The sequence below is a fragment of the Salvelinus namaycush genome, unplaced genomic scaffold, assembly GCF_016432855.1.
Source record: "Salvelinus namaycush isolate Seneca unplaced genomic scaffold, SaNama_1.0 Scaffold121, whole genome shotgun sequence".
Taxonomy (NCBI): Eukaryota; Metazoa; Chordata; class Actinopteri; order Salmoniformes; family Salmonidae; genus Salvelinus; species Salvelinus namaycush.
In genome coordinates this window covers 140,674-212,762 of record NW_024057909.1, presented here as the reverse complement: position 1 = coordinate 212,762, position 72,089 = coordinate 140,674, and the positions used below count along the sequence as shown (strand labels likewise).

Sequence of the window (72,089 nt, the reverse complement as noted above, 5' to 3'; positions counted from 1 at the left end):
CTTACGTATCATGCCCATGTATAGGCAGGAAGTTGAACAGAGCATCGATTTCTGACATTCCACTTCCTGGTCAGGAAATGTGCTGCAGAATGAGTTCTGTTTCACTCAGAGAAATAATTCAAACGGTTTTAGAAACTAGAGAGTGTTTTCTATCCAATAGTAAATATAATATGCATATTGTACGAGCAAGAATTGAGTACGAGGCCGTTTGAAATGGGCACGATTTAACTGGCTACTCAATACTGCCCCTTGCAGCCATAACAGGTTAAACAGTCGCATGGGACCAAAATGTGAAGCTCAATTTGTAGGCGTTCTGATGTCAACATTCTATCATCAGAAAATACATTACGATGAAGTACAAATGTGGTTCCTCTCGTCCTCGCAACGTGCGGGTGATTAGCAGAACTATTGACAATATCTAAGAACCAATAAGAAAATAGCTCCCTGTTTTGGATATGGGTATATTGGGTATGTGGAAAATTAGTGTAAGGTGACACTAGAACTTAGTGCAATAGCAGAAAATGCCGCTATACAAGAGTTTGTATCCTTGTCAAAATAACAAACAACTAATTGGTTTGAGGTTAGTAGGTATGGAATTTTCACTTGGCGGTGTATAGTCTCTGATTGATCAATGAGTGGTTCATAGAGATTACAGTTTATATGTGATGAAAAAAGTATTAGATCATGTTTTTACCTAACTTCTAGTAGAGTACCGATGGAATTTTAATTGTTAGACATTCTATACCGCCATTCTCTGGAACGGTTAAGACGCATATAGAATAAAATCTATGTATAAGTAATACTATTGGTTTGCTGATTAAAAGGTAACATTGTGAATATTAACGATATGTACACTTTCTTTTCCAGAAAAAAATAAAAATAAAAAGGGTTTTAACTTCTTGCAACTATAGGGGGTGCTGTTCCGCATTAGCATATTTGTGTCTCCAAATTAAACTGCCTCGTGCTAAATTCTTGATCGTACAATATGCATATTATTGTTATTATTGGATAGAAAACACCTTCTAGTTTCTATAGAAGTTGGAATTTTGTCTCTGAGTGGTACAGAACAATTTCTACAGCACTTTTCATGACAGGGTTCAGATTTCAGAAATTTTTACCTCTGATCTGGGGTCTGTTTATAAGGCGACAGTGAATGCTATGAAGAAACCGACACTGCCTACGTCTTCCTCTGGGTGTCTGTACGTCATCACGTTTTCAATGAAATCGATGGGACATTCACAGCCATTATAAAAGACCAAAATGTACAGAGACCCCCCTTTCTCAACGTGCGCCTGAAGCGTCAAGGCCATCGGACCTGCCTCGTTCCAAATCGTTTTCTAACCAGCAATATTTCTCCGGTCATGTTTTCAGTCGTTATAGTTGTTAAAAACATCATAATGTAGTTAATTTGAACCGTTTTATATCAATTTATATCCGTTTAGTGCGATTTTGAGGAATTTCTTTGTTGTGCACTCTGAAAGTTTGGACACGTTTTAGGGTGTCGGTCGTTGGTGGTGGACATTTCGAAGGACAGAGGACATCTATCGACCAAAAGACGTTTATAACATAGAAAGGATACATTGCCCAAGAATCTGATGGAAGAACAGCTCAAAGTAAGCAATATTTAATATGATAAATCGTGTTTCTGTCGAAATATTTTAAACGCATATTTCGCCATTTTGTTTGGTATAGCTTCACTTGGCCAACCCTGTATTGAAAAGTAAGGATAATTTTAAAAATGTAAATCAGCGGTTGCATTAAGAACTAATTTGTCTTTCGATTGCTGTCAACCCTGTATTTTTTAGTCAAGTATATGATTAGCTTTCAATTAAACTAGATCACTCTGATAGATGACGTCAGACATATTGAGGCTTGATTTCCTAGTATTTTTATTGTGTAACCACGGTTTTGTATGGCTAAATATGCACCTTTTCGAACAAACTGTATATGTATATTGTAAAATGATGTTACAGGAGTGTCATCGGAAGAATTCTGAGAAGGTTAGTGAAAAAATTAATATATTTTGGCGGTGATTACGTTATAGCGCTCTTTGGCTGGAATCGATGCTCTGGTAACGTTTGCACATGTGGTATGCTAACTTATCGATTTATTGTGTTTTCGCTGAAAAACGCTTAGAAAATCTGAAATATGGTCTGAAATCACAAGAACTGGGTCTTTCCATTGCTATGCTTTGTCTATTTTTATGAAATGTTTTATGATGAGTAAATTGGTCATACACGTTGCTCTATCTAGTAATTCTAGTCGATTTGTGATGGTGGGTGCAATTGTAAACTGTGATTTCTACCTGAAATATGCACTTTTTTCTAACAAAAACTATCCTATACCATGAATATGTTATCAGACTGTCATCTGAAGAGGTTTTTTCTTGGTTAGTGGATATCAATATCTTAGTTGAGCCGAATTGGTGATAGCACCTGAAGGAGTAAGAAACTGATGGAGTTAGAATAGTGGTGTATTTTGCTAACGTGTTTAGCTAATAGATTTACATATTTTGTCTTCCCTGTAAAACATTTTAAAAATCTGAAATGGTGGCTTTATTCACAAGATCTGTATCTTTCATCTGGTGTCTTGGACTTGTGATTTAATGATATTTAGATGCTACTATCTACTTGTGAAGCTATGCTAGCTATGCTAATTAGTGTGTGGGGGGGGTGGGGGGTGCTCCCGGACCCGGGGTAGAGGCTCGTGAAAGGTTAATCTTCTCTGGTCAAAATGTCATTGGAGACTGCATTACTGTGGAAAGTAGTTAGTTAAAGTCAGCCGCTTTAAAAATAAAAATATCTGGATAAGGCTAAAACATGGAGTTCTGGATAAGTGAGTCCAGTCCCTTTGTGTTATTGGCCTATGGTTCACTAGTAAGTACACTGGGAATGAATATGCATTAGTAGATTTATTGGAAGGGTTTTTTCCAATTCAGTTTCAAATTGGGTAAGCAGAAGGATGGAAACATTTTTTGAAAAATGTATTTAAGTTGTTTCTAAAGAAAGGGGAGTGGAAACATTTTAATGGTGTCAAAATGCCCTGAATCCTAAGAATTTCCTGTGAAAGACTGATCACCTTCACTAGAAATTGTTGGAACAGGTGGGATTTAATCATAAAATAATTAAGAAACACCAGACTCTATTCAAAGTGTATAATTACTTTGGAAATCTATTATGTCCCTGGGAAAATTATGAAGAGTTGTACTCTTAAATTGACTAAGATATTCAAATAGGTTTATTTTAAAAAAAAATGTTGATATAACAATGGTTCATAGGTAAAATTATCAGTTCCCTGGGGTTATGGTCTTTGGGTAAATACACAAATGTGCTTTGTTCATACTGCATATAAAAAGTGATGAAAGTTACTCCAAAGGGTTTATTGGAGTGTGGGTCTCTGTGAGGGTTATGTTGATAAATACATCATCTGTAATTCGTCTGAGAGATCACCAGTAGAATAAGGGAGTTATAATGGAAGGTGACGTCAGAATGCTTTAAGGCATGGGAGAGAATATCACCACAAGTGGGTGTGGAGCTCAAACCCACCCTAACCGACTGAATAGTGAGGGACAACTGTGTCTGATGACCTGTGAACTGTATCTAAAAATAGACATGCTGAAATTATATTTGTTGGGAGAATAATGATTTAAAGGAATTGGGGTACTGACCTTTTATTACCAGGCCACTCATGAGAGAAAAACTGAGACAAAAGGGGCTATTGGGAACATAGATAATACTGGTAATAAAAGTGTTTAGTATAAATGTTAATTATTAACTTCTTGTCAATAGGGGGAGCTGTTAGCATTATTTTTTTCTTGGTGTTTCCAAATTAAACTGCCTCGTACTCAATTCTTGCTCGTACAATATGCATATTATTATTACTATTGGATAGAAAACACTCTCTAGTTTCTAAAACCGTTTGAATTATATCTGTGGGTGAAACAGAACTCGACTTAGAGCAATTTTCCTATGTGTATGTAAGAATGCAGAATTTTACTGGCTGTTCTGAGACCTGTGTATTAATTTGCCTGTCCTCTATTGGTTGAGATGCACTGCATACGCCTTCCCCTGGTTGTTAGCGAATAGGGAGACTTGAAATGGAGTTTCTACGCAGTTCAGAAAGTCTATAAATGGATTGGAATCGAGGTGTCCACCCTTTTGGATCCTCGCGCTGACGCAGAGAGGGTCTTGGCAAGTCGTTTTAGAAGCTCTGGTTTTAGCTCCTATATATATCCGGCTCTGTTTTTATTCGATATAGGCTTTAAAGACATAATCTTGTTATTTTAAACCGATTTATATCAGTTTATGTCAGTATATTGCGATTATCGGGCATTTCATTTTCTGACGTTGTATTGAGTTGGGTATCTCTCTCTCTCGCATGCCATTGTGTACTGCTAATTGCAACCTGGAAGAAAACATTCTCCAACCCAGCAACGATTCTTTTGGCAAAAGGACACCTTTCCCAAGATTCTGATGGGAGTTCAGCTAATAGTAAGAACTATTTATGCTGATAATTCGTTGTTCTGTTGAAAAAGTAAAATGCATAAGACGCCATTATTTGCCGTGTAGCCTTGCGTTATCGCACCCTGTATTGCACCCTGTATTGCACAGTAAGGTTAATTTTAAAAATGTAATTCAGCGATTGCATTAACCTGTTATGGCTCAAAAATCAGCAGTAAGTATAAGCAGTGGAAAGAGGTGGCCATTTCAAACGGCCTCGTACTCAATTCTTGCTCGTACAATATGCATATTATTTATTACCTTTGGATAGAAAACACCTTCTAGTTTCTAAAACAGGTTTAATTATTTCTCTAAGTGAAACATAACTCTTTTTACAGCCCATTTTCTGTAAAAAGTGACATTTCCAAGAAGCTATGTCTCTCTTCAAGATACTCTCTATAAAAGGCCTTGGCACTTAGGACTGTACAAACACGTCACACATCTTCCCCTGGTTGTCATGCGGAAGTGAGAGAAAAAATGACTTGATTATCTCTGTCAGGGACTGAAAGGAACCTATTTGAGTGATAAGTGCGCACTTTATATTATTTTCTGGGCGCGAGGTAGGAAATGGACTGCGCTCCTGGAAAACACTCGTTATAGGTGAATATGACCTCCAGCTTCGATTTTCTTTGATACATGTCACAAAATCATCCTAAAGTATGTTTTTTCAATATACTTTAATTATATTATTGAAATTTATTCTGGACTTTAGACGTGATGCGACGCAAGAATTTTGTCAAGACGGAGAGGTTAGCATGGCATGGCCAGTGTGTCATGCTAATTCAACAGGGACATCGTTCGTTCTAGGTCCAAATGAACACGGTTCTGAACAAAGGACCCTTTGGAGAACATTCTGATGGAAAATCAACAAAGATAAGGACCCAATTTGGGATGCTTTTTCATATATCTGTCGAACTGTGCTATCGCTAGCGTTTGACTATAATCAATGCTGCTGTCTGTTAGCTATTGTAGTAAGCTAATATAACGATATATTGTGTTTTCGCTGTAAAACACTTCAGAAATCGGAAATATTGTCTGTATTCACAAGATCTTTCTCTTTCATTAGCTATCCACCATATATTTCTCTGAAATGTTTTCTGATGTGTAATTAGTAGTTGACGTTGGTGTCTGTATTTTCTCTGGCTACTCCCGTGCGATTTCTGACTGTAGCTATGATGGTGGCTAAGATGGTAGCATGAATGTAAAACTGATTTATAGCTAAAATATGCAATTTTTTCGAACAAAACATAGATTTATTGTGTAACATGTTATAGGACTGTCATCTGAGGGAGTTTTTTCTAGGTTATTTAGCTTGGTTTTAGGTTAGTTAGGTTGGCTTTGCATGCTAGCTGCATGCTAGCTGCATGCTACCGGTGCTGTGAAAAATATCTGTCTCTCTTTTTGTATTTGGTGGTGAGCTAACATGAATATATGTGGTGTTTTCGCTGTAAAACATTTAAAGAATCTGAAATATTGTCTGTATTCACAAGATCTTTCTCTTTCATTAGCTATCCACCATATATTTCTCTGAAATGTTTTCTGATGTGTAATTAGTAGTTGATGTTGGTGTCTGTATTTTCTCTGGCTACTGCCATGCGATTTCTGACTGTAGCTTTGATGGTGGCTAAGATGGTAGCATGAATGTAAAACTGATTTATAGCTAAAATATGCAATTTTTTTGAACAAAACATAGATTTATTGTGTAACATGTTATAGGACTGTCATCTGAGGTAGTTTTTTCTAGGTTATTTAGCTTGGTTTTAGGTTAGTTAGGTTGGCTTGTGCATGCTACTTCATCCTACTTGTGCTGTGAAAAATGTCTGTCCTCTTTTTTATTTGGTGGTGAGCTAACATAAATATATGTGGTGTTTTCTCTGTAAAACATTTAAAAAATCGGACATGTTGGCTGGATTGACAAGATGTTTATCTTTCAAATGCTGTATTGGACTTGTTAATGTGTGAAAGTTAAATATTTTACAAAAATAGATTTTGAATTTCGCGCCCTGCACTTGCAGTGGCTGTTGTCATATTGATCCCGATGTCGGGCTTGCAGCCTGAAGAAGTTTTAAGAACTAATTTGTCTTTCAATTGCTGTCCAACCTGTATTTTTTTAGTCAAGTTTTGGAATAGTTTTCGATAAGAATAGGTGTCTTTCCAAGATGGCGCCGGACAGATTGCTTGAGTATTTGGACACTATTTTCATTGTATAAGCACGATTTGTGCCGCTAAATATGCACATTTTCGAACAAACTCTATATGCATTGTGTAATATGATGTTACAGGACTGTCATCTGAAGAATTCTGAGAAGGTTAGTGAAAATTCATATTTTTGGTGGTGAATACGTTATCGCTATGTTTGGCTTGAATCAATGCTGTTGTGATGTTTGCTATTGTGGTATGCTAATATAACGCTATATTGTGTTTTCGCTGTAAAACACTTAGAAAATCTGAAATATTGTCTGGATTCACAAGATCTGTGTCTTTCAATTGCTGTACGCTGTCTATTTTTAAGAAATGTTTTATGATGAGTAATTAGGTAATACACGTTGCTCTCTGTAGTTATTCTAGTCGAGTTGTGATGGTGGCTGCAATGGTAAACTATGATTTATACCTGAAATATGCACATTTTTCTAACAAAACCTATGCTATACAATAAATATGTTATCAGACTGCCATCTGATGAGGTTGTTTCTTGGTTAGTGGCTATTTATATCTTTATTTGGTCGAATTTGTGATAGCTACTGATGGAGTAAAAAACTAGTGGAGTAAAAAAAATGGTGTCTTTTGCTAACGTGGTTAGCTAATAGATTTACATATTGTGTCTTCCCTGTAAAACATTTTAAAAATCAGAAATGATGGCTTGATTACCAAGATGTGTATCTTTCATCTGGTGTCTTGGACTTGTGATTTAATGATATTTAGATGCTACTATTTACTTGTGACGCTATGCTAGCCTATGCTAGTCAGCTTTTTTACTGGTGGGGGTGCTCCCGGACCCGGGTTTCTGAGGAAGTAGAGGTTAAAGGGATGATGTGTATTGAATAGATAAGGTCAAATTTGAGTTAAAGTAAACACTAAGGACTGTTATCCTGAATATTGGGTTGGAAAATGTATTTAAAAAAGAACTGTTTAGTTATTTAGATATAGAACTGTTTAAATTTAATAGGCCTGGGGAAGCTCTGGAAACTAATCCTGAAACATGGTGGTTGACAAAACTTACAGAATATTAGATTAAAGGTTTTTTGTTTCTTTTGTTTTATAATGTCATTGGAATTGAAATGATAAAATGTAATAATATAATTGAATAAAAAGGTAGTCTGTTGTGCGATGATACCCAAGGATGAAGAAGAAAGAGACCAACAATAACATTGGCATAGAATGAAACGGATGGACGTTTTCCCCAGGTTTAATTACATTACAAATAGTGGTAATATTGCAAATGTGCAATTATTATAATTATTATTATTTTTATTTTTTTCTCGTTTGGTCAATTTATTTTTGTTTTGAGGAACATAAGGTTGTGTATATGTTCCTGAGGAGGGACTGATACTGATATAAATGATATATAAATGAATTTAAGAATGTTTTAAGTATGTATCAAACAATGGCTGTTATGGGTTAGAAAAACTGTGACTACATTGGGGATATGAGGGGTCTCATAAATGAAGGTAATGGTAGTGAAGGGGTGTTATTTCTAGAAACTATGTATAAAAATAGAGATAATTCACAGAAAAGGGAAGACAGCTGGCTGTGTAAAATATAGGGACAATTCTAAAGTAAATAGAACAATTCACATACCTAAAGATATGGTAAAAAGAATAAGTGGTGGCATTTTGAACACGAGAGCAAAAGTTTAAGAAACTTATGACTTAGTTTTGTTAGGATTGGATATTAATCCAACTGGAAGACACTTGACTGATTACATGTTATTTTACAGCAGTTGCTGTAGGGACCATCATTTGACTATCATTATGAATATTTCTGTGGCAGGAGGCCAGGTATTTGAGGCAGAATGTTTACATAGGGCTGTTATTAAAAATTAAGATTTAGTGATCTTGCTATAAGAAGAAAGTCTGTTGTCAGGAAATAACCCATGTGTTAGTGTGTATGTCCTCAGGAAAAAACAGCCAGAAATGGAAGGGCTTGGGCTGCATTCTGGAGACTGAGTGTACATCAAGATACACCAGGCTGGTGGTATACTTCTTACAACACTGCAGTGGTAAAGATCTTCATGTCTCTCTCTTTGGTGGGTGCATAAGTCTCACGAGAAGTGAGGTCCAGCTGAATAATGGGTGAGCTTGAAAACACCATGACAGAGGACGTGGAATCAGAGAGAGAGAGACTAGATTCCACTATAGACATACTGGGTTGAGTTTGGGGGCTACTTGTTTCATTTTTTAATGCATCATGTGAAAAAGAATAGATGATAGGATATTATACTCTAAACAAACATGTTAAAGGAATTGATGTGAAAGCATATACAGTGTTGAATTACGTCAAGAAGAGATAATGTTGATTAAGGTTATGCACATGATTATCAGTTGAAATGGAGCAGATGGGAAACTAAGTAAAAAATGACATGATTTGGGAACACCTCTCAGAACCTGGGGCCGAAAGGGGAAGACTGGGTGGAAGCATGAGGAAGCTTTTTAGGGCTTTTATTTTTGTGGAGTCCAGCAGAAAAGTATCCTGGAGGCATAGTCAGGTGAAGAGAGAGTGGGAATTGTCATGGTCTCAGATTTCAGTTTTCATGAATATATTTATGCATAACACATAACATTGTCAATACTGTTATGTTTTGTCTTTTGCTTTCCAAGTCTTATGTTTAGGAAACCAGAAGGAGAGGGGTTCGCCAGCTTCAGCTGGAATGTCAGTTTGTTGTGTGATGAGTGATGGAAGTAAGAGGATGTATGGTGCAATCATAGAACAGAGGCCATAAGTCTCTAAGTATGAATGCCTCACAGAAAGAAGGCAGAAACCTGAACCAGGACGAGAGGTTCCGCGTCTGATGATCCAAGGGGACCAGAAGGACCTCTCCCAGTGATACCAGGAGATCTAGTCCACGTTCGAGTGTTCCGGAGGAAGTGGGATCAACCGAGGAGAGAAGGACCCTATGAGGTGGCCAAAGCAACAAGAACGGCCGTCCAAGTGAAAGGAAGCCAGACGTGGTACCATCTGAACCACTGCACCTGAGTCCCAACAGAGAGAAGGACACAACCATATAGAGATGAGGACACAGAGGATGCTGATTCACCAGGGAGGAGCCAAGAAAACAGCAAATCAAGTGAAAGCCAAAATGTGACAGGTGCACCGACTAATGCACCCAGAAGAGGAGGAGAGGCCTCACAAGGAACAGAATGAGACCATCTCTTCCCTAAAATTGAAACCCTTCCAGATGGAAGCTAAGTCCAGCCTGAGGAGGGAGCCTCAGGTGAAGAAAGAGGAGGAAAAGTCCCGCAAGCTGAAGAAAATGGGGATTTCCCCACAATTGACTTTTCAACTCTTGAATGGTCTCCTTTACAGACAATTGAAGTTAGAACAACAAAAGAATAATGACATTGACATAACAGAAGTAACAGTGAATGCTAGTATAGAAACAACAGACTCACGCACAATCAAGACGTATGGTGGAAGCAGGAAGAGAAGAAAGGAATCAGCCAAACAATCCAAAAAGACTGACAAGGTTAGAATCTCTGTTCCACCTCAACTTATAACAGAAGCAGGAGAACTGAAGTCTATCTCAATCATAAGGATCAAACCCTTACCGGAGATGGCACTCTGTGGATGGACACATCACCAAACAAAGGGACAAGTCGTTTGTGATCCGAAAGGATGTGACCTGACATAAATCAAAGAAAAAGACGAGAGGGTGCTCATCATGAATCAGATTGAACCAGTTGAAGGTGAAGAATTAATAGTTGAAATAACAAAAACAACAGTGACCGAAGGGAGTAGCACCACGGTCATTAACTTTTACTGCCTCAGAAACCCGGATCCGGGATCACCCCCCACCCCCCCCACACTGATTAGCATCGCTAGCATAGCGTCACAATTAAATAGTAGCATCTAAATATCATTAAATCACAAGTCCAAGACACCAAATGAAAGATACAGATCTTGTGAATACAGCCACCATTTCAGATTTTTAAAATGTTTTACAGGGAAGACAAAATATGTAAATCTATTAGCTAACCCCGTTAGCAAAAGACAACACTTTTCTAACTCCATCAGTTTCTTACTCCATCAGGTGCTATCACCAATTCGGCCAAATAAAGATATTGATAGCCACTAACCAAGAAAAAACCTCATCAGATGACAGTCTGATAACATATTTATTGTATAGCATAGGTTTTGTTAGAAAAATGTGCATATTTCCGGTTATAAATCATAGTTTGCAATTGCAGCCACCATCACAAATCTCCCCAAAGCGACTAAAATTTACTTCATAGAGCAACGTGTATTACCAATTTACTCATCATAAAACATTTCTTAAAAATACACAGCTCACAGCAATGGATAGACACAGATCTTGTGAATTCAGACAATATTTCAGATTTTCAAAGTGTCTTACAGCGAAAACACAATAAATCGTTATATTAGCATACCACATTTGCAAACGTTACCCGACCATTGATTCAAGGCAAAATTAGCTATAGCGTTATCATCACCAAAATACATTAATTTTTTCACTAACCTTCTCAGAATTCTTCCGATGACACTCCTGTAACATCATATTACACAATCCATATAGAGTTTGATCGAAAATGTGCATATTTAGCGGCACAAATCGTGCTTACACAATGGAAATAGTGTTCAACTACTCAAGCAATCTGCCCGGCGCCATTTTGAAAATACAACTATTTTTATCGAAAACTATTCATAAACTTGACTAAAAAAATACAGGTTGGACATGAAATGAAAGATGCATTAGTTATTAATGCAACCGCTGAGTTCGATTTTTTAAATTAACGTTACTAGACATACAGTGTGCGTTACAGCCAGACTAGTGCCGCAATAATGGCGTCACTAATCGCCATTATTGAGTTTACATTTTTCCACATAAAAACGGAATAACATCATAAATAGCTCTTACTTTTCGACGAGCTTCCATCAGAATCTTGGCCAAGTGGTCCTTTGTCCAAAAGAATCGTTGCTTGGTTGTAAAACGTTGCATTCAACTTCTGATATAGCAGCTAACAATAGCTAACAATAGCTATTTTGCCCCAACGTGTCCAAATCCTCAAGACGCAATACTGAGGAAATTCCGAAAAATAGCAATATACTCGCATAATCTGATATAACCTGTTTGGGCTGCAAGCCCGACACCGCCCACACTATGACAACATCCAGCTCAAAGTGCAGGGTGCGACATTCAAAAGCTAGTTTTTAAAAATATTTAACTTTCACACATTAACAAGTCCAAGACACCAGATGAAAGATAAACTTCTTGTGAATCAAACCAACATGTCCGATTTTTAAAATGTTTTACAGGGAAGACAAAATATGTAAATCTATTAGCTAACCACGTTAGCAAATGACACGACTTTTCTAACTCCATCAGTTTCTTACTCCATCAGGTGCTATCACAAATTCGACCAAATAAAGATATAAATAGCCACTAACCAAGAAACAAATTCATCAGATGACAGTCTGATAACATATTTATTGTATAGCATATTTTTTTTCGAAAAATGTGCATATTTCAGGTATAAATCATATTTTACATTTCAGCTACAAATCAGAAAGTGCACCGAAAGCAGCCATAATATTTACAGACACCAACAGACACCAACGTCAAATAGCTTATTACTCATCATAAAACATTTCCGAAAAATATATAGTTTGCAGCAATTGAAAGATAGGCAACTTGTGATTCCAAACAATATTTCCGATTTATTAAATGTTTTACAGCGAAAACAAAATGTATCGCTATATTAGCGTAGCCACAATAGAGAGACACATTTGGGCGCCCACGACCCGTTCACATGCACGACAGATATATGAAATAACATCATAAAATGAGTCTTACTTTGGCTGATCTTTCATCAGAATGTTGAAACAGGCGTCCTCTGTCCAGATGAGTCGTTGTTTTGTTTCAGAATGAGAAATATCCCTGTTCATTTACCATTTCCAGTAGCCGTGGCCCAACGTAAACACAGTCATACGACGGAACACGGCAAAACTCCCGAATAAAGTTTCAATAATCTGATTAAACTATATTGAAAAAACATACATTACGATGATATGGTCACATATATCCCAAAAAAATCGAGCCGGAGACGTTAGCCGTTCGTTAGGAAGGCAAAACAGAAGTCCATCCCACTTCCTTCAGAATACCGGAAGTGGGCGCTCAGGTCAAAGAAATAGGTTTTTTTCCACCACAGACCAAGAGGAGCAAAAAAAAATCTTCTCTGACATCCTCTTTACACCAATAGGAAGGCGTATAGACTGTCAGCAGACTCCTAGATGTTAAGACCATGTATAGGCATCAGATTGAAAAGAGCATAGATTTCTGACATTTCACTTCCTGGTCAGGAAAAGTGCTGCAGAAGGGCTTCTGTTTCACTCAGAGAAATAATTCCAACTGTTTTAGAAACTAGAAAGTGTTTTCTATCCAAATAGAATAATAATATTCATATTTTATGAGCAAGATTTGAGTAGGAGGCTGTTTGAAATGGGCACGATTTCACTGGCTACTCAACACTTTGCCTTGCAGCCATAAGAAGATAACTCGGTTTAAAATAGCTTCGTTATGATGCTTCTAACACCTATATCGAATTAAATTACAGACGGATACATCTAACGTTGATTACTGAGCGATTGAAAATGGCATCCTGAGGTCCCTTTCTGCGTAATGGTCAGCGTCGAAAGGAAGGCTACCCTCACTCCTTGGCCTTTTATAACCTCTGAGAGCTACGTAGCAAGCCCATTCCACTTCTCATTGGTTACTGACATCCAGGGGAAGGCGGGTGCAGTTCATGTCGTTCCATAGGATACACACAGACCTTTAAAACTGATCTGAGACCAGAGCTTCGCTCTCAGACCATCGCAGTACCTGTCATGGATTTCACTGTAGAAAGAGTTCTGGGTCACCCACAGACATAATACCAACGGTTTATGAAACTAGAGAGTGTTTTCTATCCAATAGAATTAATAATATGCATATTGTACGAGCAAGAATTGAGCACGAGGCAGTTTAATTTGGCGACACCCAGAAAAAAAAAATGCTAACTGCTCCCCCTATTGACAAAAGGTTATAAAGATTGATCCTACCCCTGCACCTGAACAGGAAGAACCTGTGACAACAACAAGGGTGGCGGCTGCTGTGACGACCACAGTAGCTACCACTAAGATGACATCGACCTCCCTTACCAAGCAGACCACCGTACCCACAAAGCAACCTGAGACATCAGAGTCAGGAGAGTTTTGTACTGACATTGGAACTTTCTGATAAACTCTAATGATCTACCTCAAGATAAGAACATTGTAAAAGCGACAGAATTAGATATATCAGGTTCAGAACCACTCAAGGACACCACACGAGAAGAAGTAGTGAAGAAGGAGTGATACGAATGAGCTAAGTATATGGCAAACAAACACAGAATGGACAATTGTATTTTGTGTAGAAAATCACCTTTGTCTGATCTTTTAATAGTCTCTGAACCAGCATCATTTAAAAACTGTGTAAGTTGGAAAAATGACCATTGTACCAATAGAAAGTATTCTATTCCCTTGTGTGACATAGAATGTAGGATTGCTCTGGGTAAGCACTAGGGGTAAAACTATGTTGAATGAGACCATGCTGGGAGACAATGATTGTGCTGCCTATAACATTAGAACTGAATCAAATGGACCTCAATTAGACAGAAGTACCGTGGTTAAAGGAAAATATGAATGTTTTTTCAGACACCACACCGAAGGAATTGATGTAGGAAACACCACTGTAGAATGTGATACTATTTGGGTGTTAGAGAATGTGGGAGTTCGTAAAAGTAATGATAAAGGGTTGATTATGAATAGAAAAGGGTTGTGTGGTCACATAACTCAGGTTGCGCCATCTCTTACTATGTTGAAAAATCAAGACAGAGGTATTGCTGATTGTTCTTTCCACACATCCAGAAACTAACTGTTGAATGTATTGTCTGATGGATGGATTGGTCTTTGTGCCTTAGTTAGAGCAATTAAATAGGTTACTATTATTAAATCACCCCATGATGACTATGTTAAACCTAGAGTTAAAAGGGCTTACGAGAAGGATCCTGAGGTATACCTTAATGCAATTGGACTGCTTAGAGGTGTACCTCGGGATTTCAAGGCCAGAGATGAGGTTAAATCAGGATTTGAATCTATATTCTTGTGGATAACACCAAATAAGAACTTAGAGTGGATTAATTATATATACTATAACCAACAGAGATTCATTAACTATACTGACTCGGCTCTAACGGCGTTGGGGGAACAGGTACAGGCTACCAGTAAAATGACTTGGCAAAATAGACAGGCTCTCAATTAGCTCTTAGCGGAGAAGGGTGGAGTTTGTGTCATGTTTGGGGATGACTGTTGCACCTTTATTCCCAATATTGCTATGGCCAAACTCAAAGGATTACGAGCAGAAGTAAAGGCTAATGCTGGTTTAAACTCTCATGTATGGGATTGGTTGGACCTAGCGTTAGGAAAGTGGGGAGCCATGTTTGCTAGGATGGCCATCATGTTGGGAGGAGGGTTATTGGCTCTGGGTATTGCATTTTGTTGTGTTATACCCCTGGTAAAGTCAATTGTGGTTCAGACAACAGTTAAACAGATGTCTGTAAGGAGAGATGACCCTCCTGTGGTGATTGATCCTGTACCGGGAAGCCCAGGCAATTATACCAATAAGTATGGAAAGCCTTGCAATGCGGTTGGAGGACCTCTTGACTGCCCCTTTGGTAACCCTAACTGTCTCTATGAAGTGATTGGGGGGGGGTGGTCATGCGTGTCACGATTTTCGTAAGGATGGTTTCCATGTATATGTTCAATTACCCAGTTCAGATGAATGTTTACTTATACATGTCCACAAAAAGTGTCATTTGCGTCACAATTGCAAGTGGTGTACAGAAATTCATGAGGATGGTCATAACCATCACCCAGAACCTTTTTTCCTGTGCCAAGTGTCAAAGAGGAGATTGTCTTATTTCTAAGGATGAGGACTGTGCTCCTAGATAATGGGGTTTTAGCATTTTTATTTTGCCTAATGCTTTGTGTTCTTTGTATGTTTCTTTGAATTTTTAGATATATATCGATGAACATATATTTTCTTTTAATTAAAGTTAGTTTTGCCTTCTAAAAATAGGATCATTTTACAAAAACATGTTAGGTAACAGAGGGTATTCCGGTTACAAGTGTCTACGGACCATGTCTTTAACTTCTTGCCACTAGGGGGGTGCCATTTCGACATAGCACAAATTCGTATCCAAATTAAACTGCCTCGTACTCAATTCTTGCTCGTACAATATGCATATTATTATTACTATTGGATAGAAAACACTCTCTAGTTTCTAAAACCGTTTGAATTATGTCTGTAAGTGAAACAGAACTAGACTTAGAGCAATTCTCCTATGAGGATTTGAAAATGGTGAAATCTGCTTGCTGTTCCCAGACCTGTGGATAACCCTGACTGTCTTCTATTGGTTGAGATGCACTGCATACACCTTCCCCTGGTTGTTAGCGAATAGGGAGTCTTGAAATGGCGTCTCTACGTAGTTCCCAAAGTCTATAAATTGATTGGGAACGAGGTGGCTGATTCTTTTCACCTTCGCTCGGGCGCATTGAGGAGCTGGGGACGTTCTTTTGGAACCATCGGTTATACATCTCAGACATTTCCGGCTGTGTTTTTATTCGATATAGGTGTTGAAGACATCGTAATGTTGTTATTTTGAACCGAATTATATCAGTTTATGTCAGTATATTGCGATTTTTGGGTATTTATTTTCTTGGCGCTGTAGAAAGTTGGGTAGCTCTCTCTCTCAAGCTAATGTTTACTGCTAATTGCAAAGTGGAAGACGACATAATACAACCTAGCAACGATTCTTTTGGACAAAGGACACCTTTTCCCAAGATTCTGATGGAAGCTCGGCAAATAGTAAGCAATTTTTAATGTATTAATTCGTATTTATGTTGACAAATGGCAAATAATTATTCCGCCATGTTTTTCGGTGCATCTCGCTTTAGCGCACGCTGTATGCTTGAAGTAACGTAAATTTTAAAATTGTAACCCAGCGATTGCATTAAGAACTAATTTGTCTTTCAATTGCTGTCCAACCTGTATTTTTTTAGTCAAGTTTATTATTAGTTATGGATTAGATTAGGTTCCTCTCCAAGATGGCGCCCGACAGATTGCTTGAGGTTTTGGACACTATTCTCATTGTATAAGCACGATTTGTGCCGCTAAATATGCACATTTTCGAACAAACTCTATATGCATTGTGTAATATGATGTTATAGGACTGTCATCTGAAGAATTCTGAGAAGGTTAGTGAAAAAATTAATATATTTTGGTGGTGAATACGTAATCGCTATGTTTGGCTTGAATCAATGCTGTTGTGATGTTTGCTATTGTGGTATGCTAATATAACGCTATATTGTGTTTTCGCTGTAAAACACTTAGAAAATCTGGAGAGGCACCTATTCTAATCGAAAACTATTCATAAACTTGACTAAAAAATACAAGTTGGACAGCAAATGAAAGATAAATTAGTTCTTAATGCAATCGCTGTGTTAGATTTTTAAAATTAACGTTACTGCGCAATACAGCGTGCGCCAAAGCGAGACCGCACCATAATTCATAATAAGTACGAATTAACAGCATAAAGACTGCTTACTATTAGCTGAGCTTCCATCAGAATCTTGGGCAAGGTGTCCTTTCTCCAGAACAATCGTCTTTGGGTTGAAAGATGTCCTCTTCTCCTGTCGAAATAGCAGCTAACGATAGCCACCCACTGGAGACGTGTCCAACTCGTGAAAGCGCATGACAAAGAAATCCCAGAAAATCGCAATAAACTGCTATAAACTGCTATAAGTCGGTTTAAATTAACTACCTTATGATGTCTTTAACACCTATAACGAATAAAAACATGACCGGAGATATAGAACTACTAAAACGAAAGCGTTTGCAGGACGCCATTGTGATGTCTTCTTGCGCCAGGCGCACCGTTGAAAAGGACGGTACTTCCGTTCCATGGTCTTATATAGGGTCCCAGATTGCGCAATCCACTCCATTCAAATTCTCCCCGCTTACTGACATCTAGAGGAAGGCGTATGCAGTGCATGTAGCCCGATGGCTTACATGGGGACTTATAAACTGACCTCAGAACAGGGACCTCGATTTCTGAAATCTCACTCCCTGACAGGAAATGTGCTGCAGAATGAGTTCTGTTTCACTCAGAGAAATAATTCAAACGGTTTTAGAAACTAGAGAGTGTTTTCTATCCAATAGTAATAATAATATGCATATTGTACGAGCAATAATTGAGTACGAGGGAGTTTAATTTGGGAACTCATTTTTACAAAGTCGAAATGGCGCCCCCATAGCCTCAAGAAGTTAATAAGGAAGTAGAGGAAAGTGTCTCTTATTATAGCTCAATGGTGCCGCTGCTTCGTTTCACCTCCGTTCTGCCAGTAAGAAGACCTAGCAAGAAATAAGGTTGTGATCTCTGTGATTTTCCTTCAAAATAAAAGTCCCGCAGTGATGATGATGAAAAATAATACAAATGGTTGAAATGTGTAACATTTTATGAGGAAATGTTAGCAGACTTAGAATGTTGTTTAACAATATGAAAAACGCAATGAAGTCAATATTCTTTATAGCACAAATAATAATATAGCATTGACATTTGTTAACAGCATTAAAAGTAATTATTACTAGATAATTGCCATGGTAACAGCAGTAATACAAATAACCAAACATTATCCAAGATATCCAACAGAATGATCCAACATAAATCCAAGATGGCGTAGCAGTCAGACGTCTTTGTCCTGTCGTGTTCCTTCTGTATATATTTTTATTCAAATTCTTTTAAAAATATTTTCTTAAACCTCAACTTCTAAATACTCTCCTGCAACCAGCCTCACCCAATGTGGCGTGGATCAGTTTTTTTTTCTAAAGTATTTCTACTTACTTCGGATCTGGAATCCCTCAACTGAAGCTAGCCAGCTACCAGCTATCAGTCAGCAAACCACTGCTAGCGGTCATCAGCTAACCTTTAGCTCGGAAAGCTCTCTCCAGTTCGTACAACGTGACTCAAACCAGAGCATAACGGACCTATTTTTCTCTCCATATCCCCGGATTCCTACCGCAAACTCTGAACATTTTCATCTGGATCCTCGCAACTAGCTAACCGCAATACTGGTTCATAGCATTTGACAGACCAACACCTCACCAGTCTTCTTCTCTCTAAGATGAGACCTTGAAACTGAGATATCTCGTTCTCAAAACATCATCTGGGCTTGCTGCCAAATTACAGCTACTGATAGTGAGGATTTGTACAGTCAGACACTTGATGAACACACAAATTGGTTTATAGAACAGCACATGAATAAAATACAGACATTTGTTAAAAGAAAAGCAAACATAATTTCCCTAACAATAATTTAAGTGTCTTTGTCCACAGACTAGGAGACAGGCCTCAGCATCTTCAGATTAGGTGGAGAAGTGTCTTTGTCCACAGACTAGGAGACAGGCCTCAGCATCTTCAGATTAGGTGCTACAAGACAGATGATGGAGGAGAAGGGAAGAGAGAGATCAGAAAGTATGGAGAAGAATGAGGAGTGAGATACACCTGAGATAAGGATGTGATGATGGTCCTATGATACACCTGAGATAATGATGTGATGATGGTCCTATGATACACCTGAGATAATGATGTGATGATGGTCCTATGATACACCAGAGATAATGATGTGATGATGGTCCTATGATACACCTGAGATAATGATGTGATGATGGTCCTATGATACACCTGAGATAAGGATGTGATGATGGTCCTATGATACACTTGAGATAAGGATGTGATGATGCTCCTATGATACACCTGAGATAATGATGTGATGATGGTCCTATGATACACCTGAGATAACGATGTGATGATGGTTCCTATGATACACCTGAGATAATGATGTGATGATGGTCCTATGATAGAACTATAATAAGATACATTTATCACAGGCAGCAACACAAAAACATGCTTCCATTCTGAAAAAGACTTTCTCTGATCTGGGTAGCTATGTTTTTATTTGACCTATATTTAATCATTCCACATATTCAAGGGAGGGAGAAAAGAAAACGGTCTTACCTAGATTCACTCAAGTACTTAACAAGATGGTGTTCATGTTCACTGAGAGCTTTGAGACAAGCTCCCATCACTTCTGGTCCTTTAGGGAGAACTGCATTCAGTAGTTCTCTCATTCGCTCCTGTTCAGTTGTTTCAGCTGTTATTCTGGAGTACTCTTCATCACCAATCATGTCCTTTGACCGCAGAACATCTGCTATCGGCATTGGATTTTTGACTCCCTGAATGAGTTTAGCCCTGTGTTTCTTCAGAAACTCCTCAGCAGGAATCCCAGGGAGTGTTAATGCTGAAGGGAGGTGAATTAAATGAATATGTCTTTAGGGTGAACAGCAGCTGTTTCTACATCTAACAGTCTCTCTAGTTATCATTCCTCTGATAGTCATTTCTTGTATAGAGCTGACTCCAGGGTTGTAGTCAATTCATATTCAAGTCAGTCAATTTAAACACATTTTTTCCTTCCCACTAGTCATTGAAAATAGATGCCCTTTTCCAGTTATTGAATTGGAATTTCAGTTTACTTCCTGAATTGACTGACTTATTTGGAATTGACGCCTACCCTGGCTGACACGATTGTCTATTCTACATAACATACAGAGCCTTGCAAAAGTGTTCATACCCCTTGGATTTCTCTGTTGTGTTATATAGTGGGATTAAACTATACACAAAGACCAGGGATGTTTTTTTTTTTTAAAGGGGTATCAACCAGATTCTTTTTCCAATGGCTTCCTCAGGCTGTGACCAGGCTTTAGACATAGTTTCAGGCTTTTATTTTGACAAATGAGCGAGATGTTTCAAAAGAGGTCAGGTGTCCTCTGAATATTTCCTGCGCGCGCGGGAGGAGCTCACCATTTTCCTTTTCTCTCGTAATGAATAGGTTATGCTCCGGTTGAAATATTATCGATTATGTTTGTTAAAGACAACCTGAATTTTGATTATAAAAAAACATTTGAAATGTTTCTACGGCCATTTCGGATACTTTTGGGGATTTGTCGAACGGAACACGGCTTTTGTTTTCTCAAAATAATGCGCAACCCAAATGGCGTTTTTTTGTGATAAAAGTAATATTTATCGAACAAAAATAACATTTGTTGTGTAACTGGGAGTCTCGTGAGTGGAAACACCCGAAGATTATCAAAGGTAAGCAATTAATTTTATTGCTTTTCTAACTTTCGTGACCAAGCTAACCAAGCTAATATAAGGCTAAGCTGTTATAGCATTGAAAGCTACACTCAGAAAAGCTTGGATTTCTTTTGCTGTAAAATATATTTTCAAAATCTGACACGATAGGTGGATTAACAACAAGCTAAGCTGTGTTTTGGTATATTTCACTTATGATTGCATGATTATAAATATTTTTATAAATATTTTTGAATTTGGCTCCCTGCAATTCAGCGGTTGTTTAGGAAAGTGAACCCGTATTCGGTATCCTTAGCGCAGAAAAGTTAACTGACTTGCCTAGTAAATAAAAACATCAACAAACAATGCCCCATAACGACATCAACATACCCCATAATGACATCACAATACCCCATAACGACATCACAATACCCCATAATGACAAAGCGAAAACAGGTGTAGACATTTTTTGCAAATGTATAAAAAATAAGAAACAGAAATTCCTTATTTACATAAGTATTCAGACCGTTTGCTATGAGACTCGAAATTTAGCTCAGTTGCATCCTGTTTCCATTAATCATCCTTAAAATGTTTCTACAACTTGATTGGAGTCCACCTGTGGTAAATTCAATTGATTGGACATGATTTGGAAAGGCACACACCTGTCTATATAAGGTCCCACAGTTGACAGTGCATGTCAGAGAAAAAACCAAGCCATGAGGTCTCAGGAATTGTCCATAGAGGTCTGATATAGGATTGTGTTGAGGCACAGATCTGGGGAAGGGTATAAAAAAATGTCTGCAGCATTGAAGGTCCCTAAGAACACAGTGGCCTCCATCATTCTTAAATGGAAGGAGTTTGGAACCACCAAGACTCTTCTTAGAGCTGGCCGACCCCGGCCGAACTGAGCAATTGGGGGAGAAGAGCCTTGGTCGGGGATGTGACCAAGAACCTGATGGTCACTCTGACAGAGCTCCAGAGTTCCTCTGTGGAGATGGGGGAACCTTCCAAAAGGACAGCCATCTCAGCAGGACTCCACCAATCAGGCCTTTATAGTAGAGTGGGCAGACTGAAGCCACTCCTCAGTAAACGGCAGATGACAGCCTGCTTGGAGTTTGCCAAAAGGCACCTAAAGACTCTCATATCATGAGAAACAAGATTCTCTGGTCTGATGAAACCAAGATTGAACTCTTTGGCCTGACTGCCAAGTGTCACGTCTGGAAGAAACCTGGCACCATCCCTACAGTGAAGCATGGTGGTGGCAGCGTCATGCTGTGGGGATGTTTTTCAGCAGCAGGGACTGGGAGACTAGTCAGGATCGAGGGAAAGATGAACGTTCAAAGAGATCCTTGATGAAATCCTGCTCCAGAGTGCTCAGGACCTCAGACTGGGGCGAAGGTTCACCTTCCAGCAGGACAACAACCCAAAGCACACAGACAAGACAACGCAGGAGTGGCTTCGGGACAAGTCTCTGAATGTCCATAAGAGGCCCAGCCAGGGCCCGGACTTGAACCCAATCCAACATCTCTGGAGAGACCTTAAAATAGCTGTGCAGAAATGCTCCCCATCCAACCTGACAGAGCTTGAACGGATCTGCAGAGAAGAATGGAAAAACACTTCCCAAATACAGGTGTGCCAAGCTTGTAGCGTCATACCCAAGAAGATTCTAGGCTGTAATCGCTGCCAAAGGTGCTTCAACAAAGTACTGAGTAAAGGGTCGGAATACTTATGTAAGGAAACACCCCCCTGAAATGGACAAAAATGAATGGGAAGTTATTGGCACCGTACGAAACATATAAACGATGTACAATACCACTCAATTCGGCGTCGTTTCATTCAAAACTGATTGCAAATGCCATATGGCAAATGCCAAGTGTTACACTGCAAAAATCCAATAGATGGCGAGTGCGCTTTACCGTAATTTTTCATATTGCAAATGTAACACAAGTCAAGACCCCATTAAAAAAGTGCTTTCTGGAACGTTTCTCGAAATTCTTTTGATTTTTATGTCAATTACACATGTATAAGAACTGTATGAACATACTTTTGTCAAATTTTATTATCATCATTATTATTCTTTTTTTACTGGTCCATAAGGCACATGTTTTGTACATTTGCAATATGATTTCATAGGAAGTCAAAAGTCGAAAATATATTTATATATTTTTTTAAACATCCAAAATGACAAGGGGCGCCCCCTATTGGATGGGCACGGGTGGGGGGTGCTCCCTACCCAACCATTGACTTCTTGCTCCCAACTAAAGAAATTGTAATCACCAGGTGCACGGCTGTCCATTTGCAATATGTTTCAATGGGCATTTACCATCACGAATTTAACATGCTCAAAAATACTGCAGAAATGCAAAAGTGAATGACCCGATGAACTCGGGATGGCCGGGCAGTGATAGTGGTTCCTCTCCATCGCTCGTTGTGTTGATTTCATCATGTCCATTTGGAGATGTTTTTTCACTGTTGAATCATATTGCAAATGTACAGACATCCATTTTTAAAACCTCCATAAATCACTCAGGCTGGCCCCCATTGACTTTGGGCCATAGTATAGTGCTCCCATAGCGGGCATGGAAGTCTGGATGCCCCCTAAAAGCATTTAAAACTGTATTGAAAATCATGCCTTGTAACCCAAAACATGAAACATAGCCTAAAATACTGCAGAAATGCAAAATTGACTGGCCTGATGAACTCGGGATGGCCGGGCAGTGATAGTGGTTCCTCTCAATCGCTCGTTGTGTTGATTTCAACATGTCCATTTGGTGATGTTTTTTCACTGTTGAATCATATTGCAAATGTACTGTGCATTTGCAATATGTTTCAATGGGCATTTACCATCACGAATTTGATATGCTCAAAACTCCTGCAGAAATGCTAAATTGACTGGCCTGAAGAACTCGGGATGGCCGGGCAGTGATAGTGGTTCCTCTCCATCACTCGTTGTATTGATTTCATCATGTCCATTTGGTGATGCTTTTTCACTGTTGAATCATATTGCAAATGTACTGTGCATTTGCAATATGTTTCAATGGGCATATACCATCACGAATTTGACATGCTCAAAACTCCTGCAGCAATGTGAAATTGACTGGGCAATGAACTCGGGATGGCCGGGCAGTGATTCTGGTTCCTCTCCATCGCTCGTTGGTGTTGATTTCAGAATGTAATTTTAGTGATGGTACCTCACTGTTTAAACATATTGCAAAATGTACAAAAGTCAACTAGCAAGTCAGTGTCCATCAGTCAATTAGATATTTTCAGCCACCAAACTGATACAAACTGACACCACACCCACTTTTTCCAACTCATTTAGAAACCAATTATCACATATTTCAGAGCAGGCCCAAAATTCACAGAGCCTTCTATTTAAACCATAATAAAAACATATAACACATTGTTACGTTCCAGCTGCGGGTCCAGTTCTGACATTATGTGTAGGCCTATGTGAGGCGACCTCGAATCCCAAGTTTCGGCTCGATAGGTTATTTGGTGCCCAAGCAAGACCTTAGGTGGATTTTCAGCACCAATTTTTTCCATGCCTTCCTATGGGGTCCTTGAATGAGCTATCGGACAAAAACGTTGGGGTCCGTCTCTATGGGCAATGCACCTAGTCTTGCAACTCTGGGACTTTTATAAATGTCGTCATTTTCGTAATGGTCCATATTAATTGAAGTTATTGCAAATGTACGAGGCTGTTTCTCGGTCTGAGAACCTTCTAGAGCAACATAACTCACCGTACACTATCGACCTGAGCTCTATAACAGGTTTCTAAAGTTTCAGAGCTCTAAGTCTAACGGTTCTTTAATAGTTCGAACAAAAGTAACAATTGCAGGCACTGTGTCTCTAAGCCCCACAGTGTGTCACTCCATTCTTTCTGTGTGGGTGTGTGAGTTTTTCTTGGAAATCTGATGGGATGAATGACTGATTTAGAGTTCATGAGGGTTGCCTAATCACACATATGAAGTTTTGGAAAGATTTTACTTTTTTAACCCTTCTAAACAGCACATTTGACACCAATTATGGCACTTCCCGGTTGGCACAGGAAGCTAAAAGTAAAGACATATCCTCCTTATGGTAGGCTTTTATAGAATCCTGAGTTTTAAGTCTTTATGTTAAGGCTTATTTACAGAGGGTTAAATGAGTGTGTGTTATTTCAGACAATCACAGAAAATCACAGAATTCTCGCAGAGCTCCAAAACCCACTTAAAAAATGTTCGTCTGAACACGCTGCAACTGGATCTGTAACTTTTTTGGGAAAATAACTCATTTTTGTGAACATCACCAATTGTACAATGTACGATTTCTCTTAAATTACGATAGATAAATGGCTGGTTCTTTTTTTCCTGACACCGTAGGTTTATGTACTTTGACGTAAAGCGGTCAAATTAGCGCTCTATTTTAATTTTTGACCTTTAATCCCAGAAAAATGGCCATAACTCAAGAAGCGTTGAGGCCTCGATGCCATCTTGTTCGGGGCCAACTGCCCATTATGCCAAACCTATGCTCACCAAGTTTCGTCTTCAAAATATTTTCCGTTTAGGAGAAAAGGCCATGTCATGATTGGTGATGTTTAGTACATTTGCAATATGATTCCATTCACCCTCTGGTGGGATATACCGGGACAGCGAAAAAAACGACCAAAATTTGAAAATTTTATCAAACGGAAACCGAATGTCCGAGAGACTTCATTCGATGACTTCCTGAAAGATCTGGCCCCCGTGCACGGCACACCGCCGTCCACGAATTTTACAAACGTTGGCGGACATCTAGTAAGGGACCGTACATTTGCCATATGGTGTTTCTCACTAACCATTCGGCAAATGTCCAAATGTTCCCTTCATGTATGTAAATGTGATCGTTTTTTATTTTTAATACATTTGCAAAAATGTCTAAACCTATTTTTGCTTTGTCATTATGGGGTATTGTGTGTAGATTGATGAGGGGAAAAAACAATTGTATCCATTTTAGAACAAGGCTGTAACATAAGAAAATGTGGAAATGTCAAGGGGTCTGAATACTTTCCGAATGCATTGTAACTCTCATGTTTACTTACTTGTTGAATGGGTGTCAGTGACGTATTCTGTCACACCCTGATCTGTTTCACCTGTCTTTGTGATTGTCTCCACCCCCCTCCAGGTATCACCCATCTCCCCATTACCCCCTGTGTACTTATTCCTGTGTTCTCTGTTTGTCTGTTGACAGTTTGTCTTGTTTGTTCGAGGCAACCAGTGTTGTGTCTCAGCTCCTGTTTTTTCCCCAGTCTCTCATTTCCTGTCTTCCCGGTTTTGACCCTTGCCTGTCCTGACTCTGAGCCCGCCTGCCTGACCACTCTGGCTGCCCCTGTCCCTGAGCCTGCCTGCCGACCTGTACCTTTAACCCACCTCTGGTTTACTGACCCCCGCCTGCCTTGACCTGTCTTTGCCTGCCCCTGTTACAATAAACACTGCTACTTGGACAGTCTGCATCTGGGTCTTACCTTGGTTCTGATAGTATTCATCTGAAAGATAAACAACATGAGGTTATTTCACTCTAAATAGCATCTGGTACAAAAGTACAAAGTGATGATTGACATATGCTCCTACCTCGTGATACTATTTCTGTCCATACTATCCTCTCATCATCACTGAATAACTCCATCTCAATGTCAATCCCTGTCATTTTCACAACCGCCTTGAAAAAGCTTGGTGTGGTGTCTCTATGTATGAGATGAATCCTCTGGAGGGAGATGGAGAGACTGCTTTAGCAATGTAAACATGTTTCCCATGCAAATAAAGCCATTTGAATTGAATTGAGAGTGAGAGAGAGAGAGCAATGGATAGAACTGTGACTGAAATGTCAGATTCATGTTCTTAGTCTACTAAAACTGTACCGGTGGATTGATGGCGGTAGAACAGGGAATGTTCAGTCTGAAGTAACTATTCAGTTTGAAGGACTGCTCTGGTCTTGTGATGGGAGACCTTTTAGACCCTTGAAACTTTGATTCCTGTTGTTCCACAGCCTGTGAAACGAGGCATGAAATACCCAGCCAGTCAATGTATAGTCTTGTTCAAACATTATTCAGAAAACTAGCAACACACTTATCTACATTTAATGAGTGTCAACATAAACTGCACCACTGTTTAGTTAAGCTCATCTCTATAATAATGGTCCCTCACCTGTATTTGGCTGGGGTTACTGGGGAACAGGTATAGGCGTGGAATTAGTGTTTCCTTCATCACTGTCAGATAGAGCATCAGCTCACAGTGGACATCTACGTTCCAAGAAAGGATATAGTTCAGTATAACAGAGATAGCTGAGAACTTGGGATGGAGAATCTTAGCATGGAATCTGGTGACCTCATGCACTTCCTCTAAAGACACTCCATGTTCCTCTACATGAAGAATCTTCATCTCATTCCTCAGGGAAAGGTTAGTCCCTGAACAACACAATACAAAGGAGAGAAAGACAAATATTGCATTATTCATCCAACTAAAACACAAAGAATATGCAGTACCAGATCACAGTAAACTCAAACTCCCAGAATAGTTCATTCATTCAGGAAGTGAAACTCAGTTACATGGAAATGTCTTTCTGAATACTATTTCTATATGGTTTTACCTAAACAGACACAGTGTGGCAGATGAACTTCCTCCAGTTCACCTAACTCCATAGTGATGTCCAGCAATGGACCACCTTGTGTGTACTGCATGTATTTCAGAAGTTGACTGTAGGGTTCCCAGTTCCTGAAGTGATACTTCAGAATGACATCTCTCTCACACAGCCAGCGGAGCCCAGACACTGTGCACTCATAACTCCCTTTGGGTGTCCTGTGTCTGAGGGCAACATCAAGATATGGTAGGGAGGGTCAATGGTCAAACGGAGAGATTGGATTAGAAGACTATTCCCAAAGGTAATGGGGAAATACACTAGCAGGTGGAATGAAATGTTAAAAGTAGTTATTTTACCTGAACATTGTCACTCCCTGGACAGTGGAAGTCAAGGGTTCAATCTGAAGCCAGTGTGTGGAGTCCTGAACAAGGACAAGCATGTCAGTAACACATATGGGGCTTGTTTTCTGGACACAGATTGAGTCTAGTGCTGGACTAAAAAGCATGCTCAATGGAAGTTTCAATAGAAAGTTCTTTAAGGTCCAGGACTAGACTTAATCTGTGTCTGGGAAACTGGCCCATTAGTAACTAATCTAATGTATTTATTCAATGTTACATGGAATGCTGGTGAATTATCAATTAAACTGTCTAATGACAAAATATGACAACAGCTAAAATCCTGCATGCCTACAAGCAGAACACAGGACTGTCTATATCCCAGTATGAATGGTTGATCAGTACACACCTGGCTTTGAGACAGTGTTTATATTACTAAAGCAGAACACAGGACTGTCTATATCCCAGTATGAATGGTTGGTCAGGACACACCTGGCTTTGAGACTGTGTTTATATTACTAAAGCAGAACACAGGACTGTCTATATCCCAGTATGAATGGTTGGTCAGGACATACCTGGCTTTGAGACTGTGTTGATATTACTAAAGCAGAACACAGGACTGTCTATATCCCAGTATGAATGGTTGGTCAGTACACACCTGGCTTTGAGACTGTGTCTATATTACTAAAGCAGAACACAGGACTGCCTATATCCCAGTATGAATGGTTGGTTGGTACACACCTGGCTTTGAGACTGTGCCTGACTCCTGCAGATATGTAAAAGTAAGAATTGTCATTATGACTTACCTCAACATGGTCACAGGTCTTACAACTCTGAGGAATCCCTAAAGTCAAAAGTAGTTGTTATTTAAAATGGACAATATTGTCGAATAATGAATTAATAATTATTAAATAGACTTGTAATAAAAATGAATATCAGTGAGCAACAGTCTCAGAATGTACACTCATTAGCATACCATAATCTGACATAAGTGTTATATTAATTAATGTTTGTGGAAGCAGGAAACAACATCGTTCTGGTCCATATTTTGTAGATGTTGGGAATCTGATTTCTGGTAGATCCTAGGATGAGAGCTTAAAGGTAGAGTCAGCTAAATGATGATGTACGAGCAGCACCACAGATATTGTGATGAGCAAGATGCCTGACTTCTCTCTCACACAGTCACACACAGTATCTGCCCATGTGCAAGGGTTCTCTTCACTCTCTTACAGCGGAGAAGTTTAGCCTTGTGCTCCAACGCTCTCAGTTGTTGTAGAAATTGACCCACTATGCTGTTTACTTTGTGCTTCTACGTCATATTGCTGACTCTACCTTTAAGTCTGTTTAGACAAAATAGAGCATGATTGTGAATAATGAACGCTTAACAACTATTTTCCTTTAAAAACAATTAAAATCAGTTAACACTCACATTTCTCAGGTCCAGGCTTGATCCAACACTCTCCACCATGGTCTCTGGTGTTCTCAGGTCCAGGCTTGATCCAACACTCTCCACCATGGTCTCTGGTGTTCTCAGGTCCAGGCTTGATCCAACTCTCTCCACCATGGTCTCTGGTGTTCTCAGGTCCAGGCTTGATCCAACACTCTCCACCATGGTCTATGGTGTCCTCAGGTCCAGGCTTGATCCAACACTCTCCACCATGGTCTCTGGTGTTGGTAAAGCAGAAGGATAGACTGATTAACCTGTTGAGGACAGAGGGCGCTGTTTTCACTTTGGGGGAAAATCGTGCCCAATTTAAACGGCCTCGTACTCAATTCTTGCTCGTACAATATGCATATTATTATTACTATTGGATAGAAAACACTCTCTAGTTTCTGAAACCGTTTGAATTATATCTGTGAGTAAAACAGAACTCCTTTTGCAGCAAACTTCCTGACAGGAAGTGGAAAATCTGAAATCTATGCACTGTTCTAGGGGCTGCCTATTAAAGTCCTTGATATTTATTAGTTTAGATGCACTTCATACGTCTTCCACTAGATGTCGACAAGTAGTGAGAGAAGAAATTGAGTGTGTAACTTGATCTGGACTCGAATCATAGCTCTTGGCATGACGTGTCACCAGTTTCCTGTTTTCTGGAGAGTGCGAGGAGGGACCTGGATTTGCCTTCTGATAAGCTGACGTTATGGACGACTAATATCTCCGGCTTTGATTTTATTTGATACATGTGACAATATCATCGTAAAGTATGTTTTTTCAATATAGTTTAATCAGATTATTGAATTTTTTTCGGGAGTTTTGCCGTGTTCCGCTCTCTTCCGTTTGTTGACGATGGAGAGATTCGTGCCACTTGGCAAGTGTGCTTGCTAAATCGAGAGGGAAAAAGGCCGTTCTAAAACCAAACAACGATTGTTCCCGACAAAGGACCCCTTGTACAACATTCTGATGGAAGCTCAACAAAAGTAGGACCCATTTATGATGCTATTTCATATATCTGTCGGAACATGTTTACTAATAGTTTGCGCCCAGATTTTGGGCACTCTCTCGCTATAACGTAAGCTGGATGTCGTAATGAAGTTATTTTTAGAATTCTAACACGGCGATTGCATTAAGAACTAGTGTATCTATCATTTCCTATACAACATGTATTTTTTAGTAACGTTTATGAATAGTTATTTGGTCAGAATAGGTGAGTGTCATAAAAATATCCGGACATTCTGGGAAAAAGATGCTACGTTAGCACAATGTATAACCACTGATTTCAGCTCTAAATATGCACATTTTCGAACAAAACATAAGTGTATGTATAACCTGATGTTATAGGACTGTCTTCTGATGAAGCTTATCAAGGTTAGTCAAAAATTATATATCTTTTGCTGGTTTGCTACGATCGCTAACTTTTGCTGCTGGTAAATGGCTTGTGTTTCTGGCTATTGTGGTAAGCTAATATAATGCTATATTGTGTTTTCGTTGTAAAACACTTAAGAAATCGGAAATATTGGCTGGATTCACAAGATGTTTGTCTTTAATTTGCTGTACACCATGTATTTTTCAGAAATGTTTTATGATGAGTATTTAGGTATTTGACGTTGGTGTCTGTAATTACTCTGCCTGCTTCGGTGCTATTTGTGACGGTAGCTGTGATGGTAGCTGCAATGTAAAACTGATTTATACCTCAAATATGCACATTTTTCGAACAAAACATAGATTTATTGTATAACACGTTATAAGACTGTCATCTGATGAAGTTGTTTCTTGGTTAGTTTGGTTGGTTCTTGGTTAGTTAGGTTGGTTTTGTGCATGCTACCTGTGCTGTGAAAAATGTCTGTCCTTTTTTGTATTTGGTGGTGAGCTAACATAAATATACGTGGTGTTTTCGCTGTAAAACATTATAAAAATCGGACATGTTGGCTGGATTCACAAGATGTTTATCTTTCATTTGCTGTATTGGACTTGTTAATGTGTGAAAGTTAAATATTTCTAAAAAATATCTTTTGAATTTCGCGCCCTGCACTTGGACGGGCTGTTGTCATAAGTGTACCGGCACCGCCCTGCAGCCATAACAGGTTAACTTCTTGAGCCTATGGGGGCGCCATTTCGACTTAGTAAAAATGAGTTCCCAAATTAAACTGCCTCGTACTCAATTCTTGCTCATACAATATGCATATTATTATTACTATTGGATAGGAAACACTCTCTAGTTTCTAAAACCGTTTGAATTATTTCTCTGAGTGAAACAGAACTCATTCTGCAGCACATTTCCTGTCAGGGAGTGAGATTTCAGAAATCGAGGTCCCTGTTCTGAGGTCAGTTTATAAGTCCCCATGTAAGCCATCGGGCTACATGCACTGCATACGCCTTCCTCTAGATGTCAGTAAGCGGGGAGAATTTGAATGGAGTGGATTGCGCAATCTGGGACCCTATATAAGACCGTGGAACGGAAGTACCGTCCTTTTCAACGGTGCGCCTGGCGCAAGAAGACATCACAATGGCGTCCTGCAAACGCTTTCGTTTTAGTAGTTCTATATCTCCGGTCATGTTTTTATTCGTTATAGGTGTTAACCTCTAACGAGCCTCTACCCCGGGTCCGGGAGCACCCCCCATCCCCCCACACACTGATTAGCATTGCTAGCATAGCTTCACAAGTAGATAGTAGCATCTAAATATCATTAAATCACAAGTCCAAGACACCAGATGAAAGATGCGGAACAGCACCCCCTATAGTTCCAAGAAGTTAACTTCTTGGAACTATAGGGGGTGCTGTTCCGCATTAGCATATTTGTGTCTCCAAATTAAACTGCCTCGTGCTAAATTCTTGATCGTACAATATGCATATTATTGTTATTATTGGATAGAAAACACCTTCTAGTTTCTATAGAAGTTGGAATTTTGTCTCTGAGTGGTACAGAACAATTTCTACAGCACTTTTCATGACAGGGTTCAGATTTCAGAAATTTTTACCTCTGATCTGGGGTCTGTTTTTAAGGCGACAGTGAATGCTATGAAGAAACCGACACTGCCTACGTCTTCCTCTGGGTGTCTGTACGTCATCACGTTTTCAATGAAATCGATGGGACATTCACAGCCATTATAAAAGACCAAAATGTACAGAGACCCCCCTTTCTCAACGTGCGCCTGAAGCGTGAAGGCCATCGGACCTGCCTCGTTCCAAATCGTTTTCTAACCAGCAATATTTCTCCGGTCATGTTTTCAGTCGTTATAGTTGTTAAAAACATCATAATGTAGTTAATTTGAACCGTTTTATAGCAATTTATATCCGTTTAGTGCGATTCTGAGGAATTTATTTGTCGTGCACTCTGAAAGTTTGGACACATTTTGGGAGGTCGGTCGTTGGTGGTGGACATTTCGAAGGACAGAGGACATCTATCGACCAAAAGACGTTTATAACATAGAAAGGATACATTGCCCAAGAATCTGATGGAAGAACAGCTCAAAGTAAGCAATATTTAATATGATAAATCGTGTTTCTGTCGAAATATTTTAAACGCATATTTCGCCATTTTGTTTGGTATAGCTTCACTTGGCGAACCCTGTATTGAAAAGTAAGGATAATTTTAAAAATGTAAATCAGCGGTTGCATTAAGAACTAATTTGTCTTTCGATTCCTGTAAACCCTGTATTTTTTAGTCAAGTATATGATTAGCTTTCAATTAAACTAGATCACTCTGATAGATGACGTCAGACATATTGAGGCTTGATTTCCTAGTATTTTTATTGTGTAACCACGGTTTTGTATGGCTAAATATGCACCTTTTCGAACAAACTGTATATGTATATTGTAAAATGATGTTACAGGAGTGTCATCGGAAGAATTCTGAGAAGGTTAGTGAAAAAATTAATATATTTTGGCGGTGATTACGTTATAGCGCTCTTTGGCTGGAATCGATGCTCTGGTAACGTTTGCACATGTGGTATGCTAACTTATCGATTTATTGTGTTTTCGCTGAAAAACGCTTAGAAAATCTGAAATATGGTCTGAAATCACAAGAACTGGGTCTTTCCATTGCTATGCTTTGTCTATTTTTATGAAATGTTTTATGATGAGTAAATTGGTCATACACGTTGCTCTATCTAGTAATTCTAGTCGATTTGCGATGGTCGGTGCAATTGTAAACTGTGATTTCTACCTGAAATATGCACTTTTTTCTAACAAAAACTATCCTATACCATGAATATGTTATCAGACTGTCATCTGAAGAGGTTTTTTCTTGGTTAGTGGATATCAATATCTTAGTTGAGCCGAATTGGTGATAGCACCTGAAGGAGTAAGAAACTGATGGAGTTAGAATAGTGGTGTATTTTGCTAACGTGTTTAGCTAATAGATTTACATATTTTGTCTTCCCTGTAAAACATTTTAAAAATCTGAAATGGTGGCTTTATTCACAAGATCTGTATCTTTCATCTGGTGTCTTGGACTTGTGATTTAATGATATTTAGATGCTACTATCTACTTTTGAAGCTATGCTAGCTATGCTAATTAGTGTGTGGGGGGGGTGGGGGGTGCTCCCGGACCCGGGGTAGAGGCTCGTGAAAGGTTATAGACATCATAAGGTAGTTAATTTAAACCGACTTATAGCAGTTTATAGCAGTTTATTGCGATTTTCTGGGATTTCTTTGTCATGCGCTTTCACGAGTTGGACACCTCTCCAGTTGGTGGCTAACATTAGCGGCTATTTCGACCGGACAAGAGGACATCTTTCAACCCAAAGACGATTGTTCTGGAGAAAGGACACCTTGCCCAAGATTCTGATGGAAGCTCAGCTAATAGTAAGCAGTCTTTATGCTGTTAATTCGTACTTATGTTGACAAATGTTAAATAATATTTCCGCCATGAATTTCGGTGCGGTCTCGCTTTAGCGCACGCTGTATGCTTGAAGTAACGTTAATTTTAAAAATCTAACCCAGCGATTGCATTAAGAACTAATTTATCTTTCATTTGCTGTCCAACTTGTATTTTTTAGTCAAGTTTATGAATAGTTTTCGATTAGAATAGGTGCCTTTCCCAAGATTTCTCCTGACATTTTCTTTGCAGCTTGGCTACTTTTCTCATTGTATAACCATGATTTGTGCCGCTAAATATGCAAATTTTCGAACAAACTCTATATGCATTGTGTAATATGATGTTATAGGACTGTCATCTGAAGAATTCTGAGAAGGTTAGTGAAAAAATTAATATATTTTGGTGGTTTATACGTAATCGCTATGTTTGGCTTGAATCAATGCTGTTGTGATGTTTGCTATTGTAGTAAGCTAATATAACGCTATATTGTGTTTTCGCTGTAAAACACTTAGAAAATCTGAAATATTGTCTGGATTCACAAGATCTGTGTCTTTCAATTGCTGTACGCTGTGTATTTTTAAGAAATGTTTTATGATGAGTAATTAGGTAATACACGTTGCTCTCTGTAGTTATTCTAGTCGCTTTGGTGAGAGTTGTGATGGTGGCTGCAATGGTAAACTATGATTTATACCTGAAATATGCACATTTTTCTAACAAAACATATGCTATACAATAAATATGTTATCAGACTGTCATCTGATGAAGTTGTTTCTTGGTTAGTGGCTATTTATATCTTTATTTGGTCGAAATTGTGATAGCTACTGATGGAGTAAAAAACTGGTGGAGTAAAAAAAGTGGTGTCTTTTGCTAACGTGGTTAGCTAATAGATTTACATATTGTGTCTTCCCTGTAAAACATTTTAAAAATCAGAAATGATGGCTGGATTCACAAGATGTGTATCTTTCATCTGGTGTCTTGGACTTGTGATTTAATGATATTTAGATGCTAGTATTTACTTGTGACGCTATGCTAGGCTATGCTAGTCAGCTTTTTTACTGATGGGGGTGCTCCCGGATCCGGGTTTGGGAGGAACTAGAAGTTAAAACACACCACTACTACTAATCTAACTGTCTGTAGGTCCAACAGAACACATTAAAACACACCACTACTACTAATCTAACTGTCTGTAGGTCCAACAGAACACATTAAAACAAACCACTACTTCTAATCGAACTGTCTATAGGTCCACTAGAACACATTAAATCACACCACTACTACTAATCTAACTGTCTGTCGGTCCAACAGAACACATTAAAACACACCACTACTACTAATCTAACAGTCTGTAGGTCCAACAGAACACATTAAAACACACCACTACTACTAATCTTACTGTCTATAGGACCAACAGAACACATTAAAACAAACCACTACTTCTAATCGAACTGTCTATAGGTCCACTAGAACACATTAAATCACACCACTACTACTAATCTAACTGTCTGTCGGTCCAACAGAACACATTAAAACACACCACTACTACTAATCTAACTGTCTGTAGGTCCAACAGAACACATTAAAACACACCACTACTACTAATCTAACAGTCTGTAGGTCCAACAGTACACATTAAAACACACCACTACTACTAATATAACTACTACTAATATAACTACTACTAATATAACTACTACTAATCTAACTGTCTGTAGGTCCAACAGAACACATTAAAACACACCACTACTACTAATCTAACTGTCTGTAGGTCCAACAGAACACATTAAAACACACCACTACTACTAATCTAACTGTCTGTAGGTCCAACAGAACACATTAAAACACACCACTACTACTAATCTAACTGTCTGTAGGTCCAACAGAACACATTAAAACACACCACTACTACTACTAATCTAACTGTCTGTAGGTCCAACAGAACACATTAAAACACACCACTACTACTAATCTAACTGTCTGTAGGTCCACTAGAACACATTAAATCACACCACTACTACTAATCTAACTGACTGTAGGTCCAACAGAACACATTAAAACACACCACTACTACTAATCTAACTGTCTGTAGGTCCAACAGAACACATTGAAACACACCACTACTACTACTAATCTAACTGTCTGTAGGTCCAACAGAACACATTAAACCACACTACTACTACTAATCTAACATACTATAGGTCTAACAGAACACATTAAAACACACCACTACTACTAATCTAATTATAGAAATGATTCCAGAGGGAAACAAATGATAAAACATTGCTATGACTCACCTCTGAATGTGTTGGTCATCTATCTGACACAGGGTCACTGAGGAGGAAACCTCAAATCCAGGATAGAGGGGTTCAGTGAATGTGGTGTGTTCTGTGTAAAGGTGTGTCAGTGTACCAGAGGAGGACACAATATAGAAGGACAAAGTACCAGCTGACCAGTCCAGAAACACTCCAACTCTGTTAGGAACAGGACCAGAGATGGATCTGTTGACTCCAGCTTGGCAAAATAAATAACCACTATCATAGCAGTATAAACTCCAGGACTTCCTATTGGCTCCAATTCTACTGTCATCCTCATCTCCCTTCCTGTTTATTCCTTTGTACACCACACCAATGTCAGCCATGTCACCATCCATCTCCACCTCCCAGTAATAACGACATCCAGATAAGCCTTCTCTGCAGAGAACTTGGGGATGACAGTCAAATCTGTCTGGAGGGTCTTCATAATGCTGCTTCTCTTCCACCCATGTCACCTTCCTGTTCCCCTCAGACAGTATCAGGTTTGGGTTTGCTGTATTTGGGTCCAGGGTGAGATGACAGGCATCTGTAGACAAAAGGAGAGTATAATCAAACCACATCTTCACATAAAATGTTGTTTTGTAGGTACAGAACAAGTATTGATTAGTTACTATGTTACTATAGTTCTGAATACACAGTTAATTAGGATTGAAGAGACTTACATTTCCTCAGCCCTGATTTCAGCCTGCACTCTCCACCATGATCCACACTGTAGGAGAAACAGGTTATTGACTGACAAAGACCTAATAAAGCAGTCAACATTTAAACAATATTGTTGTGTTCTGGTGCACTATCCAAGTTCATTACTAGAGACATACAGGTATTCTATCCTACCTACTGCATACAGAACGGAGTACAATTCATTACTAGAGACATACAGGTATTCTATCCTACCTACTGCATACAGAACGGAGTACAATTCATTACTAGAGATATACAGGTATTCTATCCTACCTACTGCATACAGAACGGAGTACAATTCATTACTAGAGACATACAAGTATTCTATACTACCTACTGCATACAGAACGGAGTACAATTCCTTACTAGAGACATACAGGTATTCTATCCTACCTACTGCATACAGAACGGAGTACAATTCATTACTAGAGACATACAAGTATTCTATACTACCTACTGCATACAGAACGGAGTACAATTCATTACTAGAGATATACAGGTATTCTATCCTACCTACTGCATACAGAATGGAGTACAATTCATTACTAGAGACATACAAGTATTCTATACTACCTACTCCATACAGAACGGAGTACAATTCCTTACTAGAGACATACAGGTATTCTATCCTACCTACTGCATACAGAACAGAGTACAATTCAAACAGGATATCAGAGATGCAGAAGAAGAGTATTCATGTGGTGATGATGTATGCTGTGATGGAGTGCTAAGCCTGCTGGGTAAACTTCCTCTTAATTCTCCCATCATGCCCTCATGTTACTGACCCTACTACACTACATATGACACAACCGCTGCTCACACTATTAGGACATCTATTCTGACTTACTTCAGCTTCATCAGTTTATATGTGGGATCCACCAGAGCAGCTGAAAGCAGTCCCCCTGCAGAGTCTCCTGGGTGATTGTAGCTCAGGTCCAGCTCTTTCAGGTGGGAGGGGTTTGACCTCAGAGCTGAAGACAGAGCAGCACAGCCCTCCTCTGTGACCAGACAGCCAGACAGCCTACAGAGAGACACAACAGCTGTCTAGGTTGGTGTACTGGTGTCAATCATCTTGTAGGAAACCCATACATTTGTCCATGACACAAGCATTGTGATAAAACATCAGATTTTCAGACTATTTGTTTTACTAAGCTCAGTACAGACCTGACTGAAACAGCTGTACTTACCCCAGTGAGTGTAGTTTACAGTCGGGATCCTCCAGTCCAGCAGACAGCAGTGTAACTCAGCTCAGTACCGACCTGACTGAAACAGCTGTACTTACCCCAGTGTGTGTAGTTTACAGTCTGGATCCTCCAGTCCAGAAGACAGCAGTGTAACTCCTGAGTCCTGCAGGTCATTGTCTCTCAGCTCCAGGTGTTTCAGTTGTGAGTTGGGTGAACTCAGGACTGAGGCCAGATCTGAACAGCAACCCTCTGTCAGACCACACTGACCCAGACTAGAGGGCAGAAGAGCACATGATTAACACATGTTTAAACCTGTCTAGCCCCGGGGTTCCGCTAGCGGAACTCCTCCCACATTCCACTGAAAAGGCAGAGCGCGAAATTCAAAAGATATTTTTTAGAAATATTTAACTTTCACACATTAACAAGTCCAATACAGCAAATGAAAGATACACATCTTGTGAATCCAGTCAACATGTCCGATTTTTTAAATGTTTTACAGCGAAAACACCACGTATATTTATGTTAGCTCACCACCAAATACAAAAAAGCACAGACATTTTTCACAGCACAGGTAGCTTGCACATAACCAAGCAAACTAACCAAGAACCAACCAAACTAACCAAGAAACAACTTCATCAGATGACAGTCTTATAACATGTTATACAATAAATCTATTTTTTGTTCGAAAAATGTGCATATTTGAGGTATAAATCAGTTTTACATTGCAGCTACCATCACAGCTACCATCAAAAATAGCACCGAAGCAGCCAGAGTAATTATAGAGACCAACGTGAAATACCTATATACTCATCATAAAACATTTCTGAAAAATACATGGTGTACAGCAAATTAAAGACAAACATCTTGTGAATCCAGTTAATATTTCCGATTTTTTAAGTGTTTTACAGCGAAAACACAATATAGCATTATATTAGCTTACTACAATAGCCCACCACACAACCGCATTCATTCATTCAAGGCACGTTAGCGATAGCAATAGGCACATTAGCGATAGCGAATAAACCAGCAAAAGATATAAATTTTTTCACTAACCTTCATAAACTTCATCAGATGACAGTCCTATAACATCATATTACACAATACATATATGGTTTGTTCGAAAATGTGCATATTTAGAGCTGAAATCCGTGGTTATACATTGTGAAAACTTAGCATCTTTTTCCCAGAATGTCCGGATATATTTCTGACACTCACCTATTCTGACCAAATAACTATTCATAAACTTTACTAAAAAATACATGTTGTATAGGAAATGATAGATACACTAGTTATTAATGCAATCGCCGTGTTAGAATTCTAAAAATAACTTCATTACGACATGCAGCTTACGTTATGGCGAGAGAGTGCCCAAAATCTGGGCGCAAACTAAAAGTAAACATGTTCAACAGATATATGAAATAACATCATAAATGGGTCCTACTTTTGATGATCTTCCATCAGAATGTTGTACAATGGGTCCTTTGTCCAGAACAATCGTTGTTTGGTTTTAGAAAGGCATTTTTCCCTCTCGAATGAGCAAGCAAAACTAGCCAAGTGGCGCTAAGCTCTCCTTCGTCACCAAACGCAAAGAACGCAACACGCCTAAACTCCCGAAAAAATTTCAATAATCGGATAAAACTATATTGAAAAAACATACTTTACGATGATATTATCACATTTATCAAATAAAATCAAAGCCGGAGATATTAGGCGTCTATAGCGAATGCTTTTCAGAAGCCAATACTGGTGACCTTTATGCGCTTCCTGAACAAAGGAATTCGGAGGGTCATGTCATTCAAAGCGCTCTCTTTTGACCATAGAAATACCTAGAAACCCCATTTCACCTCTCACAGCCTATTGACATCTAGTGGAAGGCGTATGAAGTGCATGTATAGTCATACATTTCAAGCAAAATGATAGGCAGGCCCTGGAACAGAGCCTCGATTTCAGATTTTTCACTTTCTGACAGGAAGTTTGCTGCAAAATGAGTTCTGTTTTACTCACAGATATAATTCAAACGGTTTTAGAAACTTGAGAGTGTTTTCTATCCAATAGTAATAATAATATGCATATTGTACGAGCAAGAATAGAGTACGAGGCAGTTTAAATTGGGCACGATTTTTCCCCAAAGTGAAAATAGCGCCCTCTATCCTCAACAGGTTTAAAACATCCACATAATAACTCATACTGAAGAAAGTTAACTCACACTAGTGTCTGTATGTTGCAGAGTGGACTGGTTAGTCCAACACAGAGCAGCTCCACTCCTCTGTCTTCCAGGTTATTGTAGCTGAGGTCCAGTTCTCTCAGGGGGGAGTTTGGTGTCTGCAGAGCTGAGGCCACAGTCTCACAGGATTTATATGTGAGTTTACAGCCATCCAGTCTGGAGAGAGGGGATATGTCGATACACTGTTAAATATACAAAGCTTTAACAATAATGAGATGCATTAAGACAATAACAGAAGGACATGATTAACCAATGTTAAATACATACTAACTCAGTCAAGATATTTAACTCACACTAGTGTCTGTATGTTGCAGAGTGGACTGGTTAGTCCATCACAGAGCAGCTCCACTCCTCTGTCTTCCAGGTCATTGTAGCTGAGGTCCAGTTCTCCCAGGGGGGAGTTTGGTGTCTGCAGAGCTGAGGCCAGAGTCTCACAGGATTTATATGTGAGTTTACAGCCATCCAGTCTGGAGAGAGGGGATATGTCGATACACTGTCAAATATGCAAAGCTTTAAGAATAATGAGATGCATTAAGACAATAACAGAAGGACATGATTAAACAATGTTAAGTACATACTAACTCAGTCAAGATATTTAACTCACACTAGTGTCTGTATGTTGCAGAGTGGACTGGTTAGTCCAACACAGAGCAGCTCCACTCCTCTGTCTTCCAGGTCATTGTAGCTGAGGTCCAGTTCTCTCAGGGGGGAGTTTGGTGTCTGCAGAGCTGAGGCCAGAGTCTCACAGAATGTATATGTGAGCTTACAGTGATCCAGTCTGGAGAGAGGAGATAATCTGTTAGATATACAAATCCTTCATTATAATGATACTGTAAACATCAACTCAATAACAGAACTTACAGTGCTCTCTTGCAGGTTTTCACTACCGGCTGCAACCTCTGATAACCTTTCTCTGATGTGTTGTATGTCTTCAGGTCAAACTCCTCCAGCACCTCCTCTGACATCAGTAACAGGTAGGCCAGGGCTGAACATTGGTTAGGTTTTAGCTCTGTTTCTGAAAGAGTTCCTGATCGCATGGAGGTCTGCATGTTTTCAACTAGAGAGTTGGCACCAAGTTCATTCAGACAGTGGAACAAGTTGATGATCCTTTCTGGTGAGGATTCCCTTTTGATCTTGTCTGAAAGGTACCTGACTGTTCTCTCAACTATTTCCTCATTGCTCTGTGTTGTACTTCCTGTCTGTGTCAGAAGGCCTCTTAACAGATTCTGATTGGACGCCAGTGAGAGACCCAGAAGGAAGCGGAGGAACAGGTCCAGGTGTCCATTCTCACTCTTCAAGGCCTGGTCCACTGCGCTCCTGTGTAAGTCAGACAACTGGATTGACTCCTTCTCTTCATCATCACTAGTGGGGGAGAAAACATTTTCCTTCTTGTCCAGACATGATTCTAAAGCATGCACTGCTGCTAGAAACTCCTGAATGCTCAGATGCACAAAGCTGTAGACCTTCTCTTGGTACAGCCCAGATTCTTCTTTAAAGATCTCTGTACACAATGCTGAGTACTCTGATGCCTCTGTGACATCAAGGCCACACTCTCTCAGGTCCTCCTCATAGAAGATCAGGTTGCCCTTCTGCAGTTGTTGGAAAGCCAGCTTTGCCAGTTTCAGGATCATCTCTTTGTCTGACTGAGACAGTTCCTTTGAGTTTGTCTCTGTGGCTTTGTTGTACTTCCTGTTCTTCACAATGATTTGGATGAGTATGAAGTGTGAGTACATCTGGGTCAGAGTTTTGGGGACTTCATCCTTCTCTGCCTCTTTCAGGATCATCTCAAGGACAGTGGCTGATATCCAACAGAAGACTGGCATGTGGCACATGATGTGGAGGCTCCTTGATGTCTTCATGTGTTTGATGATTTCATTGGCCATATTCTGATCTGTGATTTTCTTCCTGAAGTACTCCTCCTTCTGTGGATCATTGAACCCTCGTACCTCTGTCACCTGGTCAACACACTCAGGAGGGATCTGATTGGCTGCTGCAGGCCGTGAGGTTATCCAGAGGAGAGCAGAGGGAAGCAGATTCCCCTCGATGAGGTTTGTCAGCAGCACGTCCACTGAGGTTGGCTTCGTGACATCACAGCACTTCTCATTGTTTTTGAAGTCTAGAGGAAGTCGAGACTCATCCAGACCATCAAAAATGAAAACAGTTTTGGTTTCACCATCTTCAATGCTGTCAATCTCTTTCAGCTCTGGGAAGTAGTGGGAAAGAAGTTGCATCAGACTGTATTGGTCCTTTTTCAGGTTCAGATCACGGAAAGGAAGAGGAAACATGAAATTAACGTCCTGATTTGCTTTTCCCTCTGCCCAGTCAAGGATGACCTTCTGCACAGAGACTGTTTTTCCAATGCCAGCGATTCCTTTTGTCAGCACAGTTCTGATAGGTTTGTCTTGTCCAGGTAAAGGCTTGAAGATGTCATTGCATTTGATTGATGTCTCTTGTGTAGTTTGTATCTTGGATGCCATCTCTATCTGTCTAACCTCATGTTCAGTATTGAGCCCTCCACTTCCACCCTCTGTGATGTAGAGCTCTGTGTAGATGTCCTTGAACAGACTTTTGTTTCCATGGTGTCCAATTCCTTCAGATATGTGTTGATACTTGTGTTTCAGTTTAGCCTTAATGTCTTGTTGGACTGTCAGCAGAGTTTGACCTGTAGGAAAACAATGAGAGTTGGGACTCATAAGTTTGTTTGTGTGTTTTATAAGGGCCTTTGTACCGTTCTTTGTAATATTGAATGAAACACAGTCTTACTTCTTCTGTCCAGAAGGTTGTGTGTGATCTTTAATGCATCCTCACTGCCCAAACTCTCCACTTCCTTATTGTCATCTGGTAATGGTTCCTGGCTGAAAGCAGGTGGCTGATCACTCTTCATTGATAGCAGGCTGGTTGTAGGTGACTCTGCTCTGGGCTTCTGGACACTGAACAAAACAGGGAGACAGATCACCTCATCAATATCTCATCAATACCTCATCTACTTCATTTTAACAACTGTATAGTGGAACTTCTAGAAGTCCTGATGTTTCTTTATAAAGCTACAGTCTGCAATTGGTAAATCCATTGTTGGCCTTTTAAATGAATGATGTAGACCTACAGTTTATGTAATGTGGGAACACTTTTCTCTTTAGTTTATATCTTTAAGATAACTGTATATTTTACATTTAATCTCTTACCTCTTAGAACTGGTGTCTTGAGTCATTTTAGAGGCAGTGGTCCCCTCCTCTCTCTCCCCAGACAGACTCATTTTAGAGGCAGTGGTCTCCTCTCTCTCCCCAGAGAGACTCATTTTAGAGGCAGTGGTTTCCTCTCTCTCCCCAGAGAGACTCATTTTAGAGGCAGTGGTCTCCTCTCTCTCCCCAGAGAGACTCATTTTAGAGGCAGTGGTCTCCTCTCTCTCCCCAGAGAGACTCATTTTAGAGGCAGTGGTCTCCTCTCTCTCCCCAGAGAGACTCATTTTAGAGGCAGTGGTCTCCTCCTCTCTTTCCCCAGAGAGACTCATTTTAGAGGCAGTGGTCCCCTCCTCTCTCTCCCCAGAGAGACTCATTTTAGAGGCAGTGGTCTCCTCTCTCTCCCCAGAGAGACTCATTTTAGAGGCAGTGGTCTCCTCTCTCTCCCCAGAGAGACTCATTTTAGAGGCAGTGGTCTCCTCCTCTCTCTCCCCAGAGAGACTCATTTTAGAGGCAGTGGTCCCCTCCTCTCTCTCCCCAGAGAGACTCATTTTAGAGGCAGTGGTCTCCTCTCTCTCCCCAGAGAGACTCATTTTAGAGGCAGTGGTCCCCTCCTCTCTCTCCCCAGAGAGACTCATTTTAGAGGCAGTGGTCTCCTCCTCTCTCTCCCCAGAGAGACTCATTTTAGATGTAAGTCACAGCTCACTCAGCTACAATAAGAAATAACAGAACAGTCAATATTTCTGAACATTGTTGAAGAACCATAAACAATGATGGTTAAACACATTTACTATCTGTGGTCAAAGAGTACAATCAGCGACTTCATATTCTATTCAAACATACACAATCCAATATGTTATTAAACATACACAGTCCAATATGTTATTAAACATACACAATCAAATATGTTATTAAACATACACAGTCCAATATGTTATTAAACATACACAGTCCAATATGTTATTAAACATACACAGTCCAATATGTTATTAAACATACACAATCCAATATGTTATTAAACATACACAGTCCAATATGTTATTAAACATACACAGTCCAATATGTTATTAAACATACACAGTCCAATATGTTATTAAACATACACAGTCCAATATGTTATTAAACATACACAGTCCAATATGTTATTAAACATACACAATCCAATATGTTATTAAACATACACAGTCCAATATGTTATTAAACATACACAATCCAATATGTTATTAAACATGCACAATCCAATATCTTATTAAACATACACAGTCCAATATGTTATTAACTGTGTATGTTTAATAACATACAAAATCCAATATGTTATTAAACATACACAGTCCAATATGTTATGAAACATACACAGTCCAATATGTTATTAAACATACACAGTCCAATATGTTATTAAACATACACAGTCCAATATGTTATTAAACATACACAGTCCAATATGTTATGAAACATACACAGTCCAATATGTTATTAAACATACACAGTCCAATATGTTATTAAACATACAAGGTCCAATATGTTATTCTTTTGATTTGACTTGGATCCCCTGACTCCATAACAACAGCTAGTCTACCTGGTTGTATCCCCTCACTCCATAACAACAGCTAGTCTACCTGGTTGGATCCCCTGACTCCATAACAACAGCTAGTCTACCTGGTTGGATCCCCTGACTCCATAACAACAGCTAGCCTACCTGGTTGGATCCCCTGACTCCATAACAACAGCTAGTCTATCTGGTTGGATCCCCTGACTCCATAACAACAGCTAGTCTACCTGGTTGGATCCCCTGACTCCATAACAACAGCTAGTCTACCTGGTTGGATCCCCTGACTCCATAACAACAGCTATTCTGCCTGGTTGGATCCCCTGACTCCATAACAACAACTAGTCTACCTGGTTGGATCCCCTGACTCCATAACAACAGCTAGTCTACCTGGTTGGATCCCCTGACTCCATAACAACAGCTAGTCTACATGGGCTCCACACACAACTAAAATACATTATAGACATCTACTTTACATTGAAAGACGGTAGTAGACATTATAATGTGCAATCAATCGCCTATAACAACAACTCTATACCTCATAGCCTATAACATCACATATTAATTAGGATAATCAATATAAATCAACATAAAATCCTAAAATGATTATTCTTGAAAGTTGAAATCAGTATTGTAATAACTTCACAATTCTGCGGATGTTTTACCCCCCAAATCACCTCTCTGTACAATAGTCTAAGTTCTCAAACACTTTTCTATATTAAATTGTAAAAGGCTACAAACCTGAAACATGTTTCTTCGATCGTTATTTCTCTACTTCCTTATAAAATGTTGGCTACTTCCCATTTCAACACAGTCGACGCGTTCAACACGTATAGGTTTGTATATTATACGTTCATATTTATGTAACATTAAGTCCCCTAACCCGCACGACTCTGGGCCAAATTGTGCGCAGCCCTATGGGTCTCCAGATCACGGACGGTTACAGCCCGCGATCGAACCCGGGTATGTAGTGATGCAGTGTTTTAGACCGCTGCGCCACTCGGGAGCTTAAGTTAAAATAGCTGACAGATATTTCTTCCTAACCCTTTAAGAGAATACAGCCTACACACCATCGTTTCTTGTTCTGGTTTAATAGTTGCCTACAAGGTTATACGCATTGCTTTGTTATGCAAGAAAATGTCAAAAAATCGAAACATTGGTTTGTCTGGCAAGTACGTTTGATTGTTGAACTGGGGTGTACTATTTAGTGCCCACCGTACCAAACCGTTGTAAAATGTTTTGGAACGACAACGAGTTTCAAATTCAGGTAATTCAGAGCCGGACTGACTTTTGGGAACCCTGATTTAGTCAACATTTACATCGTTTATGTGCCAATTTGTTGCATGTCACTTTTACTTGACCGACTTGACGAGACGGACTAGTTTCTTTAGCGACAGATTTACACATTTCCGATGCACGTCTTCTTTCGGGAATTGAAACAACGCAAAGTGTCGACTGTGTTGGGGATCACGCGGATAGCAAATCACGATAATGTGCTATCAATCGCCTATAACAACTACTCTATACCTCATAGCCTATAACATCACATCATATTAATTAGGATAATCAATATAAATCAACATAAAAGCCTACAATTATTATTCTTGAAAGTTGAAATCAGTATTGTAATAACTTCACATTTATGCGGATGTTTAACCCCCTAAATCACCTCTCTGTACAATAGTCTAACTTCTCAAACACTTTTCTATATTAAATTGTAAAAAGCTACAAACCTCAAACATGTTTCTTCGACCGTTATTTCTCTACTTCCTTATAAAATGTTGGCTACTTCCCATTTCAACACAGTCGACGCGTTCAACACGTATAGGTTTATATTATATGTTCATATTTATGTCATATAAAGTCTTCATACACTTCATGCAGGTGTTCAGCCCATAAATTCATATTCTATCTGGTAAAAGTGGATTTTGTATTATTTTATTTCAGGATTTGATTGCGTGATGTTTTGCAGTGCTACCAGCAGAGGGCAGTGTGACAACAACCAGGTTCGGCAGAATGACGCTAGACGTCATATCTGTGTTGTTATGGTAGGGTTAGGGTCACATGACAGGATGGGTAACCAATGATAGACAATGATTCTGCAAACCCCAAACAGACTGATTACAATGTGTAGTAGATGACGTTACATTGAACTAATCACATTTATTAAAGGACCACAGAGACACATAAATACATTTCATTGCTTTTCATTTTATTTATTGAAAATGTATTTGACAGAGATTCTGCACATCAATCAACATGTCTGTAAATGTGACAGATTTAGCCAGCGAGCTAGTTTTCAACTGTAGTCCCTGGGCAGGTAGATAAACATTTTAATAAAAACTAAATAAATGTTTTTGTCCTATCACAACTGATTCTACTAATCAAAGGCTTGATGATAATGAGTTAATTAGTTTAATCTAAGGTGTTTGTTCTCGGGTAAGAACTAAAACATGCAGCCCCTTGGGGTCCCAGAGGAGAGGTTTGGAATACACTGACCTAGAATAATGTGATACAAATCAACTCATTATTTATTCAATATCTCACCAATTCACAACACACAGAAATAGACACAGACACACAGAGAGATTAAAACACTACAGGATAACACCATATTGAACTTTTACTAAAAATATAATTTAGGTTTATATTTTCATTTGTTTCATTTTTCATATTGTCTTCACCATGTACATAGTCACTATGAAATAATTATACAATTAATTATACATAATTCTATTTTTAGACCTTACTGATATCTCCCTCTCCCAACACTGGACCACTGCCAAGTCAGGAGGAATTACACAGGGACCTGTCGGTCTTCATGGAGATACAGCACCTTGACTTTTAACACATTTTGATTCATTACATTATTTTATTCTAAAATTGATTAAAATGTTTTTTTCCTCTCATCAATCTACACACAATATCAAAGCAAAAAACAGGTTCAGACATTTTTGCAAATTTATTTTAAAAACAACTACCCGAAAATATCACATTTACATAAGTATTCATACCCTTTAATCAGTACTCTGTTGAAGCAAGAATACTCGTGACTACAGCCTTGAGTATTCTTGGGTATGACACTACAAGCATGGCACACCTGTATTTGGGGAGTTTCTCAGTTTCTCCCATTCAAGTTCTCTCCCACTCTTCTACTCCACCTGTCTCCTCCCACTCCACCTGTCTCCTCCCTCTCTCCCACTCCACCCCCCCGCCCCCCCTCCCTCCCTCCCTCCCTCCCTCCACCACCTCATATCTCAACATAGGAAGGATACGTATAAAGACCTAGAGGAAGAAATGGACTTTACGGGTAGAAGACAAAACATCTGAGGTTTGTAGTGTTTTTATAATTTAATGTAGAAAAGTGTTGTGGAGAAGTTGGGCTTTCATAGAGAGACAGATGATTTAAGGGAAATACGTCTGAATAATTGTTTAGTAAATACAATACTGTTGTCAACTTTCAAGAATGATAAGTTTAGTCTTATTTACATTAATTCGTATTGATTAGCCTAATCAATATGATCTGACGTTATTGGCTACAGGACTATGAGGTATGGTATTATTGTTATAGGCTACAGGACTATGAGGTATGGTATTATTGTTATAGACTACAGGGCTATGAGGTATGGTATTATTGTTATAGACTACAGGGCTATGAGGTATGGTATTATTGTTATAGACTACAGGGCTATGAGGTATGGTATTATTGTTATAGACTACAGGGATATGAGGTATGGTATTATTGTTATAAGCTACAGGGCTATGAGGTATGGTATTATTGTTATAGACTACAGGGCTATGAGGTATGGTATTATTGTTATAGGCTACAGGGCTATGAGGTATGGTATTATTGTTATAGACTACAGGGATATGAGGTATGGTATTATTGTTATAAGCTACAGGGCTATGAGGTATGGTATTATTGATATAGGGTACAGGGCTATGAGGTATGGTATTATTGTTATAGGGTATAGGGCTATGAGGTATGGTATTATTGTTATAGGCTACAGGGCTATGAGGTAGGGTATTATTGTTCTAGGCTACAGGGCTATGAGGTATGGTATTATTGTTATAGGCTACAGGGCTATGAGGTATGGTATTATTGTTATAGACTACAGGGCTATGAGGTATGGTATTATTGTTATAGACTACAGGGATATGAGGTAGGGTATTATTGGTAAAGGCGACGGACAGCACATTATCGTGATTATTATCCGCGTGATGAAACTAGTTAGAAGAAATGACTCGGGAATAATGTAAAGCTGTCACTAAAGAAAACACTCTGTTTCGACAAGTCAGTCAAGTAAAGTGACGAGCAACAATGGGCATAGAAACTATTTGAATGTAGGGCTAAATCAACGTTGAAAATGCTTTCTGGCGACACGGATCAGGAAAGTGGTGGTCCGTTTTGCTCACTGCTGTGCGCTCGATAACTTGGCCGGTGCACCGTTGCATAACGTTGGTTCAATCGTTGTCGGCACACCTTTCTTCTGAATACTGCATGTGTGTATTCACTATGGGCACTATTCCAATTTTACGAAATTACGCCCTTCTTATGCACGCCTTTCCTACGCACTTGTCATCAGTTTATATTCAGACTTACCTTGTTAAGTTGCATAACGGGCTTTGCAGGCGTGGTTCCCTCGCGTGCGCTGAATAAATGTAATTTAATCACTGAAAACACCCACTTGCTGGCCAACAGATTTACTGGTGGAGTTTTCATTCAACCTTGTTTTCACAGGAAATGTATTGATAAATAATAAATACAGCGGTTTGATTCATCCTGAAAATGTTCATATTCAAGTTGAATCCATGAAACATTGGAAGGTGTACAAAAGTGTACAATAGAGGTTGAATAGGTGGGGTCCTATACAACAGAATGGAATGATGCAACAATGTAAGCTACAATTTGAGGAGAACGAACACTCAAGTGACAGTTATAAATGTATGTGGGTATTACTGACCGTGGTTCTCGATAGTGGCTGATATTTAATGACATGATACAGATTGTAAAATAGAACGGAGAACGCCCGGACATAGCCTATAATTAAAACATTCCGTAGCTCTTACATCAACAGGTTCAGTCCTACAGATGCCTAAAGCGGGGGTGTCCACATTACATCCACGCCAATTATGAGGTCCCACCAGTATCGGTGCGTGGGTAAAATCACTGTTATTAATATATAATTACTAAGTCTGAGACAATAAGAAGACACAGTGGCAGAATAAATTCAAACCACACCTTTGTCTTTATCACAAAACCGGAGAGCAACATCTGTCCGGTTAAGTCCACAAAGCGTATTGTATTTAACAGACAGTTACATGACCTACAGCATGGTCAAGCAGGTTAATGTTTCCGACATTTCTGGACCACTAAACAACTATTGATTTAGAACCACAGAGAGTTACTGCACGTTGTAAAGAACGGTTCATGGTACTGATGTCTGTGTGTGCGCGTTCATACAAGTAGAAAAAACATGTTGACTCACCCTAATTGTAGAGAAACACCAATGACATCCTCCTCTCTGTCATGTTGACAAAACGGTCTATCACTCTGTCATACAGTACACGGTCTATCACTCTGTCATACAGTACACGGTCTATCACTCTGTCATACAGTACACGGTCTATCACTCTGTCATACAGTACACGGTCTATCACTCTGTCATACAGTACACGGTCTATCACTCTGTCATACAGTACACGGTCTATCACTCTGTCATACAGTACACGGTCTATCACTCTGTCATACAGTAAACGGTCTATCACTCTGTCATACAGTACACGCTTTTCTTGTTTGTCGTCCTAGGCTACCTGGCTAAAATGCTTGCTCGCTAGACTAACTTCAATTCATGGGCAACGTTAGCTAGTTAACACGAGCCTTCTACATCTAGCTACATATTTAACTTCCATTCATGGGCAACGTTAGCTAGTTAACATTAGCCTTCTACATCTAGCTTCATATTTAATTTCTATCCTCTCAGGCCAGAACACAACGTATGAATAAATGGTTGGATCAGAATCGCAGTTATAATCATTGGCCAGTATGGAGAATTACAGTTGAAGTCGGAAGTTTATATACACATACATTTAAACTCAGTTTTTCACAATTTCTGACATTTAATCCAAGTAAAAATTCCCTGTCTTAGGTTAGTTAGGATCACCACTTAATTTGAAGAATGTGAAATGTCAGAATAATAGTAGAGAGATTGATTTATTTCAATCTTTATTTCTTTCATCACATTCCCAGTGGGTCAGAAGTTTACATACACTCAGTTAGTATTTGGTAGCATTGCCTTTAAATTGTTTATCTTGGGTCAAACGTTTTGGGTAGCCTTCCACAAGCTTCTCACAATAAGATGGGTGGATTTTGGTCCATTCCTCCTGACAGAGCTGGTGCAACTGAGTCAGATTTGTAGGCCTCCTTGCTCGCACATGCTTTTTTATTCTGACCACAAATTTTCTATATGATTGAGGCCAGGGCTTTGTGATGGCCACTCCAATACCTTGACTTTGTTGTCCTTAAGCCATTTTGCCACAACTTTGGAAGTATGCTTGGGGTCATTGTCCATTTGGAAGACCCATTTGCGACCAAGCTTTAACTCCTGACTGATGTCTTGAGGTGTTGCTTCAATATATCCACATAATTTTCCTTCTCATGATGCCATCTATTTTGTGAAGTGCACCAGTCCCTCCTGCAGCAAAGCACCCCCACAACATGTTGCTGCCACCCCCGTGCTTCACGGTTAGGATGGTGTTCTTCGGCTTGCAAGCATCCCCCTTCCTCCAAACATAACAATGGTCATTAAGGCCAAACAGTTCTATTTTTGTATCATCAGACCAGAGGGCATTTCTCCAAAAAGTACGGTCTTTGTCCCCATGTGCAGTTGCAAACTGTATTCTTGCTTTTTTATGGTGGTTTTGGAGCAGTGGCTTCTTCCTTGCTGAGTGGCCTTTCAGATTATGTCGAAATAGGACTTGTTTTACTGTGGATATAGATACTTTTGTACCTGTTTCCTCCAGCATCTTCACAAGGTAATTTGCTGTTGTTCTGGGATTGATTTGCACTTGTCGCACCAAAGTACGTTCATCTCTAGGAGACAGAACGCGTCTCCTTCCTGAGCGGTATGACGGCTGTGTGGTCACATGGTCTTTATACTTGCGTACTATTGTTTGTACAGATGAACGTGGTACCTCCAGGCGTTTGGAAATTGCTCCCAATGATGAACCAGACTTGTGGAGGTCTACAATCTTTTTTCTGAGGTCTTGGCTGATTTCTTTTGATTTTCCCATGATGTCAAGCAAAGAGGCACTGAGTTTGAAGGTAGGCCTTGAAATACATCCACAGGTACAACTCCAATTGACTCAAATGATGTAAATTAGCCTATCAGAAGCTTCTAAAGCCATGACATCATTTTCTGGAATTTTCCAAGCTGTTTAAAGGCACAGTCAACTTAGTGTATGTAAACGTCTGACCCATTGGAATTGTGATACAAGTTAAATAATCTGTCTGTAAACAATTGTTGTAAAAATTACTTGTGTCATGCACAATGTTATCATTTACACTTAATCCGGAGACAGGTGTTTCCTCCATCTCTTTAGCTATCAGACTCTAATTCAACTGATTTCAAAACTTGATCCTCCAGAAAGTGGAGAGCAACACTTATGCAGCTAAACTACACAGTACATTTATTTAAAAAAGCCGCTTTCGACAGGATTACCAACACAGACTGACCAGCTTCTATGGCAGACCAATCATAACTCCTCTCTCGGCATGTCCAGCCCACTCATCATCTCAGCCAATCATGGCTAGTGGGAAGGTTGCTAACTTTTTCTGTGGCTTAACCAACAAGGCTCCTAATTTAACCATTTTATTCGTATTTAAGACTAGTTGTTGTTATGCAGTCAGCTAATGGGGATCCAACCAGGTATACTAGCTGTTGTTATGGAGTCAGCTAATGGGGATCCAACCAGGTAGACTAGCTGTTGTTATGGAGTCAGCTAATGGGGATCCAACCAGGTAGACTAGCTGTTGTTATGGAGTCAGCAAATGGGGATCCAACCAGGTAGACTAGCTGTTGTTATGGAGTCAGGGGATCCAATCAGGTAGACTAGCTGTTGTTATGGAGTGAGGGGATCCAAGTCAAATCAAAAGAATAACATATTGGACTGTGTATGTTTAATAACATATTGGACTGTGTATGTTTAATAACATATTGGACTGTGTATGTTTAATAACATATTGGACTGTGTATGTTTTATAACATATTGGACTGTGTATGTTTAATAACATTTTGGACTGTGTATGTTTAATAACATATTGGACTGTTTATGTTTAATAACATATTGGACTGTGTATGTTTAATAACATATTGGACTGTGTATGTTTAATAACATATTGGATTGTGTATGTTTAATAACATATTGGACTGTGTATGTTTTATAACATATTGGACTGTGTCTGTTTAATAACATATTGGACTGTGTATGTTTAATAACATATTGGACTGTGTATGTTTGAATAGAATATGAAGTCGCTGATTGTACTCTTTGACCACAGATAGTAAATGTGTTGTCATTGTTTATGGTTCTTCAACAATGTTCAGAAATATTGACTGTTCTGTTTCTTCTCATTGTAGCTGAGTGAGCTATGACTTACATCTAAAATGAGTCTCTCTGGGGAGAGAGAGGAGGAGACCACTGCCTCTAAAACGAGTCTCTCTGGGGAGAGAGAGGAGGAGACCACTACCTCTAAAATGAGTCTCTCTGGGGAAAGAGAGGAGACCACTGCCTCTAAAATGACTCAAGACACCAGTTCTAAGAGGTAAGAGATTAAATGTAAAATATACAGTTATCTTAAAGATATAAACTAAAGAGAAAAGTGTTCCCACATTACATAAACTGTAGGTCTACATCATTCATTTAAAAGGCCAACAATGGATTTACCAATTGCAGACTGTAGCTTTAAAAGAAACATCAGGACTTCTAGAAGTTCCACTATACAGTTGTTAAAATGAAGTAGATGAGGTATTGATGTGATATTGATGAGGTGATCTGTCTCCCTGTTTTGTTCAGTATCCAGAAGCCCAGAGCAGAGTCACCTACAACCAGCCTGCTATCAATGAAGAGTGATCAGCCACCTGCATTCAGCCAGGAACCATTACCAGATGACAATAAGGAAGTGGAGAGTTTGGACAGTGAGGATGCATTAAAGATCACACACAACCTTCTGGACAGAAGAAGTAAGACTGTGTTTCATTCAATATTACAAAGAACGGTACAAAGGACCTTATAAAACACACAAACAAACTTATGAGTCCCAACTCTCATTGTTTTCCTACAGGTCAAACTCTGCTGACAGTCCAACAAGACATTAAGGCTAAACTGAAACACAAGTATCAACACATATCTGAAGGAATTGGACACCATGGAAACCAAAGTCTGTTCAAAGACATCTACACAGAGCTCTACATCACAGAGGGTGGAAGTGGAGGGGTCAATAATGAACATGAGGTTAGACAGATAGAGATGGCATCGAAGAAACAAACCACACAAGAGACACCAATCAAATGCAACGACATCTTCAAGCCTTTACCTGGACAAGACAAACCTATCAGAACTGTGCTGACAAAAGGAATCGCTGGCATTGAAAAAACAGTCTCTGTGCAGAAGGTCATCCTTGACTGGGCAGAGGGAAAAGCAAATCAGGACGTTCATTTCATGTTTCCTCTTCCTTTCCGTGATCTGAACCTGAAAAAGGACCAATGCAGTCTGATGCAACTTCTTTCCCACTACTTCCCAGAGCTGAAAGAGATTGACAGCATTGAAGATGGTGAAACCAAAACTGTTTTCATTTTTGATGGTCTGGATGAGTCTCGACTTCCTCTAGACTTCAAAAACAATGAGAAGTGCTGTGATGTCACGAAGCCAACCTCAGTGGACGTGCTGCTGACAAACCTCATCGAGGGGAATCTGCTTCCCTCTGCTCTCCTCTGGGTAACCTCACGGCCTGCAGCAGCCAATCAGATCCCTCCTGAGTGTGTTGACCAGGTGACAGAGGTACGAGGGTTCAATGATCCACAGAAGGAGGAATACTTCAGGAAGAAAATCACAGATCAGAATCTGGCCAATGATATCATCAAACACATGAAGACATCAAGGAGCCTCCACATCATGTGCCACATACCAGTCTTCTGTTGGATATCAGCCACTGTCCTTGAGATGATGCTGAAAGAGGCAGAGAAGGATGAAGTCCCCAAAACTCTGACCAAGATGTATTCACACTTCATTCTCATCCAAATCATTGTGAAGAACAGGAAGTACAACAAAGCCACAGAGACAAACCCAAAGGAACTGTCTCAGTCAGACAAAGAGATGATTCTGAAACTGGCAAAGCTGGCTTTCCAACAGCTGCAGAAGGGCAACCTGATCTTCTATGAGGAGGACCTGAGAGAATGTGGCCTTGATGTCACAGAGGCATCAGAGTACTCAGCATTGTGTACAGAGATCTTTAAAGAAGAATCTGGGCTGTACCAAGAGAAGGTCTACAGCTTTGTGCATCTGAGTATTCAGGAGTTTCTAGCAGCAGTGCATGCTTTAGAATCATGTCTGGACAAGAAGGAAAATGTTTTCTCCACCACTAGTGATGATGATGATTATTATGATGATGAAGAGGAGTCTATCCAGTTGTCTGACTTACACAGGAGCGCAGTGGACCAGGCCTTGAAGAGTGAGAATGGACACCTGGACCTGTTCCTCCGCTTCCTTCTGGGTCTCTCACTGGAGTCCAATCAGAATCTGTTACGAGGCCTTCTGACACAGACAGGAAGTACAACACAGACCAATGAGGAAACAGTCAGGTACCTTTCAGACAAGATCGAGGAGGAATCCTCACCAGAAAGGATCATCAACTTGCCAACTCTCTAGTTGAAGACATGCAGACCTCCCTGCGATCAGGAACTCTTTCAGAAACAGAGCTAAAACCTGACCAATGTTCAGCCCTGGCCTACCTGTTACTGATGTCAGAGGAGGTGCTGGAGGAGTTTGACCTGAAGACATACAACACATCAGAGGAAGGTTGTCAGAGGTTGCTGCCGGTAGTGAAAACCTGCAAGAGAGCACTGTAAGTTCTGTTATTGAGTTGATGTTTACAGTATCATTATAATGAAGGATTTGTATATCTAACAGATTATCTCCTCTCTCCAGACTGGATCACTGTGAACTCACAGATGAATCCTGTGAGACTCTGGCCTCAGCTCTGCAGACACCAAACTCCCACCTGAGGGAACTGGACCTCAGCTACAATGACCTGAGAGACAGAGGAGTGGAGCTGCTCTGTGTTGGACTAACCAGTCCACTCTGCAACATACAGACACTAGTGTGAGTTAAATATCTTCAGTATCCACTGTCTTTATAGTGTTTATATATTGGTAGTTTTATTTGTTACAATGTTTTTAACATTATTTGAACATCTTGATAAATATGCAGAAACATACATCAAATGTGATAAATATATCAAACTAAGGTTAAATATCTTGAGTGAGTTAGTATGTTTTTAACATTGGTGAATCATGTCCTTCTGTTATTGTCTTAATGCATCTTATTATTCTTAAAGCTTTGCATATTTAACAGTGTATCGACATATCTCCTCTCTCCAGACTAGCTGGCTGTGAACTCACATATGAATCCTGTGAGACTCTGGCCTCAGCTCTGCAGACACCAAACTCCCCCCTGAGAGAACTGGACCTCAGCTACAATGACCTGGGAGACAGAGGAGTGGAGCTGCTCTGTGTTGGACTAACCAGTCCACTCTGCAACATACAGACACTAGTGTGAGTTAAAAAACTTGACAATTAGTTATTATGTGGATGTGTTAAACATTTGATAATCATTTGCTCTTCTGCCCTCTAGTCTGGGTCAGTGTGGTCTGACAGAGCTGCTCTGTGTTGGACTAACCAGTCCACTCTGCAACATACAGACACTAGTGTGAGTTAACTTTCTTCAGTATGACTTATTATGTGGATGTTTTAAATGTGTTAATCATGTGCTCTTCTGCCCTCTAGTCTGGGTCAATGTGGTCTGACAGAGGGTTGCTGTTCACATCTGGCCTCTGTCCTGAGTTCACCAAACTCACAACTGAAACAACTGGAGCTGAGAGACAATGACCTGCAGGACTCAGGAGTTACACTGCTGTCTGCTGGACTGAAGGATCCGGACTGTAAACTACACACACTGGGGTAAGTGCAGCTGTTTCAGTCAGGTCGGTACTGAGCTGAGTTACACTGCTGTCTGCTGGACTGGAGGATCCAGACTGTAAACTACACACACTGGGGTAAGTACAGCTGTTTCAGTCAGGTCGGTACTGAGCTGAGTTACACTGCTGTCTGCTGGACTGGAGGATCCAGACTGTAAACTACACACACTGGGGTAAGTACAGCTGTTTCAGTCAGGTCGGTACTGAGCTGAGTTACACTGCTGTCTGCTGGACTGGAGGATCCAGACTGTAAACTACACTTACTGAGGTGTGTGTGTGTGTGTGTGTTGCAAGCGTTCAAGTTTGTGCTCTTCTGCCCTCTAGTCTAGGTCAGTGTGGTCTGACAGAGGTTTGCTGTTCAGATCTGGCCTCAGTCCTGAGTTCACCCAACTCACAACTGAAACAACTGGAGCTGAGAGACAATGACCTGCAGGACTCAGGAGTTACACTGCTGTCTGCTGGACTGGAGGATCCAGACTGTAAACTACACACACTGGGGTAAGTACAGCTGTTTCAGTCAGGTCGGTACTGAGCTTAGTAAAACCAATACTATATAAATCTAATGTTTCATCACAATGTTTGTGTCATGGACAAATGGATGGGTGTCCTACAAGATGATTGACACCAGTACATCAACCTAGACAGCTGTTGTGTCTCTCTGTAGGCTGTCTGGCTGTCTGGTCACAGAGGAGGGCTGTGCTGCTCTGTCTTCAGCTCTGAGGTCAAACCCCTCCCACCTGAAAGAGCTGGACCTGAGCTACAATCACCCAGGAGACTCTGCAGGGGGACTGCTTTCAGCTGCTCTGGTGGATCCCACATATAAACTGATGAAGCTGAAGTAAGTCAGAATAGATGTCCTAATAGTGTGGGCAGCGGTTGTGTCATATGTAGTGTAGTAGAGTCAGTAACATGAGGACATGATGGTAGAATTAAGGGGAAGTTTACTCAGCAGGCTGAGCACTCCAACACAGCATACATCATCACCACATGAATACTCTTCTTCTGCATCTCTGATATCCTGTTGGATTTGTTCTCCGTTCTGTATGCAGTAGGTAGGATAGAATACCTGTATGTCTCTAGTAATGAATTGTACTCCGTTCTGTATGCAGTAGGTAGGATAGAATACCTGTATGTCTCTAGTAATGAATTGTACTCCGTTCTGTATGCAGTAGGTAGGATAGAATACCTGTATGTCTCTAGTAATGAATTGTACTCCGTTCTGTATGCAGTAGGTAGGATAGAATACCTGTATGTCTCTAGTAAGGAATTGTACTCCGTTCTGTATGCAGTAGGTAGGATAGAATACCTGTATGTCTCTAGTAATGAATTGTTCTGTATGCAGTAGGTAGGATAGAATACCTGTATATCTCTAGTAATGAATTGTACTCCGTTCTGTATGCAGTAGGTAGGATAGAATACCTGTATGTCTCTAGTAGTGAATTGTACTCTGTTCTGTATGCAGTAGGTAGGATAGAATACCTGTATGTCTCTAGTAATGAATTGTACTCCGTTCTGTATGCAGTAGGTAGGATAGAATACCTGTATGTCTCTAGTAATGAATTGTACTCTGTTCTGTATGCAGTAGGTAGGATAGAATACCTGTATGTCTCTAGTAATGAATTGTACTCCGTTCTGTATGCAGTAGGTAGGATAGAATACCTGTATGTCTCTAGTAATGAATTGTACTCTGTTCTGTATGCAGTAGGTAGGATAGAATACCTGTGTCTCTAGTAATGAATTGTACTCTGTTCTGTATGCAGTAGGTAGGATAGAATACCTGTATGTCTGTAGTAATGAATTGTACTCCGTTCTGTATGCAGTAGGTAGGATAGAATACCTGTATGTCTCTAGTAATGAATTGTACTCCGTTCTGTATGCAGTAGGTAGGATAGAATACCTGTATGTCTCTAGTAATGAATTGTACTCCGTTCTGTATGCAGTAGGTAGGATAGAATACCTGTATGTCTCTAGTAATGAATTGTACTCCGTTCTGTATGCAGTAGGTAGGATAGAATACCTGTATGTCTCTAGTAATGAATTGTACTCTGTTCTGTATGCAGTAGGTAGGATAGAATACCTGTATGTCTCTAGTAATGAATTGTACTCTGTTCTGTATGCAGTAGGTAGGATAGAATACCTGTATGTCTCTAGTAATGAATTGTACTCTGTTCTGTATGCAGTAGGTAGGATAGAATACCTGTATGTCTCTAGTAATGAATTGTACTCCGTTCTGTATGCAGTAGGTAGGATAGAATACCTGTATGTCTCTAGTAATGAATTGTACTCTGTTCTGTATGCAGTAGGTAGGATAGAATACCTGTATGTCTCTAGTAATGAATTGTACTCCGTTCTGTATGCAGTAGGTAGGATAGAATACCTGTATGTCTCTAGTAATGAATTGTACTCTGTTCTGTATGCAGTAGGTAGGATAGAATACCTGTATGTCTCTAGTAATGAATTGTACTCCGTTCTGTATGCAGTAGGTAGGATAGAATACCTGTATGTCTCTAGTAATGAATTGTTCTCTGTTCTGTATGCAGTAGGTAGGATAAAATACCTGTATGTCTCTAGTAATGAATTGTACTCCGTTCTGTATGCAGTTGGTAGGATAGAATACCTGTATGTCTCTAGTAATGAATTGTTCTGTATGCAGTAGGTAGGATAGAATACCTGTATGTCTCTAGTAATGAATTGTACTCCGTTCTGTATGCAGTAGGTAGGATAGAATACCTGCATGTCTCTAGTAATGAATTGTACTCCGTTCTGTATGCAGTAGGTAGGATAGAATACCTGTATGTCTCTAGTAATGAATTGTACTCTGTTCTGTATGCAGTAGGTAGGATAGAATACCTGTATGTCTCTAGTAATGAGTTGTTCTGTATGCAGGAGGTAGGATAGAATACCTGTATTCTCTAGTAATTTATTGTTCTGTATGCAGTAGGTAGGATAGAATACCTGTATGTCTCTAGTAATGAATTGTACTCCGTTCTGTATGCAGTAGGTAGTATAGAATACCTGTATGTCTCTAGTAATGAATTGTACTCTGTTCTGTATGCAGTAGGTAGGATAGAATACCTGTATGTCTCTAGTAATGAATTGTACTCCGTTCTGTATGCAGTAGGTAGGATAGAATACCTGTATGTCTCTAGTAATGAATTGTTCTGTATGCAGTAGGTAGGATAGAATACCTGTGTCTCTAGTAATGAATTGTACTCCGTTCTGTATGCAGTAGGTAGGATAGAATACCTGTATGTCTGTAGTAATGAATTGTACTCCGTTCTGTATGCAGTAGGTAGGATAGAATACCTGTATGTCTCTAGTAATGAATTGTACTCCGTTCTGTATGCAGTAGGTAGGATAGAATACCTGTATGTCTCTAGTAGTGAATTGTACTCCGTTCTGTATGCAGTAGGTAGGATAGAATACCTGTATGTCTCTAGTAATGAATTGTACTCCGTTCTGTATGCAGTAGGTAGGATAGAATACCTGTATGTCTCTAGTAATGAATTGTACTCTGTTCTGTATGCAGTAGGTAGGATAGAATACCTGTATGTCTCTAGTAATGAATTGTACTCTGTTCTGTATGCAGTAGGTAGGATAGAATACCTGTATGTCTCTAGTAATGAATTGTACTCTGTTCTGTATGCAGTAGGTAGGATAGAATACCTGTATGTCTCTAGTAATGAATTGTACTCCGTTCTGTATGCAGTAGGTAGGATAGAATACCTGTATGTCTCTAGTAATGAATTGTACTCTGTTCTGTATGCAGTAGGTAGGATAGAATACCTGTATGTCTCTAGTAATGAATTGTACTCCGTTCTGTATGCAGTAGGTAGGATAGAATACCTGTATGTCTCTAGTAATGAATTGTACTCTGTTCTGTATGCAGTAGGTAGGATAGAATACCTGTATGTCTCTAGTAATGAATTGTACTCCGTTCTGTATGCAGTAGGTAGGATAGAATACCTGTATGTCTCTAGTAATGAATTGTTCTCTGTTCTGTATGCAGTAGGTAGGATAAAATACCTGTATGTCTCTAGTAATGAATTGTACTCCGTTCTGTATGCAGTTGGTAGGATAGAATACCTGTATGTCTCTAGTAATGAATTGTTCTGTATGCAGTAGGTAGGATAGAATACCTGTATGTCTCTAGTAATGAATTGTACTCCGTTCTGTATGCAGTAGGTAGGATAGAATACCTGCATGTCTCTAGTAATGAATTGTACTCCGTTCTGTATGCAGTAGGTAGGATAGAATACCTGTATGTCTCTAGTAATGAATTGTACTCTGTTCTGTATGCAGTAGGTAGGACAGAATACCTGTATGTCTCTAGTAATGAGTTGTTCTGTATGCAGTAGGTTGGATAGAATACCTGTATTCTCTAGTAATTTATTGTTCTGTATGCAGTAGGTAGGATAGAATACCTGTATGTCTCTAGTAATGAATTGTACTCCGTTCTGTATGCAGTAGGTAGTATATAATACCTGTATGTCTCTAGTAATGAATTGTACTCTGTTCTGTATGCAGTAGGTAGGAAAGAATACCTGTATGTCTCTAGTAATGAAGTGTACTCCGTTCTGTATGCAGTAGGTAGGATAGAATACCTGTATGTCTCTAGTAATGAATTGTTCTGTATGCAGTAGGTAGGATAGAATACCTGTATGTCTCTAGTAATGAATTGTACTCCGTTCTGTATGCAGTAGGTAGGATAGAATACCTGTATGTCTCTAGTAATGAATTGTACTCCGTTCTGTATGCAGTAGGTAGGATAGAATACCTGTATGTCTCTAGTAATGACTTGTACTCTGTTCTGTATGCAGTAGGTAGGATAGAATACCTGTATGTCTCTAGTAATGAATTGTACTCCGTTCTGTATGCAGTAGGTAGGATAGAATACCTGTATGTCTCTAGTAATGAATTGTTCTGTATGCAGTAGGTAGGATAGAATACCTGTATGTCTCTAGTAATGAATTGTACTCCGTTCTGTATGCAGTAGGTAGGATAGAATACCTGTATGTCTCTAGTAATGAATTGTACTCCGTTCTGTATGCAGTAGGTAGGATAGAATACCTGTATGTCTCTAGTAATGAATTGTTCTGTATGCAGTAGGTAGAATAGAATACCTGTATGTCTCTAGTAATGAATTGTACTCCGTTCTGTATGCAGTAGGTAGTATAGAATACCTGTATGTCTCTAGTAATGAATTGTACTCCGTTCTGTATGCAGTAGGTAGGATAGAATACCTGTATGTCTCTAGTAATGACTTGTACTCTGTTCTGTATGCAGTAGGTAGGATAGAATACCTGTATGTCTCTAGTAATGAATTGTACTCCGTTCTGTATGCAGTAGGTAGGATAGAATACCTGTACGTCTCTAGTAATGAATTGTTCTGTATGCAGTAGGTAGGATAGAATACCTGTATGTCTCTAGTAATGAATTGTACTCCGTTCTGTATGCAGTAGGTAGGATAGAATACCTGTATGTCTCTAGTAATGAATTGTACTCCGTTCTGTATGCAGTAGGTAGGATAGAATACCTGTATGTCTCTAGTAATGAATTGTACTCCGTTCTGTATGCAGTAGGTAGGATAGAATACCTGTATGTCTCTAGTAATGAATTGTTCTGTATGCAGTAGGTAGGATAGAATACCTGTATGTCTCTAGTAATGAATTGTACTCCGTTCTGTATGCAGTAGGTAGGATAGAATACCTGTATGTCTCTAGTAATGAATTGTTCTGTATGCAGTAGGTAGGATAGAATACCTGTATGTCTCTAGTAATGAATTGTACTCCGTTTCGTATGCAGTAGGTAGGATAGAACACCTGTATTTCTCTAGTAATGAACGTGGATAGTGCACCAGAACACAACAACATGGTTTAAATGTTGACTGCTTTATTAGGTCTTTGTCAGTCAATAACCTGTTTCTCCTACAGTGTGGATCAAGGTGGAGAGTGCAGGCTGAAATCAGCCCTGAGGAAATGTAAGTCTCTTCAATCCTAATTAACTGCATATTCAGAACTATAGTAACATAGTAACTAATCAATACTTGTTCTGTTCCTACAATACAACATTTTTTATGAAGATGTGGTTTGATTAAACTCTCATTTTGTCTACAGATGCCTGTCATCTCACCCTGGACCCAAATACAGCAAGCCCAAACCTGATACTGTCTGAGGGGAACAGGAAGGTGACACGGGTGGAAGAGGAGCAGCATTATGAAGACCATCCAGACAGATTTGACTGTCATCCCCAAGTTCTCTGCAGAGAAGTCTTATCTGGAGGTCGTTATTACTGGGAGGTGGAGATGGATGGTGGCAAGGCTGCCATTGGTGTGGCGTACAAAGGAATGGAGAGGAAGGGAAATGATGGTGACAGTGAGATTGGAGCCAATAGGAAGTCCTGGTGTTTACACTGCAATGATAGTGGTTATGACTTTTTCCATGCTACAGTCTGGAGATCCTTCTCTGGTCCTGTTCCTAAGAGAGTTGGAGTGTTTCTGGACTGGCCAGCTGGTACTTTGTCCTTTTATAGTGTGTCCTCCTCTGGTACACTGACACACCTTCACACAGAACACACCACATTCACTGAACCCCTCTATCCTGGATTTGGGGTTTACTCCTCCTCCTCAGTGACCCTGTGTCAGATAGATGACCAACACATTCAGAGGTGAGTCATAGCAATGTTTTATCATTTGTTTTCCTCTGGAATCATTCCTACAGTTAGATTAGTAGTAGTGGTGTGTTTTATTATGTTCTGTTGGACCTACAGACAGGTAGATTAGTAGTAGTGGTGTGTTTTAATGTGTTCTGTTGGACCTACAGACAGTTAGATTAGTAGTAGTGGTGTGTTTTAATGTGTTCTGTTGGACCTACAGACAGTTAGATTAGTAGTAGTGGTGTGTTTTAATGTGTTCTGTTGGACCTACAGACAGGTAGATTAGTAGTAGTGGTGTGTTTTAATGTGTTCTGTTGGACCTACAGACAGTTAGATTAGTAGTAGTGGTGTGTTTTAATGTGTTCTGTTGGACCTACAGACAGTTAGACTGTGCCTAGTTAAATATCACCATCAGTATAGACTTTATGGAAGGTGACATAGTGGTTTATGTCACATTTTGTCAATGCACCCTACATAGGGAGCTGTTATGTCACCCTTAATACACCCTTTGTATTTCTTATGAAGACTGTATGTATGCTATATAAAGCCTTTATAAGTTGTATTTAGTTTAATCACAGTATATCAAATCAAATCAAATCAAATTGTATTAGTCACATACACATGGTTAGCAGATGTTAATGCGAGTGTAGCGAAATGCTTGTGCTTCTAGTTCCGACAATGCAGTAATAACCAACAAGTAATCTAACCTAACAATTCCACAACTACTACCTTATACACACACACAAGTGTAAAGGGATAAAGAATATGTACATAAAGATATATGAATGAGTGGTGGTACAGAACGGCATGGCAAGATGCAGTAGATGGTATAGAGTACGGTATATACATATGAGATGAGTACTGTAGGGTATGTAAACATAAAGTGGCATAGTTTAAAGTGGCTAGTGGTACAGTTTTACATAATTTCCATCAATTCCCAATTTTAAAGTGGCTGGAGTTGAGTCAGTATGTTGGCAGCGGCCGCTAAATGTTAGTGGTGGCTGTTTAACAGTCTGATGGCCTTGAGATAGAAGCTGTTTTTCAGTCTCTCGGTCCCTGCTTTGATGCACCTGTACTGACCTCGCCTTCTGGATGATAGCGGGGTGAACAGGCAGTGGCTTGGGTGGTTGTTGTCCTTGATGATCTTTATGGCCTTCCTGTGACATCGGGTGGTGTAGGTGTCCTGGAGGGCAGGTAGTTTGCCCCCGGTGATGCGTTCTGCAGACCTCACTACCCTCTGGAGAGCCTTACGGTTGTGGGCGGAGCAGTTGCCGTACCAGGCGGTGATACAGCCCGACAGGATGCTCTCGATTGTGCATCTGTAGAAGTTTGTGAGTGCTTTTGGTGACAAGCCGAATTTCTTCAGCCTCCTGAGGTTGAAGAGGCGCTGCTGCGCCTTCTTCACAACGCTGTCTGTGTGGGTGGACCAATTCAGTTTGTCCGTGATGTGTACACCGAGGAACTTAAAACTTTCCACCTTCTCCACTACTGACCCGTCAATGTGGATAGGGGGGTGCTCCCTCTGCTGTTTCCTGAAGTCCACAATCATCTCCTTTGTTTTGTTGACGTTGAGTGTGAGGTTATTTTCCTGACACCACACTCCGAGGGCCCTCACCTCCTCCCTGTAGGCCGTCTCGTCGTTGTTGGTAATCAAGCCTACCACTGTAGTGTCATCCGCAAACTTGATGATTGAATTGGAGGCGTGCATGGCCACGCAGTCGTGGGTGAACAGGGAGTACAGGAGAGGGCTCAGAACGCACCCTTGTGGGGCCCCAGTGTTGAGGATCAGCGGGGTGGAGATGTTGTTACCTACCCTCACCACCTGGGGGCGGCCCGTCAGGAAGTCCAGGACCCAGTTGCACAGGGCGGGGTCGAGACCCAGGGTCTCGAGCTTGATGACGAGTTTGGAGGGTACTATGGTGTTAAATGCTGAGCTGTAATCGATGAACAGCATTCTCACATGGGTATTCCTCTTGTCCAGATGGGTTAGGGCAGTGTGCAGTGTGGTTGCGATTGCGTCGTCTGTGGACCTATTGGGTCGGTAAGCAAATTGGAGTGGGTCTAGGGTGTCCGGTAGGGTGGAGGTGATATGGTCCTTGACTAGTCTCTCAAAGCACTTCATGATGACGGAAGTGAGTGCTACGGGGCGGTAGTCGTTTAGCTCAGTTACCTTAGCTTTCTTGGGAACAGGAACAATGGTGGCCCTCTTGAAGCATGTGGGAACAGCAGACTGGGATAAGGATTGATTGAATATGTCCGTAAACACACCAGCCAGCTGGTCTGCGCATGCTCTGAGGACGCGGCTGGGAATGCCGTCTGGGCCTGCAGCCTTGCGAGGGTTAACACGTTTAAATGTTTTACTCACCTCGGCTGCAGTGAAGGAGAGCCCGCAGGTTTTGGTAGGGGGCCGTGTCAGTGGCACTGTATTGTCCTCAAAGCGGGCAAAAAAGTTGTTTAGCCTGTCTGGGAGCAAGACATCCTGGTCCGCGACGGGGCTGGTTTTCTTTTTGTAATCCGTGATTGACTGTAGACCCTGCCACATACCTCTTGTGTCTGAGCTGTTGAATTGCGACTCGATTTTGTCTCTGTACTGGGACTTAGCCTGTTTGATTGCCTTGCGGAGAGAATAGCTACACTGTTTGTATTCGGTCATGCTTCCGGTCACCTTGCCCTGGTTAAAAGCAGTGGTTCGCGCTTTCAGTTTCACGCGAATGCTGCCGTCAATCCACGGTTTCTGGTTTGGGAATGTTTTAATCGTTGCTGTGGGTACGACATCGTCAATGCACTTCCTAATGAACTCGCTCACCGAATCAGCATATTCGTCAATATTGTTGTTGGACGCAATGCGGAACATATTCTAATCCGCGTGATCGAAGCAGTCTTGAAGCGTGGATTCAGATTGGTCGGACCAGCGTTGAACAGACCTGAGCGCGGGAGCTTGTTGTTTTAGTTTCTGTTTGTAGGCTGGAATCAACAAAATGGAGTCGTGGTCAGCTTTTCCGAAAGGGGGGCGGGGGAGGGCCTTATATGCGTCGCGGAAATTAGTATAACAATGATCTAGGGTTTTTCCAGCCCTGGTAGCACAATCGATATGCTGATAGAATTTAGGGAGTTTTGTTTTTAGATTAGCCTTGTTAAAATCCCCAGCTACGATGAATGCAGCCTCAGGGTGTGTGGTTTCCAGTTTACAAAGAGTCAGATAAAGTTCGTTCAGGGCCATCGATGTGTCTGCTTGGGGGGGAATATATATGGCTGTGATTATGATTGAAGAGAATTCCCTTGGTAGATAATGCGGTCGACATTTGATTGTGAGGAGTTCTAGAGAAGAATGACTTGAGAAGAATGACTTGAGTTCCTGTGTGTTGTTACACCACGTCTCGTTAATCATAAGGCATACCCCCCCGCCCCTCTTCTTACCAGAAAGATGTTTGTTTCTGTCGGCGCGATGCATGAAGAAACCAGCTGGCTGCACCGACTCCGTTAGCGTCTCTTGAGTTAGCCATGTTTCCGTGAAGCAGAGCACGTTGCAATCCCTGATGTCTCTCTGGAATGCTACCCGTGCTCGGATTTCATCAACCTTATTGTCAAGAGACTGGACATTGGCGAGTAGTATGCTAGGGAGTGGAGCGCGACGTGCCCGTCTCCGAAGCCTGACCACGAGACCGCCTCGTTTGCCCCTTTTACGGCGTCGCACAGGGTCGCCGGCTGGGATCAGATCCATTGTATTGGGTGGAAGGCAAAACACTGGATCCGTTTCGGGAAAGTCATATTCCTGGTAGGAACGATGATGAGTTGACGTTAATCGTATATTCAGTAGTTCCTCCCGACTGTATGTAATGAAACCTAAGATTACCTGGGGTACCGATGTAAGAAATAACACATATCGCTTTCCAAGGAACGCGAAGCGAGGCGGCCATCTCTTTTTCGGCGCCGGAAGAGGCGCTTTATCCTTCTGCTTTACCAACAGCAAAGACCATGGTGGAGAGTGTTGGATCAAGCCTGGACCTGAGGACACCAGAGACCATGGTGGAGAGTGTTGTATCAAGCCTGGACCTGAGGACACCAGAGACCATGGTGGAGAGTGTTGGATCAAGCCTGGACCTGAGAAATGTGAGTGTTTATTGATTTAATTGTTTTTAAATCAAAATAGTTTTAAAGTGTTAAAGTGTAAATAAGCTGCACATGTCTATAAGCCGCAGGTGCCTACCGGTACATTGAAACAAATGAACTTTACACAGCCTTTAAACGAAACACTGCTTGTTTAAAAAAAAAAAAAATAGGCTTTAACGAAACACGGCTTGTAACAAAAATAAATAGGCTTTAACGAAACACAGCTTGTAACAAAAATTAAAAAAATAGCAGTAAACAGTAGCCTACCAAGAAAGTCATTGGTCACTCTAAAATCCTCAAACTTCATTGCGGTGGCGATTGTATTGGCTTTCAGTCGGATCTGCACAGTTGAAACACCTCGGCCGTCTGCTCTCTGTGTGTTGACCCAGTCTTCAAGCTCATTTTCTAGTTCGGGCCATCTGCTTTTCTTCCCTCTGAAAGCTTTTGTTGTCTTTTTGCACTGAGTCAGTTCCTCACGCTGCTGTTTCCAACGTCTTATCATCGACTCATTAAGGCCAAGCTCCCGTGCAGTAGCTCTATTTCCTTTTCCAACAGCCAGATCGATCGCCTTTCATCTTGAAAGCTGCATCATATGCATTTCTCCGTGTCTTTGCCAAGATGAGGGTGACAAAATGACGTAATCAGAATGATGGGAAGTTTGAGCGCGCTCGATTTACGTCACATTCTGTGACGGTGCTCATTTTTTTGACGGCATGAATCTTGTGAAAGCGGGAAAAATCCATAAATTAGCCACGTCATTGTATAAACCGCGAGGTTCAAAGCGTGGGAAAAAGTAGCGGCTTATAGACCGGAAATTACGGTAGTTGATTCCCAGGCAAGGAACACAATCATGATCTGTTTGGTCAAAACAAACTTAGAGTGTTTAAAGGTAGAGTCAGCGATATGACGTAGATGCACAAAGTAAACAGCATAGTGGGTCAATTTCTACAACAACTAAGAGCGTTGGAGCACAAGGCTAAACTTCTCTGCTGTTTTGGTCCCGTGACTACCACTCTGTAAGAGAGTGAAGAGAACCCTTGCACATGGGCAGATACTGTGTGTGACTGTGAGAGAGAGAAGTCAGGCATCTTGCTCATCACAATATCTGTGGTGCTGCTCGTACAAAATAATTTAGCTGACTCTACCTTTAAGCTCTCATCCTAGGATCTACCAGTTATCAGACCCCCAACATCTACAAAACATGGACCAGAACAATGTTGTTTCCTGCTTCCACAAACATTAATTAATATAACACTAATGTCAGATTATGGTATGCTAATGAGTGTACATTCAGAAACTGTTGCTCACTTATATTCATTTTTAAGTCTATTTAATAATTATGAATTCATTATTCGAGATTGTCCATTTTAAATAACAGCTACTTTTGACTTCAGGGATTCCTCAGAGCTGTAAGACTTGTGACCATGTTGAGGTAAGTCATAATGTCAATTCTTACTTTTACATACCTGCAGGAGTCAGGCACAGTCTCAAAGCCAGGTGTGTACTGACCAACCGTTCATACTGGGATATAGACAGTCCTGTGTTCTGCTTTAGTAATATAAACACAGTCTCAAAGCCAGGTGTGTACTGACCAACCATTCATACTGGGATATAGACAGTCCTGTGTTCTGCTTTAGTAATATAAACACAGTCTCAAAGTCAGGTGTTTACTGACCAACCATTCATACTGGGATAGAGACAGTCCTGTGTTCTGCTTTAGTAATATAAACACAGTCTCAAAGCCAGGTGTGTACTGACCAACCATTCATACTGGGATAGAGACAGTCCTGTGTTCTGCTTTAGTAATATAAACACTGTCTCAAAGCCAGGTGTGTACTGACCAACCATTCATACTGGGATATAGACAGTCCTGTGTTCTGCTTTAGTAATATAAACACCGTCTCAAAGCCAGGTGTGTACTGACCAACCATTCATACTGAGATATAGACAGTCCTGTGTTCTGCTTTAGTAATATAAACACCGTCTCAAAGCCAGGTGTGTACTGACCAACCGTTCATACTGGGGTATAGACAGTCCTGTGTTCTGCTTGTAGGCATGCAGGCTTTTAGTTGTTGTCATATTTTGTCATTCGACAGTTTAGTTGGATAAATACGTTAGATTAGTTACTTTGGTTAATGGGCCAGTTTCCCAGACACAGAAACACAGAAACTTCCATTGAGCATGCTTTTTAGTCCAGCACTGGACTCAATCTGTGTCCAGGAAACAGGCCCCATATGTATTACTGACATGCTTGTCCTTGTTCAGGACTCCACACACTGGCTTCAGATTGAACCCTTGACTTCCACTGTCCAGGGAGTGACAATGTTCAGGTAAAATAACTACTTTTAACATTTCATTCCACCTGCTAGTGTTTTCCCCATTTTGGAATAGTCTTCTAATCCAACCTCTCCATTTAACCATTGACCCTCTCTACCATATCTTGTTGTTGTCCTCAGACACAGGACACCCAAAGGGAGTTATGAGTGCACAGTGTCTGGGCTCCGCTGGCTGTGTGAGAGAGATGTCATCCTGAAGTATCACTTCAGGAACTGGGATCCCTACAGTCAATTTCTGAAAGACATGCAGTACACACAAGGTGGTCCATTGCTGGACATCACTATGGTGTTAGGTGAACTGGAGGAAGTTCATCTGCCACACTTTGTCTGTTTAGGTAAAACCATATAGAAATAGTATTCAGAAAGACATTTCCATGTAACTGAGTTTCACTTCCTGAATTAATGAATGAACTATTCTGGGAGTTTGAGTTTACTGTGATCTGCTACTGCATATTATTTGTGTTTTAGTAGGATGAATAATACAATATTTGTCTTTCTGTCTCCTTTTATTGTGTTGTTCAGGGACCAACCCTTCCCTGAGGAATGAGATGAAGATTCTTCATGTAGAGGAACATGGAGTGTCTTTAGAGGAAGTGCATGAGGTCACCAGATTCCATGCTAAGATTCTCCATCCCGAGTTCTCTCCTATCTCTGTTACATGGAAACCACGGTCTGATAAGGAAAATGTCCACTGTGACGTGGTCTTCTATATGGCAGTAAAAAACACATCATTAATTTCAAGGCTGTACCTGCTCCTCAGTGACTCCAGTCAGAAAAAGGTGAGGCACTATCATTGAAGTGACAACAGTGTCGTGTCTTTGGCTATGCCGGATTAAGTGATATGACATGCTATTCTATAAAATCCTTTCTCTGTAATTAATATTACCTGATTGAGCTAATCATGTAAATGTAATTAACTAGAAAGTCGTGGCACCATGAAATAATATTTAGAGCTTTTATCTTCCGAATAAACTCTTAAAGACCTAGTAATATTTTACATCAATATCAGTCAATATTAATCGTCACCTTATTTCAGTCTCATCTGAAAGTTGTAAATTCTTGGTTATCTTCACGAACCCTGGCTAACAAGTTGAATCAGCAATACAAAATTGGGTTTAATTATTTATTTACTAAATAGCTAACTAATCACACAGAATTACATATACACAGAATTAATCATACCTTGATTACAAATTACGTCATAAAGGAAAATGTCCCTAGCGGGCGGAACAGATATGACAGCTGGTTACACAAAGAAAAGGGGGCTGGGTTTGAGTGAAAGAGCGGGAAGACTGAGGAACAAAGGGAGAAACGATGTCTCTATCGTAAATACAGTATCTTATGCATTCTAAATGACCGCCCATTTGGAAAAGGAAAATGCAATAAATATTTACTCTGAGCTGCGCTTTGGTAGGTTGGTGGTAGATGGAAGGCCGTGTTGCCCAACCGAGTCCTTCGTCCTTTGTCCTTTGAAGAATGTCTCTGCTG

At 40.0% G+C, this 72,089-nt stretch overlaps 3 protein-coding genes and 1 pseudogene across 3 annotated transcripts in view; 2 read left to right on the top strand and 2 right to left on the bottom strand.

Moving 5' to 3' along the window:
• Nucleotides 1–19,034: 19,034 nt before the first annotated feature.
• Nucleotides 19,035–28,708, bottom strand: LOC120036113 (NACHT, LRR and PYD domains-containing protein 1 homolog). The gene is made up of 9 exons (XM_038982588.1): nucleotides 28,677–28,708; nucleotides 27,892–27,956; nucleotides 27,545–27,759; nucleotides 27,103–27,362; nucleotides 26,817–26,945; nucleotides 26,530–26,662; nucleotides 26,424–26,444; nucleotides 19,826–20,108; nucleotides 19,035–19,237 (listed from the first exon to the last, which is right to left on the bottom strand). Exons 2-9 carry the CDS (start codon nucleotides 27,897–27,899, stop codon nucleotides 19,231–19,233), a joined length of 1,056 nt encoding a protein of 351 aa, XP_038838516.1. The 5' UTR covers nucleotides 27,900–27,956; nucleotides 28,677–28,708; the 3' UTR covers nucleotides 19,035–19,230.
• Nucleotides 28,709–36,415: 7,707 nt separating this feature from the next.
• On the bottom strand, nucleotides 36,416–43,783 carry LOC120036112 (NACHT, LRR and PYD domains-containing protein 3-like). The gene is made up of 9 exons (XM_038982587.1): nucleotides 43,709–43,783; nucleotides 43,290–43,456; nucleotides 41,388–43,188; nucleotides 40,820–40,993; nucleotides 40,509–40,682; nucleotides 38,401–38,574; nucleotides 37,966–38,139; nucleotides 37,100–37,146; nucleotides 36,416–36,963 (listed from the first exon to the last, which is right to left on the bottom strand). The coding sequence occupies exons 1-9, from the start codon at nucleotides 43,777–43,779 to the stop codon at nucleotides 36,416–36,418; spliced, it is 3,330 nt and encodes a 1,109-aa protein (XP_038838515.1). The 5' UTR covers nucleotides 43,780–43,783.
• Nucleotides 43,784–54,046: 10,263 nt separating this feature from the next.
• Nucleotides 54,047–64,171, top strand: LOC120036111 (annotated as a pseudogene).
• Nucleotides 64,172–68,222: 4,051 nt separating this feature from the next.
• LOC120036110 (NACHT, LRR and PYD domains-containing protein 1 homolog) overlaps nucleotides 68,223–72,089 on the top strand; it is a 5,476-nt gene continuing 1,609 nt past the window's right edge. Inside the window, exons 1-5 of the mRNA XM_038982585.1 lie at nucleotides 68,223–68,265; nucleotides 69,660–69,697; nucleotides 70,531–70,595; nucleotides 70,722–70,936; nucleotides 71,124–71,380. Of these exons, the coding sequence (XP_038838513.1) occupies nucleotides 70,588–70,595; nucleotides 70,722–70,936; nucleotides 71,124–71,380 (480 nt within the window). The 5' untranslated portion in view covers nucleotides 68,223–68,265; nucleotides 69,660–69,697; nucleotides 70,531–70,587. The remainder of the gene's footprint in view (nucleotides 68,266–69,659; nucleotides 69,698–70,530; nucleotides 70,596–70,721; nucleotides 70,937–71,123; nucleotides 71,381–72,089) is intronic.

Bases quoted from the DNA above. Each gene is read 5' to 3' on its own strand.
- LOC120036113 (XM_038982588.1), bottom strand. The intron at 27,363-27,544 runs GTAAAACCATAT...TGTGTTGTTCAG, and splicing joins GCCACACTGTGTCTGTTTAG to GGACTAACCTTTCCCTGAGG. The intron at 26,445-26,529 runs GTAGGAGCATAT...TTTATCTTTCAG, and splicing joins GACAGAAATAGTATCACGAG to ATGAATACTATCAGAACCAA.
- LOC120036112 (XM_038982587.1), bottom strand. From the start codon at position 43,779: ATGAGTCTGTCTGGGGAGAGAGAGGAGGGGACCACTGCCTCTAAAATG. The intron at 37,147-37,965 runs GTAAGTCAGAAT...TTTCTCCTACAG, and splicing joins TATAAACTGATGAAGCTGAA to TGTGGATCATGGTGGAGAGT. The intron at 36,964-37,099 runs GTAAGTCTCTTC...TTTTGTCTACAG, and splicing joins GAAATCAGGGCTGAGGAAAT to ATGCCTGTCATCTCACCCTG.